The sequence below is a fragment of the Phyllostomus hastatus genome, unplaced genomic scaffold (assembly GCF_019186645.2).
Source record: "Phyllostomus hastatus isolate PE091 unplaced genomic scaffold, TTU_PhHast_1.1 phas_scaffold_60, whole genome shotgun sequence".
Lineage (NCBI taxonomy): Eukaryota > Metazoa > Chordata > Mammalia > Chiroptera > Phyllostomidae > Phyllostomus > Phyllostomus hastatus.
Genome location: NW_025334038.1, coordinates 8715510 through 8787598, shown reverse-complemented (window position 1 = coordinate 8787598; position 72089 = coordinate 8715510). Strand labels below are relative to the sequence as shown.

Here is a 72089-nt window from a genome sequence, read left to right as displayed (position 1 = left end):
CAAAGATTCATAGACCAGTTAAGGATAGTTGGGGGGAAAGGCCCTGGCTTAAAATTGGTTTTAATAAAGCAGGAACCCTGTGGTGATTCTTCAACAAGTGAGTGACACTGAAAGCTGCTTTTGGCTAAATCTAGCAACAAAGCACAAGACTGACTGCAGCTGAGAATGACAGCTTAAAGATCAGCATGGCAGATGGGGCCACCATCCTGGGAAAGGCACAACGTGTACAGACTGCAAATAGCTCACAGGGTGGACATAAGATGAGAGCTGTGCTCCCTATCTGAAGGGTTATCATGAGCAAGAGGAATTGGCCTTGCTCAGTGGGGCAGCACCAAGCTATTAAGGAGCAAATATCAGTGAAATACAAGAGAACACGTTAAACCAGAGCACTTTCCAGCAACAAATTGGACATCCCTTTGGCAGAGGTGAGCTCATGTATTTGGAGATTTTTAAAAAGAGGCTAGTGGTTTCTTATTAAAGATAAGAGGAAGCCAGCAATGAGTAGAAGGTTAAACTACAGTTCCTTTAATCTCCCTTTTAAGCCTCTGTCAAAATGAAAAGGAAAGTTTAACTCTTCCAGGAAGGAACTGGCTACATTTTAGTAACTTTTGGAGATCAGGGTAAAGAAATGTTTTCAATTGTGTCTAAGTTTTCAAACTGAGAGGAGGGAATGCAGTTAGCAAAACTGAGCTCCACTGAGAAAACTTAATGATTACTTCTTTTTAAAAAAATCCTCATCCTGGGATATGTTTATTGATTTGAGAGAGAGCGCGAGAGCGAAAGAGACAGAGAGAGAGAGACATCACATTGCTCGTATGCACTCTGATCAGGGATCAAGTGCAACTTTTTGATGTATGGGATGACCCTACAACTAACTGAGCTACCCAGCCAGGGCTGATTGCTCCTTTTTTGAACAATAAAGCAGAAGGTCTGACTCTACTTTCAGGTGAAGTGGAAATGATGATGTATGCAGTGTCTCCCACCAACCACAGGGCAGGAACATGCAGTAGGGTATCTGCCTCAATTCCATACAAAGCTCCCAATTTTCAAAAAGGAGCTTCAAACTGCCAGCTGGCTCACAGCGGCTCTCCTTTCCTTCTAACACCTGCACTGTTAGAAGAGAGAGGGATTCCTAACAGCAGCAAGCCAAGACTTCAAAGTCTCCTACCAATCTCTTTACCCTCACTGCCCCATGGAGAGGTGGGGAGGGCACCCAGGGCTTCAGCCAAGAGAAGATCAGCAGCTTTCAACTTAGCTAGACAGGTTTCTTTTCAGCTTCTAGTTACACCCGGACTTAGGCTTTTTAAAGAATCCAGTAATTTGCTGAGAGCTTTTCTGGTGATTCAGTTTCATTCTGGAGTTTGTCTTTTTGAAGACATCTTTATATAGAGTTGCAAAAGGACTGAATGGCATTTTATTATATTTATAATATATGCATTTTATTATACTTCTAAGACCAGTTTTTTTCTTTTTGCTCCAGTTATTTTGCTTTCCCAACTTTGATTTTATCATACTGACAGCTTTCTTCTCCCAATTCATCCTTCTTCCTCAACCACTTCTCTGAGGACTGTGGTTCTTTGTGGTTTCCCATGTATGAAATCAATATTTTCAGTTCATACGCAAAGTAGGATAAAAACAGAAGGAATGCAGGTGACCTCCTTCTTCACACTATGAGCTTCCACTTTTTTGGAGGTATGACATTTGTTTTGAGAATGCCAATCCCATTTCGGTATCCCTGGAAATCGCTTGTGAGCACAGGTCTCTGGTCTAGTAAGGGAACCACGGTGCATTTTTAGGTTTCCTGCCTCAAGTTCCCATGTCTGGTACTGGTTCTGCTCCCTTTGCTGTGCTAACCACAGAAGTCAGAAAGGAGGAATACACTTTCAATGGAGAATTTTGCATTGAGGAGGGGAATACTCTTTCAACAAAATAGGCTACAACCATAACTGATATTCAAAGGGTTGAGAAAAAACTGCCAAAGACAACTTTAGAAATGTTTAAAGACAAGAACAAGCTTTCCAAAATTGCTGTTAGAGTCAACTTGAGCGAAACATAGTGCTAGGGCTCTCATCTCTGCTTTCTCCCAGCTACAGAACAGTTACGAGGTGCTGGGAGGGTTGTTCTTTTCAAGGACACCTACTACACATTGCCTTGGAATAAGAATGTGAGGTACTTAGTGCCAAGGTCCATAGCTGTAAAACAATGAAAACTGTATTCATACAGGTTTATGTTCCTGCATTGAGAGAGGTTCTAGAACAGCCTTTCCCTTTAGAATCCTTAATGTGTAAAACTTCCCAAGTGGTGCTGGCTCTTCACTGTGTGAATGAGGTCAGGGCCTTCAGCTCAGTCTCATGGAGACCAGCTTGCTGCTCCGTTCCATGAACACAGACCACAACCCTAACCTCTCTTAGCAATGGGGTGACTGTATTTGGTATGTTAGTAGTCAAGAGAAAATTAGTTAAGAATACTTGTGTTTCAACTAGGAAAAAAATATGTGCAATACCCATGAAAGTGTGGCTTTTTACCCCCAACCCCAGTTTTTCTCTTTCAGGAGGTAATTTTTAAATTTTAACATGTATTTATCCAATTGTTCAGTGATATATTTCCATCTTTTAACCATAGTAAATCAAATGTAGACATGAAAAGTCTCCCTCACTTGCCTTATGCACCGTGTTTATCCACCCTGCAGGAATCTACTATTCTTGATATTTTATGAATCCTTGCAGAACTTCTTAATGTGTATGTGTGTGTGTGTGTGTGTGTGTGTGTGTGTGTAACACACACAATAGATACTCATTCTCTCATTTTTTACACAAAAATATTCTGCTCTAAACCTTGGTTTTTTCCTTGAACATCAATTTATTGGGGAACCTTTTAAATCAGTACTTAGAGAGCTCCATTCTTTTTCATGGTCCCATAATATTCCATTTGTTCCACAACTTATTTAATAGTCTCTATTGGTAGACATTTGGATTATTCAAAATGCTTTGCATAAAGAAAACAAGTACAATAAGTAACCTTTTACATACATCCTTAGCATGTTTCTGAGAAGTGAAATTGGAAGGGATATGCATTTGTAATAGGTATCGCCAAATGGCTTTTCATAGAGGTTGCCTTATTCTTTAATGTTAATATGAAATTTTTTTAAAAGAATATATCCTTACCTCACATCATTTAAAAAACTGGCTCAAAATGAAACAAATACCTAAATGTAAGAGCCAAACTATAAAACTCTTAGAAGAACACATGGAGTAACTCTTAATTTTCTTAGATTTAGCAGTGGATTCTTAGAAGTGTACCAAAAACACAAGCAACAAAATAATATATATATATGTTATATATATAATATATATATATTATATATTATATATTATATATAATATATAATATATAATAAAGGTTTTAAATTTTGATGAAGTCCAATATATATATATTATATATAATATATATAATATATATAATATATATTATATAAAAACCTTTTATGCATCAGAGAAGTGGAAAGACAACTTACAGAATGGGAGAAAATACTTGCCAACCTTATATCTGATAAGGATCTATTATCCAGAATACACAAAGAATTATTATAATTCAACAACAAAACACAACCCAATTTAAAAATGAGTTAAGAACTGGCACAGACATTTCTCTAAAGAAGATATGCAAATGGCCAGCAAGCACAGGAAAGATGCTCAACACCATTAGTCCTCGGGGTCATGCATATTGAATCCACACTGGTACACAACAACATGTGTGCACTTAATGTCCTGAACTGTACCTTAAAATGGTTACAATGATAAATTTTGTTATTCTTATTTTAACACAATAAAAAAGTAAAGCATAGGCCCTAAAAACAAACAAAGAAAAACACAATGAGCTACCACTTCTACCTACTAGGATGGCTATAATGAAAAAAATGAGTAAAACAAGTGTTGGTGGTGATAGAGAAGTTGGAACACTCATACATTGTTGGTCAAAATGTAAAATGGTGCAGCCAATATAGAAAACAGTCAACAGTTCCTTACTGCATTAAACAGTTACCATTTGATCTGACATTTCTACTTCCAATTATATACCCAAAAGAAATGAAAATATATATCCACACAGAAACTTGTACATAAATATATACACATTTATAATAGCCAAAGGGGAGAAACAACTGAATTGTCCATCAGCTGATTAATGGGTAAACAAAAGATGGCATATCTATACCATGCAATATTGTCTGGCCATAGAAAAAAAAAATAAAGTGCAGCTATACCACAACAAGGCCGAACCTTAAAAACCTCATATTAAAAGAAAAAAAACCAGTCACAAACTATTACATACTATATGATTCCATTTATATGAAACATTCCAAAAAGGCAAACATATAGACAAAAAAATAGATTAGTGGTTGCTTAGGGCTAGGAGGAAGGGGAGGTTGGGGGTAACAATGAAGGGGCTGGATAAAAACTGGGAGTGATGAAAAAGTTCTAAAATTCACTCCATTGGTAGTTGCACAATTCTGTGAATGCACGAAAAACCACTGAATTTTACACTCAAAGTGGGTGATGTGTGGCACACAAATTACATCTCAAGCTGCTATAAAACAAATGTAATTACTAAGAAATGAATGCCTAGTAGAAGTGTGGGTGTCAGCAGTTGGGTGCTCATGATCACCCTCACTCCAGAGCCTACTGAATCTTGACAGTCATCACCATCTAGAACATCCAGGGCATTTTCTGAAAATACTGCATTTGAAGCACTGGAAATTTGAGAGCACTGCCTGCTGTTCGGTAATTTTAGACCAGTAAAAATGTACCAACCACCACATTCACCTGATTCCTCGTCACTTAACTCTAGGCTTTCTCCATATGGAAATGAACTATAAAATGAAAGAAACTTGGTGCTTTTAGGACAGACAATTCTACACAGCAGAATACCCAAAGGTGATTTAAAATAGTAGTCTTAGACACTATTTTAATCACATGCCAATGTTATGTGATTAGTGGATCAGTTGTGCAATAGGGGAGGGGATTGCTTTGAAGGCCATTCCTCACTCATTAGTTCTATGGGAAAGCAGGATTTATTTATTATATTGTTAACCAGATTGGTGACTTACCTCATAAAAAGAGCTCTTATCAACAAATAAGTAAAAGACCATGACCCATTGGTAAAAAAAAAAACATGAAAATATAGTTCTCAGAAAGAAAAAGAGTAAGATTTAAATGTGAGGTACCAATTGTCTCACAAGAGAAAAATGCAAGTTAAAACTACCTCAAAATTCCATATTTTCCCTGTCACTGTAGCAAATATTAAAAAGCTCACGTAGATGGTGTTTTTTCAGAAGTGTTAAGACATAAGACCCTAAGTATTTGTGCATTATCGATGCATAAGTAAACTGGCATAGTCTCATTGGAGGACAACGGGACAGCACCTAACAGAATGTGCCATGCCTGTACCTTGCAACCCAGAGTCCCCTACTAGGAGTCATGCTACAGGTGTTCTTTTCTCTTTTTTTCTGTCTTTTCTCCTCTCTCTTTTAATCTCCACTCTATACTTCAACAGAAATCAATAAATGGGCAATAATTCCCTTAAACTCTACAAATTAATTTCTTTTGACTATAGAAACTGGCAGTTTTTTTAAAAACCTATGTGCCTTAATAATTAAAGAGAAAACTTCAAAGTTCTTTCTGTGAAGGTTCATAGCTATAAAAGTAATAAATGAAGCTCCTAAAATACTGCACTGTAAGTGGGTTAATAATCTTATTCAACAAGAGCTAGCCTGGCATTACTGAGTCTACGGAGCTAAGCCCAAATAACCAGCGTTATGTGCTACCATAGCGCCCCCTGCTGTCTCAATACAAAAACTAATTTATGTGCTAGGTTTCAGTAACTGCTCAATACTCATTGCATTTCCAGTGACTTCCTGATTACTACCTTTGCTCTCCTCAGCTTCACAACGATTTCTTTCATCAGATAGCCTTGCCTACTACTTCTCAGTGAAGATCAAGATCCCTTGTATTCTTAACCTCACCTCCGAAGGAGATTTTGTCCTTTCACCATAGCTTCCTGGCAGTTTCTGTCATATCCTTCCTTCTTCAGTGATTCCAGTTCTACCTCTTCTCCTCCTTCAGTGTATCTATCTGCCTCTGTATTAGCCACTTACTCTGTGCTCACCATGTACCTTGACCTCACACCTACAGACAACCCACCATCTCCTTGCTCACTGCCCCATCTCACTTGTACCTGCTCACTCTCCTTTCTTTCGTTAATATGGGGTTTCTTAAAATGGGTCTGTGGACCCTCTACCTACTATTCAACTGGCTGTTTGCTAAAATGCAGATTCCTAGTCACCCTGAATCAGATCTCCTGGAATCCTGGAGCTTACATTTATAACAAGTACACCTAAGAATTCTTACACACACACACACTAAAAACCGCTCTGATTTTTTAAAATTATTGATTGATTTTTAGAAAGAGGGTGAGAGAGGGCATCGATGTGAGAAATAAACACCCATCAGTTGCCTGCCTGAAAGTGCTCTGACTGAAGATCAAACCTGCAAGTAGGTATGTTCCCTGACCATGGATCAAATCTGAAACCTTTTGGTGTGCAGGATGATGCTCCCACCAACTGAGCCACCTGGCCAAGGCCTTGACTTTTTTTAATCAAACCATATGTTCTTATGTAGAAATTTGCCATAGCTCCCAACCATCTAAAGAATCATGTGTAAAAGATTCATGCTGGCTTTCAAAGTTTTTGGTAAATTGTTCAAAGCACCTACAGTCCCTTCCTTTAGGGGCATTACATAGCCCTACCCCACTGATAGCAGTCTTGGCCATATGACTGACTTTGACAGATGAAACATGAGCAGGAGTTATACATGCCACTTTCCAACAGACATAGGACTGACGGTATCACAGAAAGGGGCTGTTTCTTCAGCCTAGGCCACGCTACAGGCAACCCACAATTGAAAGGAAATAAAAATGAAAATGGCTTGTTGTATAATATGATTTGGAGATTCTTTTGCTCCTGCAGTCTAACATTGTCTAAGCTGACTGACACAACTGTCTTCACAATTTGCTTTTCTAACTTTCTTTCCCATTACTTCCTAACACATATTCCAACTCTTGCCAAACTGGATGACTTGCTTCTCCACACTTACAAATTTCTCAGACTCTATGAAGCTGTTTGCTTTCTATTTCTGGCCTACCAACCACACCTCTCAAAATTTGACCTCGACCTTCACAGTCCATCTCTAATGCCACTTTCTGTGTAGCTTTCTTTATCCCTTGCTATGTTAGGAAGCCTTTTCTTTTCAACCCTCTAATGGCAACTACTGTAACTTGTTTGTTTTTTGTTTCTTTGTTTATTACTGGATGCCCTGACTGGAATTGAACCAGCAACCTTTTGATTTGTGAAACAACACCCAATCCACTGAGCCACAGCAGTCAGGGCTGTTTATTTTTTTTTGTTGTTGTTTTAAATATTTTTCTTATCATCTCCCCCCAAAAGATCACAAACCCCCTGAGATTAAAGACAATCTTTATTCATGAATACATTCACTGAAATAAAAATAGTAGGCATCCATACAAGTATTTATTGAATGGAATTACAATTGTCAATCAGAGAACTGCTGTTTAATAGATTTATGGTATTTTTAAAGGTAGATTTGAAAGAATGTTTAACAGACTTGTTTTTTTTAATAAGATTTTTATTTATTTATTTTTAGGGAGAGAAGGGAGGGAGGGAGGGAGAGAGGGAGGGATGGAGAAAGAGAGAAACATCAATGTGCAGTTGCTGGGGGTTATGGCCTGCAACCCAGGAATGTACCCTGGCTGGGAATCAAACCTGGGACACTTTGATTCCCAGCCCACGCTCCATCCACTGAGCTATGCCAGCCAGGGGTCAGACTTGTTGAATAAGCAAAATTAAGATGCAAGTAGAATTATTTGTAGAATCTAAGGTTCTTGCCAAATAAATATAAATGAAAGTCTAATTAACCTGTGTGTGTCTTGAAATCATCAGCAACAAACAAACAGAAACAAAGAGCCCCCCCGCCCCACAACCAGGTCCTGACCTTCATCCTTTTCTCTCCCTTGCTAAGCCCAAGAGGTCTTCCAGCAACACTTCACCAAAGAAGAACATGTATTATAAAATGATTGTTTCTGTCATTATATTCTATATGCCAAGGGCAATAATTTTTACAGTTATGTCTCAAATTAACTGATGTGTTTTCTTACATTCAGAAAAATGTACTTTCCTTATAATTAAAATTCAACAAAATATCATTCCAATTTCAAAAATACGCTTACTCGTAGCAAAGAGAGCCCTTACTCCTGGTAACAAGCATCTGTCTCCTTTCCCACTCCTCTTCTAGCATCCATTAACCTAATGCCCTCTGAAATATTTTAGCAGTAATTGCAAAGCTTCTTCAGATTTACCTGAATCTAGTTTGAAAAGGATAGGAGATATGATTTTTGTTCTGCTTATCGATCTCATGATGTGTGATGTTTTACTACAAGCTGAAGATGAAAATATGTTGTATTTATTAGGGATGCAAAGTTGCTTGCAGAGCATGTGACATCGGCCCTCTGTGCTGGGAAAACACCATCCATTCGGCCTCTTCATTATCTCAGGAGAGGACACATTTCCTTTACTCCCAACTCAAAGTGACACAAAAATACATAAAGATTCCTCTTGTCAGCCATTTGCCATCTTCAATATCACCATATTCTAAATAATATTTTGTGAAACAATAGTGTCTCTGCATATATGGATAGATGTTTAGCAAAAAAGGAAGGGCTTATGGGGGAGGGGCGGAAATCAGTGATCAAATAAGCCTGAAGAAGATGGAAAATTGGGTCCCATCCCCTTCAGGGAGCCATTGTTCGTATAGGATATTAAATATTTCACATGATCCTAAAGTGAAACAGAAGCACATGAGCACGTTTCCTAATTTATCTGACCACAGGATCAACTTTTATTTGTATTATTTTGTTTTGTACTGAAACACCCATTAAATTAATCTCACAGGACACTAGTATTCAGCAGGACTTGAACTGAGAAATAGTCTCAGAGAGGTAAAGTTAAATAATCCTTCTAAGATAAAGTGTTAAGAAAAAATTATCTGAGTTGAAAATTCTGATTCACACAAGTACCTCGAAGACCGAGTGGCTTCCCAACACTATCCAAGAAAGTAGAGCTAATACTATAGTTCTGAATTAAATGTGCCCAAAAGATCTCATAGTTATGCCCATATTTAATTGCTGAATTGTTTCAATGCACTTAATTGAATTTCTAGGATTTTTTTCAGATCCAGCTGATGCTGTTGGTCAAGGTCCATCTGTTTTTCTTTCCATCACATTTACAGAACTTTCATAGCTGATGTTTTCAAAGCACCTGTTCACATTTTCACACTGCTCACTGAGTGTACTCCTTGTATTCTTTCTTTTCCTATGATCACATAATTCATTATTCTGTACATTGGCCTAGATATTTGCATTCTTTTTGGGTATATGCCAGGTTGTTTTCTGTTCCAGGAAGTGATAACTTCTCCCTTATTAGTGTAATTTTAAAATGTACCCACCAAAGTCATATTGTTATCACTTGTTTTAGGACTCACCACGTTGATAAGGTTTCAGATCTTCCTGGAATTCAAGACATTAAGAGATGGTGCAGTAGTTGGTAATTTAACAAAAGCATGGTTATCTGCTATTTTCTGTTCCAGGGTAAAGTTACAGTGACTTACCTGTTAAGGCTTTTCCCTTAATATGAAAGCAGTATCCATTGTATACTTTAAATTTCCTTAGCAGGTGATTTGGGTAGATGGAGCTAGATTTGATTTTAGCTGTTCCTCTTCAATACTGATTTAAAACCAAATATTAGTGGTGTTCAGCAAGATTCAAATCAGGTTCTCAGACAAGAGGAAGGCCTTCATGAGCCAAAGAACAAGATAATTGCTATTTAACCATGTTATGCCAAGATCATCACCAAGATGATGGGATAGAAGGCTCATGACTTTCCCTCTCCCTTTGGAAACACCAAATATACAGCTACACATGAATCAGTTTCATCTGAGTAAAATCCCAGAACTAGTTGAGTGACTCCTACACTCAATGTGCTCTGCATATGAATGATTGAGGAAATTCATCAAAATGAGTAGGAAAGGTTAACACACACTTCTTCCATATACCCCACCTCCAGAGCAGCACCTTGCAAACAAGAGGGAACCCCAGACTTCCAGATTCTCCTGAAAGAGCAAAGGGTTTGGACTGCACATTAGGGCTCCTACTTCCATGGCTGCTACATGAGGGACAGGCCCACAGATCATCTACCTCTCATAGGACTCAGCATTCAGGAGTCTCTCAGGAACATATTAAACAAAGCAGCAAGATAAAAAACTCACTTCTGTTTGTACACACTAACAACAAAGTGCTGAAAAATACTTTAAGAAAATAATTTTATTTACAATAGCTTCAAAAAACAAAATACTCAGGAATAAATTTAACCAAAGAGGTAAATGACCTATAAGCTGAAAACTATAAGATATTAATAAAAGAAATTATAAGAAGACACAAATAAGTTAAAAGATATTCTGTATTCATGGACTAGAAGAATTCATTGTCCACACTACCCCTAATGTTCTACTGATTCAATGCAATCTCTATTAAAATCCCAATGTCATTCTTCTCAGAAATAGAAAAAAAGAATCCTAAAATTGGTATGGTACCACAAAAGACTCCAAATAGCCAAAGCAATCTTTATCACGAAGACCAAAGCTAGAGGCATCACGCTTACTGATTTCAAACAATATTACAAAGCTACAGTAATTAAAACAGCATGTATTGGCACAAAAACAGACACACAGATAATGAAACAGAAAAGATAGCCCCAAAATAAACCCACACACATATGACCAACTAGTTTTTGACAAAGTCACCAAGAATACACAATAGGGAAAAGATATTTCTTCAATAAATGTTATTGGAAAACTGGATTTCCACAGTTAAAGAAATGAAATTGGACCTATATCTTACAACACAAAACATCAACTCAAAATCAAGAACTTGAATGTAAGACCTGAAACTGTAGAGAGTTTCAGCCAAGATGGAGGCATGGGTAGATACTCTGCCTTCTTGCACAACCAAAAGAAGGACAACAACAAATTTAAAAACAAAAAATAAACAGAACTGCTAGAAAATTGAACTGTATGAGAGTCTGACAACCAAGGAGTTAAAGAAGAAACATTCATCCAGGCCAGAAGGAAAGGTGGAGATGGACAGCTGGGATGGAGAGGACTTACAGCGGTGTCTGGTGAACCGAGTGAAGCAGCTGCAGATAGAGCATGTGGTTCCCCATTTGTGTGCAGACAAACCGGGAGGAACAACTGGGGAGGGAGACAGACTGCACAACCTAGAGTTTCAGTGCAGGGAAATAAAACCTCAAAATCTCTGATTGAAAAAACCTGTGGGGGTTATGGTGGCAGAAGAAACTCCCAGCCTCACAGGACAGTTCATTGGAGAGATCCACAGGGTCCTAGAATGTACACAAAACTACCCACCTGGGAATCAGCACCAAGAGGCCCCACTTTACTTGTGGGTAGTGGAGGAAGTGACTGAAAGCTGACCGAGACCTGAGCAAGCAGCACTGTTACCTCACAGACCCCTCTCCAACATACAGCATCACAACACAGTGATGTGAATTGTCCCACCCTGGTGAATACCTACAGCTCCACCCCTTGTTATGTAACAGATGCACCAAGACAAAGAAATATGGCCCAAATGAAAGAACAGATCAAAGCTCCAGAAAAAATACAACTAAGTGATGAAGAGATAGCCAACCTATCAGATGCACAGTTCAAAACACTGGTAATGAGGATGCTCACAGAAATGGTTGAGTACAGTCACAAAACACAGGAAAAAGTGAAGGCCATGAAAAGTGAAATAAGGGAGAATGTACAGGGAACTAACAGTGACCGAAAGGAAACCAGGACTCACATCAATGGTTTGGACCAGAAGGAAAAAATAAACATTCAACCAGAACAGAATGAAGAAACAAGAATTCAAAAAAAATGAGGAGAGGCTGAGGAACCTTTGGGACAAAACTAATGAAGGAGAACTTCCTAAATCTGGCAAAGGAAATAGACTTCCAAGAGATCCAGGAAGCTCAGAGAGTCCCAAAGAAGTTGGGCCCAAGGAAGCACACACCAGGGAACATCATAATAACATTTCCCAAGATGAAGGATGAGGAGAGAATTTTAAAAACAGCAAGAGAAAAGGAGATAGTTACCTGCAAAGGAGTTCCCATTAGACTATCAGGGGATTTCTCAAAAGAAACCTTACAATCAAGAAGGGGCTGGAAAGAAGTATTTGAAGTCATGAAAGACAAGGACCTACATCCAAGATTGCTCTATCCAGCAAAGCTATCATTTAGAATGGAAGGGCAGATCAAGTGCTTCCCAGATAAGGCCAAGTTAAAGGAGTTCATCATCACCAAGTCCTTATTATATGAAATATTAAATGGACTTATCTAAGAAAAAGAAGATAAAAATATGAACAGTAAAATGAAAACAAACTCAAAACTATCAACAACTGAACCTAAAAAAAATGAACTAAGCAAACAACTAGAACAGGAACACATTCACAGAAATAGAGATCATATGTAGTGTTATCAGTTGTGGGGAGAATGGGGGGAAAGGTACAGGAAATAAGAAACATAAATGGTAGGTACAAAACAGACAGGAGGAGGTCAAGAATAGTATGGGAAATGGAGAAGTCAAAGAACTTACATGCATGACCCATGAACGTGAACTAATGTGGGTGAATGATGGTGGGAGGAGGGCTACACAGTGGAGGGGAATAAAAAGCAGCAAAAAAGGGACAACTGTAATAGCATAATCAATAAAATATATTTTTTAAAAAGACCTGCAACTGTAAAACTTCTATAAGAAAACTTAGGGATGAGCTCTTTGGCGTTGGTCTTGAGAATGATTTTTGGCTTGGCAATAAAAACAGAAACAAACAAGTGGGTTTACATCAAACAAAAAATTTCTGCACAGCATAGGAAACCATAGCAAAATGTAAAAGCAACTGAGAAAATATTTGCAAACCATATATTCAATAAGAAGTTAATATCCAAAATACATAAGAAACACATACAACTCAATTGCAAAAACAAATAACCCAATTCAAAAGTAAATATTTTTCCAAAGGAGATGTATAAAGGGCCAACAGGTATATGAAAGATGCTCAATAGCACCAATCATTAGGAAAATGCAAAAAAAAACAAAAAAAAACAAAAACAAAACCCACAATGAAATATCACCTCACACCTGTTGGGATGACTATTGACAGGACAAAAGATAAAACTACTGAGTGCATGTAGAAAAGATCACTCTTGGTGGTAATGGAGCCACCACGGAAATTAGTAAGGAGGTTTCTCAAGAAACTAAAAGGTTAATTACCATATGAATCAGCAATTCCACTTCTGGGTATATACGTAAAGAAATAAAACCACTATTTCAAAGAGGTATCAGTACTTCCATGTTCATTGTAGCATTATTTGCAATAGCCAAGGTATGAAAGCAACCTAAATGTCTACTGGTGGATGAATGGATAAAGTAGATACATATATCTGTGTGTGTATAAATAATATATATAAAATGAAAAATTATTCAGACATAAAAAAGAAGAAAATCCTGCTATTTGTGACATGGATGAACCTAAAGGGCATTATGCTAAGTATAATAAACCAGACAGAGAACAGTCACTGCTGTTGCTAATTTCTGAGTTACCCCAGTCTTCTGCTTGCCCTCTCAGCTCCTTTAATACTGGGCAATCAATTGTTTTTCAATTCTTCCTGTTCATAGTACTCAAGTGGTTTTTCCTTTCTTGGTGGAACCCTGGCTGCTATAATACTCAGTAAAAAAGTGAACTGTTCTAATTTAGAGGAAAACTCATTGGAAGGGCATACTCATGATGTGAAATGTAGATTTCCCCTATGAAACCTTCCCAAAAATAATTATTCAAAAATTTCACGACTTAACATTGTCTTTAGACCTTAACAGGCATAAAATGCAACTCATTGTGCAAGTTTGGTCTGTCATCGCTGAACCCTGTTGTTCCACAGGAAGATCTAATTTATCAAGTACTTGAGATATATCTCTTGGACATGAAAGAATAAATAAGTGGGAATGATTAATTTTTATTTTTATCTTTATTGTAATTTTTATACTACCATTTAGTACACTTATACGCCCCTACTCCCAGCAATCACCACACCATTGTCCATATCCATGAGTCCTTCTACCTTTTTGTTCAATCCTTCCATTCCCTCACACCCCCCTCATCCACTAGTTGTCATCTGTTCTCTATCTATGAGTCTGTCCCCATTTTCCTTGTTAGTTCAGGTTTATTTTTGGTGTCAAGTTGTGTAAGTGCTTTATAAATTTTGGATTTTAACCCCTTATTAGAGGTTTCTGCCAATATGTTCTCCCATTCTGTGTGTTGTCTTTTTATTTTGTTGATAACTTCCTTTCCTGTGCAAAAACCTTTTAGTTTGATGTAGTGCCATTTGTTTATTTTTTTCTTTAGTTTCCCCTGGCCTGGGGAGATACTGTATTTTGCTATTATAATGAGCACTTTTTTGCCCAAACTTTTGAGGGAAAAATAAGGATGTGTATTATACATGGGTAGTAGTACCTGACATACCTCTTACCTGTTCTTGTGATTCGTAATTATTTGTTACATAAAAATTCTTGTACCATAATATGTTCAAAACTAATGCTAAAATTCCTTTATAATATAAAAAGCAAGTATCAAAATAAAAATAAAAAATTGAATTAAAAATTAAAATGAAAGATTTTTTTTCCTGAAAGTTTGGACCAAAAATGTGGGTGCACATTACACATGGCAAAATACCACATATCCAGTAAAGGTTTGCTATGTGCAATGTCTGAAATTTTGTTGCTTATGTTTTCTTCTAGGATTTTTATGGTTTCATGTCTAATATTTTGTCTTTGATCCATTTTTAATTTATTCTTGTGTGTGCAGTATAAGAAGGTGGTCTAGCTTTATTTTCTGCGTGTATCTGTCCAATTTTCCCAATACAATTTATTGATTGAACTAGATTTAGCCCATTGTCTGTGTTGGCTTCCTCTGTCAAATATTAATTGACTAAAAAGGTGTGGGTTTATTTCTGGGCTCTCTACTCTCTTCCATTGATGTATGTGCTTGTTTTTATGCCAGTACCATGCTGTTTTGATTACAACAGCCTTATACTATAGTTTATTAGGTAGCATGATTCCTCAAATTTCATTCTTCTTTCTCAGGATGACTATGGCTATGTGGGGCCTTTTGTGGTTCCATATAAATTTTGGAAATATTTGTTCTAGTTCTGTGAAATATGTCATTGGAATCTTGATAGGAATTGTGTTGAATCTATAGATTTTTGGGGGGTAGCATGGACATTTTAATGATGTTAATTCTTCCTATCCATGAACATGTTATGTGCTTCCACTTATTTGTATCTTCTACAGTTTCTTTCTTCAGTGTCTTATAATTTTATGAGTACAGGTCTTTCACATCTTTGGCTAGGTTTATTCCTAGGCATTTTATTCTTTTTGAAGCAATTGTGAATGGGATTGTTTTCTTAATTTCCCTCTCTGTTAGTTCATTATTGGTATATAAAAATGCAACTGATTTCTGGGTATTAATTTTGTATCCTACTACATTACTGAATTCATTTATCAGTTGTAGTAGTTTTTGGTGGAATCTTTGAGGTTCTCTATGTACACTATCATGTCATCTGCAACTAATGACAGTTTTATTTCTTCCTTTCCGATTTGGATGCCTTTTATTTATTCTTCTTGTCTGATTGCTGTGGCTAGGATTTCCAGTACTATGTTGAATAAGACAGGTGAAAGAGATATCCTTGTCTTCTTCCCAGTCTTAAAGAGAACACTTGTGTTTACCGGTTGAGTGTGATGCTGACAGTGAGTTTGTCATACGTGGCCTTTATTATGTTAAGGTATTTTCCATCTATTCCCACTTTGTTAAGAGTTTTTATCATAAATGGGTACTGGACTTTATCAAGTGACTTTTCTGAATCTATTAATGTGATCAGATGATTTTTATACTTTATTTTGTTTATGTGGTGAATCACAATTTTTGATTTGCAAATGTTGTACCAACCTTGCATTCCCTGTATAAATCTCACTTGATCATGGTGTATCATTTTTTTGATGCATTGCTGTATTCAGTTTGCTAATATTTTGTTGAGGATTTTAGCTTCTATGTTCATTAGGGATATAGGCCTATAATTTTCTTTGTAGTGTCTTTACCTGGTTTTGGAATTAGGATAATGCTGTCATCATAAAATGAGTGTGGGAGCCTTCCCTCCTCTTGAATTTCATGAAATAGTTTAAGGAGAGGTTTTAGTACTTCTTGGAATGTTTTATAAAATTCACCCGCAAAGCCATCTGGTCCAAGGCTTTTGTTTGTTTGGGATTTCTTTTATTACTGCTTTCAATTTCACTACTTCTAATCTGTCTATTCAGATTTTCTGATTCTTCCTGATTTAGTTTTGGAAAACTGTCTATTTCTAGGAATTTATTCATTTTGTCCAGGTTGTCCACTGTGTTGGCATATTGTTGCTCATAATATTTTCTTACAATCCTTTATATTTCTTTGGTTTCAGTTGTAACTTCACCTCTTTCATTTTTTATTTTATTTATTTGGGTCCTTTGTCTTTTTATCTTGATGAGTCTGGTTAAAGGTTTGTCAATCTTGTTTATCTTTTCAAAGAGTGCCTCTTGGAGTCATTGATCTTTTGTATCATTAGTTTAGACTCTATTTCATTTATTTCTGCTCCGATCTTTATTTTCTTTTTCTACTCACTTTGGGCTTTGTTGTTCTTTGTCAAGTTCCTTTAAGTATAAAGTTATATTTTTATTTGAGCTTTTTCTTGTTTTTTTGAGATAGTCCTGTAATGCTGAGTTTCCCTCTTAGGATTGCTTTCCCCATGTCTCACAAATTTTGGATCATTGTGTCTTAATTTTCATTTGCTTCAAGGTGCCTTTTGATTTCTTCCTTGATCTTATTGTTGATCCATTCATTGTTTAATGCATGTTATTCAGCTTCTATGTCTTTGTGTGTTTTTCAGTGTTGTTCCTGTGAATGATTTCTAGTTTCACAGTATTGTGGTCAGAGAAGATGTTTGATATGATTTCAATCTTCTTAAAGTCAATGAGACTTGTTTTGTGTCCTAGCAGGTGGTCAATCCTATGAATGCTTGAAAAGTATGTATACTCTACTGCTTTGGGGTTAAAATTCTCTGAAGAGATCAATTAAATCCATTTGATATAGTGTGTCATTTAAAGCTACTCTCTCCTTGATTTCCTGTCTGGAAGATCTATCCATTGAAGTTACTGGGGTGTTAAAACCCCCGACTATGACTGCATTTCTGTATTTCTGTACATCTCTCCCTTTATATCCATCAAGATTTGCTTTACATATTTAGGTGCTCCCAAATTGGGTAAATAAATGTTTACTAAGGTAATATTCTCTAGCTGGATTTTTCCCTTTATCATTATGTAGTGTTCTTTTTTTTTTTGTCTCTTATTATAGCCTTGGTTTTAAAGCCTATTTTTTTTCAGATATAAGTACTACTACCCCAGCTTTGTTTCCTTTTCCATTTACATGAAATATCTTTTCCCATCCCTTTACTTTTAGTGTGTGCCCTTTTTTTATCTGAGATGAGTTTCTTGGAGGCTGCATGTTTATGGGTCTTGTTTTCTTATCCATTCAGCTACCCTATGTCTTTGTTTGGAGCATTTAAGCCATTTACATTTAAGGTGGTTATTGATAGATATGTATGTAGTGCCATTTTATTATTAGACTGTTTTCCTCATTTTTGGGGTCATTTTTCTTTCTTCTTCTTCTTCTTAAAGCAAGCCCTTTAACATTTGTTACAATATTGATTTGGTTTTCAATCTCCTTTGGATTTTTTTTTGTGGGGGTAGCTCCTTATTTCTCCTTCAATTTTAAATGAGAGCCTTGCTGGGTAAAGTAGTCTTGGTTTTAGGTCTTTGCTTTTCATGACCTTGAATATTACATGCCACTCCCTTCTGGCCTGAAATGTTTCTGTGGAGTAATCAGATGACAGTCTAACTGGTAGTCCCTTGTAGGTAACTACCTGCTTTTCTCTTGCAGCTTTGAGGATTCTAACTTTGTACTCCTTGTCATTCTAATTGTGATGTGTCTCAGTGTAGGACTCTTTGGGTCCAACTTGTTTGGGACACTCTGAGCTCTTGGACTTGTGTGTCTTTTTCCTTCACCAGATTAGTGAAGTTTTCAGTTATTTCTTCTTCAAATAGGTTCTCAATCCCCTGCTCACTCTCTTCTCTTTCTGGTATTCCCATGATGTGAATGTTGTTATGCTTCACGTGCCCAAAATGTTTCTTAAGCTCTCCTCACTTTTTAAAATTCTTTTTTTCACTTTGTTATTCTGCCTGGGTGTTTTTTGCTACCTTATCTTCCAAATCACTGATTCAGTCCTCTGCTTCATGTAACCTACTGTTATTCCTTCCCGTGTAGTATTTATTTCAGATATTGCAGTCTTTGTTTCTGACTGGTCCTTTTTTATGGTTTCTCTGTCTTTTTTCATGCTGTTGAGTGTCCTTATAATCATTAATCTAAACTCCATATCTTCTAAATTGCTTGCCTCCTTTTCATCTAGTTCTTCTTTCAGAGAATTCTCTTGTTCTTTTATTTGGGATCTATTTCTTTGTCTTCCTATTTTGGCTGCTTCTTTGTATTTTCCACCTTAGCTGTTAAAGTAATCAGCATGAAACTGAATAGCTACTAAACTGATCAAGCTTAATCAGCAGCTCAGCTCAAAGCTCCACTGGTAGGGCAGAGTAATTCCTGGGGGCAGGGCTATTGCTTCCCCTGAGGCTGATGCCATTCTGAGGCGAGTGCTCTGAGAAAGATGGCCTCTATAGTACGGGGGATGACTAAGCACAGGTATCCTGGTGGCTGTTCTTTCAGTTCTCTCCCCAGAGCCACCAACCTGTTTTTCCTTAAGTGTCTCTAGTCCAATGTCTTCCCTTTGCTGGAGCCCAGGGTAAGTGGCTGCAAATAGAAATTTGTGTTGGCCCTTTTAGAGGCTCTGTGAGCCTCCAGCAGTATCTCCCTGGCAGACAGAACCTCTGCTGCTTTTCACAGCTGGATGTTATCTGGGTTCCTTTCCAGCTCTGGTTCTATAGGGGGGAACCCAGCTTAGTGTTTAGACCACATATTTCTCAGGGGACCACCCCACAACAGTCACTGTAATACCCCTCCAGAACTTTAACTGCTGCCTGTAGAAGCCTAGCCAGTCCTCCTCCACTTACATCCCAGCCCTCTTACACCTCCTCCACTCTCCCTACCAGTCATGTTGCAGTGAAGTGGTTTGTTCTGTCTGCCCATGGTTACAAGGCTTCTCTCCAGCTAGTGCTCACTTGTTTATTCAGGACGCTTTCTCTACAGTTTTGTTGTAATTCCAGATTGGTCCTGAAAGGAGGTTTGTGCAGCTTCCACTTATTCCTCCACCATCTTGGATCTATGTCCAGAAATGTTTAATAAAATGAAACCTTAAAAATCAAATACTTGCTTAAAGATAGAGCTGAGTTTTTTGTGTACTTTTTACCAAAAGAGAAAATACATAAGTAGTACAAATGATTTTACACAAATAATGCAGTATCATGAATATTTTACATTACATTATTCAAAGTCTACAAAATGACTTTTCCCAAATCACATATTATAAAAATAAACAGTGTTTCACATTGCCTCCAAAACCAGGGTAGTTTGGGCCCCAAATTATAACATAAGTAGTAATTACATATAATTTTATATTAAAATGTTTAACATTCCAGGGTCTGAAAATAGCCTTTTTGTTAAATAAATGGAAGAATAAAATTATTGGGTTTTTAAACAAATTTGAGGTAAAAATCTGCATTAAATTATCCACACCCAGGAAAATATATCTAAAAGACTGCTTGATTTATCACAAACATTTCATCTTTCTAAAGTTCTCTTTCATTGCTTCTGGTCTTCTGGGTCTGGTAACTGAGCTTTTAAATAAAATGATTTCTATACTACCCCCTACTTCTCTGGGAGTATTTGCACTTAGGTACCAATTACTCGATATTGACCTATTAGATAAAATTTCAATGCTGCAACTTGATCAGAATGATGCACTCTTGTTTATGTAAAATAAATTACAGTATGCTGATATTTGATAACTTCAGCTTTAATTTACTAGCCAAAGGGGATTAACACTATACTATAAAACTTTAACTTAAGAAATATTTCACATTCTAAACAAAACTTCACAAATTTGTCAGGATGACAATAAAGAAATGCAAGTTAATATACAAGGGCAAAAGTCAGTTTACAGTTGTGAATATGTGAAACAGATTTTATTATTTATTAATTATTGTATTATTTACCATACAAACACCTGTAAATCTACCTATGTCTCACCCTGTGTATACCTGGTCCCACGCAAATATTGCTGCCTAACCTCTAACACTAATCTGAATTTAAGTAATATTAGTTGAACTTTACCCTACATTGTATCCTGGCACTTTTTTTTTTTTTGCCATTATCAGGTATATCATGTTGTACTCATAAAATGACTTATTTTCAGTGTCCTGCCTCCATTTTTCTCTAGACTCTTTCTGCTCCAGGTTTTACAAATAGGTATTTCTAATGCAGCTGCAGTGTCCCATGTGTGGGAAAGGCCATCCCGCCCATGCCCCCACATTCATTCTGCAGGGCTTCAGCAGTCAGTAGTTTGAGACCATTTTTGTTGGATTTAAATGTTTTATTCAAGCCAGTTAGTTACGTACACTTTTTATGAAATGTATTCTTCTCTATATTTACAGAATAGCAGATTTAGATGGTGGGGGAAAAGCCAGAAAACCCTAGTGATAATTATTTTCTTTAACAAGATGGAATTAAAAGATGAGAAACTATAATAGTATTTTAGCATCCCCAAATTTTACGATTACAAATTCATAATAGGGAATATGCCAGTGACTGTTTTAAAATAAAACCTGAGTATTTATATGCTGTAAAAATTATATGGTCACAATTTTATTTCAAATTTGTTTTGCAGCTTATTTAATGCTATCTGAAAATCAAGCAGGTAATGAAAACTATGTTATTTTCAACATGTATTCCATGAGGCAATGTATTGGAGACTCTAATAAGGCCAGTCACTTAGAAAAACTTGTCCATTTCTCTGATATACTCAGGCTCCACAGAACTGTCATGAATTCTAACTGTGCTCAAATATAACTTCCTCAATGCTGCTTTATATATCCAACTGAAAAAATTTTAAGAGTTGCTAAGCCCTAAAGCAAAAATGAAAATATAGTCTATGCAGTATCACTTATTACTATTCTCTCTATAAAACACCTAGAACACATAAGGTGTTTGGCATTTTCTCTTGAACTAGTGAACTTTCAGAATCACATAATCTGAGAGCTGAGAGGGACTTGGAAGACAATGAGTTTAGCACCTCACTTTCCCCGTCAGAATAGCAAAGGGAGGACTGACCAGGGGAATTAGCATTTATCAAGTACACAGGTGTGGGGAGCCGGGCACTTCCAACTTAACTACATCATTTCTCACAATCCCAGGTAGGTAGCATTAACCACCATTTTACAGCTAAGGAAATGTAGGCCTACCTGGATTAAATAATTCCCCCCAAATAAATATACAATTGGGAAACAGAGGGAATCAACCCTAAAGTTAGCACTCCTTCCTCTGAGTCATGATTCACAAAGCATGGTCCTGGCACCAGCAGCAGAGACATTACCAGGAGACTTGTTAGAAATGTAAATTCCAGGCCTCCCCCAGACCCACTGAATTAGAAGCTCTGGGTGGGGCCCAACAAGTCCCCTGGAATGCTGATGGACACTCAAGTCTGAGAGCCACTGCCAATCTTTAGCATGTTGTCTCTCTGAAACTTTACCTGGAGTGTGTGTATTAAAATATAAATAACTTCATATTTAAGCTACTACAAAAGTCAAAAGAACTTAGTGTATTATTGGGTTGGCCAAAAAGTTTGTTATTTTTTTTTCAGTAAAATAAAACATTTTTCATTTTCACCAATAACTTCATTGATTTGTATATTTTGAGTATGTCACGTGGCTATCTCCTGTTATTGGCTTCTAGTAGTAGGGGCGAGGGGTGCTGCTACACATCATCTAATGCATCAGACAGCCCCACAGCAAAGAATTATTTGGCCAAAATGTCAATAGTACCATGAAACTTCACAAATCACTTTTGACACATTCGATCAGAAACAGTATCTTCTCCATACACCACACAAACCTTTTTTTGCATTTCAGTTGTTTTTACCTTTTTTGAAATAATATAGCATAATGTGTCAAAATGTTGCTTATATTCTTCCATATTCAATATTAAAATGGCTACACAAAAATTCACCAATCTTGATAAGTTTTTTAAATGCATGCTGATATGACAGCTGTCACATTACAATCTAACAAAATTGTTTCAAATGAAGTTAAAGACAACTAAGCACTACTAGAGCCACTGTATGGAAAAGATGTAACACACTTCAAAACCAACCCAATATTTATACCAGAATAATTAAGACAAGGATATCCTTCAACAAAATTTAACTTTGGATGTTACATGGTTTAACGATTGACAATGAATTTTTTCACAAGAAAATAAACTGTGAAAGCTATTCTGAGTAAGAAAATACTGTTGATAAGATTGTAAAGAACTATTTTAACATTGTCTCAACAATAAGGCTCTTGAAACAGAAATCTGCCAACCTTTCAAGGACCAGTTGAAATTAATAAATACCTTTGCCTAACTAACTTTATTACTACTTGCTATAATTACAACTAAGTATAGGGAAACCAAGCAGAGAAATGTTAAATGCTTAGCATACAAGGATCTAATAAAAAAAAAAAAAGGAAAAAGGACTCATGGACATGGACAATAAACAGTGCCATGATTTCAGGAGGAGGGGGTATAAGTGGGATAAATGGTAATGGAAAAAAACAATAAATTAAAAAAACAAAGTTAATAAAAGCAGCTCTTAAAAAAGAAATCACATTAAAATTAAATTAAAAACTAAACATTTCATAAAGTACCTTGTTAAAAGTTAATTTGGCAGTTTTACTTTAAAGTTGCAATTTGGAAGTCTTTCTTTACCAACATTAAAATATCATGAAGGAAATGTCTTCCTCTGATTTGTCTCCACCCCAAATCCCCAACTCAAAAATAAAATCATATTCATGTTACCCAAAACTTAAATTTTTCATTGGATATTTTGCCATCTCAATTAGCATTTTGGCAAATATGCCTAACCAGAGAATATTAATTACATTTCATATGTAATTTTCCTTAAATGTATGCCAATGATTTTACTTGGCATTCTAATAGTTTAGGTATATTGCATACAGAAAATTTTATAAGAAACCATTATTTTTAGCCTGGCTGGTGTAGCTCAGTGGATTGAGTGCGGGCTGCGAACCAAGTGTCGCAGGTTCAATTTCCAGCCAGGGTACATGCCTGGGTTGCAGGCCATGACCCCCAGCAACCGCACATTGACGTTTCTCTCTCTCTCTATCTCCCTCCCTTCCCTCTCTAAAAATAAATGAATAAAATCTTAAAAAAAAGAAACCATTATTTTTAAATGCAACAGGGTTATAATGTTTAGCTTTGAGATACATAAACTATAACTTTTTAGATAATCAAAATATTAGATTGAAAATAAGGTAATCTAATGAGTTAAAGTTAAAATAAAGATTTCAATTATCATGCAATCCTTATCCCCGATGGCAAAACAAAAAAGCTTCATGTTAATACAACAGTAAACTCCCAATAGTAATTATTTGCTTCTAATTTATAACAAATTCATCCTCTGCCCCCAGTTTATGACAGATTCTTAAGATTTAAAGGAAAATTTCCTGTATACATATAGTACACAAACTAGGAAACACTGTATTATTAATTTTTGTATAGATGCATGAGGGTGACAGTACAAAAAAAAGGGAAATGTAGGTCTAACTATTTTAACTCTATGTAAAAATATACATCAACTTATTTAAATGGAATTTTTGGTACTTAACAAACACTGAAATAGAATTATAACTTCAAATTCTGTAAATTAAGAAGCTCATATATGTCATATCACCATTAAAAAATCAGCACATAATATACTAGCTAAATAAGTTAAATCTGCAGATGTCACTGGTAATATTCATCTCTTATTTCTATGAATGTCCTAAAATATTATTTAGTGATAAAGAATATCTCAAAAGGGGAGAAATCAAGGATTATAACAAGTAAAAATGCTTAAAATAACATTTTATGTATTTGCTATTATGAAAAAAAGTATTTCTAATGCCTACTTTATCTTCTCTAAAGATATTTTGTTTCTTCAATCAGCACACAGAGCATTAGTGCTACCAACCTTCCCATAGTACATTATGGAAGGCCTTGGCTTCCAATGAAGTCACCCTGCAACCCCAAATTGTCTCTGCATGATTGACTATGAGTGTAAAGGAAACATGAACATTTTTCCTGCAACAAGGCTTCATACCTTTGAGAGTATCCATATTTAACCTGTGAGCTCACACCTACAGCAACAATGAACCTTATTCATCAGCTGCCGGGAGGAAATTGGTTTAATTTAGAATTATTTAAGTCAGGCCGATAGCCAATATTTCAGTTTTTTTTTAATCAAAATTTATTTAAAGGAATATGTCTAGGTGCATACCTCTTAATGGACTAAGCTCCAAAGAGCATTCATTGAAGAATTTTAAGGTTACTTCATCTTTCAGTTTGGCTTTAGTAGAGATTCTGATGTTGATGTAACAAAGTCTTTCTGACAAAACAGCAGACTTCCTCAAATCAAGGTCATAATTTGAAACATTATACAATAATGAGATTTAAATTATGTATGGAAAGAAAACTAGAAGACTACAATGACATATTAGAAATCCCTATGTATATCTTTAGATTCAGAAAAATATAAACATGAACCAACACTGTTCAAAGACAGGTAATCTCTCCCCAACATTTCCAAAGGCCTGCAATGTGGTTGCTGTGATCCTAGGGCCTTGATGCCTAGACTTCTGGGTAATCACAGGGTGCAAGTAATCTATCACAACCTTATTTCTTGAGAAGATGAACCCTTAACTACAAAGATGTAGAAAGAAGTCCTCAGTTGCTCACTCTATGGCGACAGCAACCAAATACAAAAATCATTCAGATAAATAAAACCTAAGAGGAAAAAATAGGTGGGTGCACAAAGCAGCAGTAATTTTTACTTCAGTTAACCAATCTAATGGTGCTTCTTCTACAGGGGCTGATGATCTTCAATTAAAAAAACAGCTGAACAGCTGCCTAGAAGTCCTCCTCAAGATCAACCCAGCATGTTAACTGAGGCTTACTACTTCCAGAGTGCCCAATGACAACACATGATCTGGATGACATATGAACACAGGACACATGAACAACCAAAAAATTGGCTGTTCGGCAACCTCTTCACCTACTTAAATAATTTAAAATTCGAATGTCACTTCTACTGTTTTGACTATTTTACCTTGTAAATGGCTGACGGTACTGGCAAACTAACAGCAAAAACAGAAAGTACAGGCAGCTAGATAATAAACTTCAACCAAAATTAGTCTTTGAGTAACTGAAATTTTACTTCATTGAGTTCTTTTTAGGAGAAAATTCCTTAGATGTCAACACTCTTTACATGTCTTTACCCTGTGTCAAGCTAACAAAATCAATATTACTTTCAGTTTAACAAGAATTATTGGTGGCACCAAATATGAGAACAGTAGTCTGTTTTTAAAGTATAATATCATAAACAATCTTTTAAACTAACATAATATAGGAGTTCTTAAGCCAAGCAGAAAGACGGCTAAACTTCATTTTAGACTCATGGTAACACCAAAGCATTTTTAAGACTGTCAATAAGATAAACTGAAGCTAATTATAGAAAAGGGAATTTTTTAAAAATTGACTTTTTGAGAAATTAATCTTTTTCTTAAAGAAATTGGCTCTGATTAATCAAAAGCCTGGATCAATCCTGGGACATATGAGGTCTGTCAGGAAAGAGTCCAGCCATTGTTTTCTTTCTTTCTCTTTTTTATTGTTGTTCAAGTACAGTTGTCTCCATCCCCCTCCCCAACCACTCCCCTAACCCTAGCCATCCCCACCTCCCACCCTCGATCCTACCTGCCTTTGATTTTGTTCATATGTCCTTTTCCTGAAAACTCTTTCCCCTTTCTCCCCCATTATTCCCTCCCACCTCTCCTCTGGTTCCTGTCAGTTTGTTCTTAATTTCAACATCTCTGATAATATTTTGCTTGCTTGTTTGTTTTCTTGTTTAGGTTCCAGTTAAAGGTGAGATCAAGTGGTATTTGTCTTGCACCACCTGGCTTATTTCACTTACCATAATGTTCTCCAGTTCCATCCATGCTGTCATGAAAGGTACGAGTTCCTTCTTTCTTTCTGCTGCATAGTATTCCATTGTGTAAATGTATCATAGTTTTTTGATCCATTCGTTTACTGATAGGCACTTAGGTTCCAGCACTTGGCTATTGTAAGTTGTGCCGCTATGAACATTGGGGTGCATAGGTTCTTTTGAATTGGTGTTTCAAGGTTCTTAGGGTATAATCCCAGCAGTGGAATTGCCAGGTCAAAAGGCAGTTCCATTTTTAGTTTTCTGAGGAAATTCCATACTGTTTTTTACAGTGGCTGCACCAGTCTGCATTCCCACCAACAATGCACTGGGATTTCCTTTTCTCCACATCCCAGCCATTGTCAATATAATGAGAATGGTTTGTGCAACATTTGTGTAACCCAACAGTCAAGGAAAGTGAACTGGAATGTGTATGTGTGAACAATGATGGCTTCACTGTACTAGTCAGTGGAGGCGGCAGACACCACTAAATGAGCATGTGTACTATGTGGCTGTCACATTCAAAATGACTGAGTGAGTACAGCAATGAATCTGCATCAAATTTTGTGTTAAGCTTGAACATCCCTCTATGGAAACTATTTGGATGACTCAGAAGGCCACAGCTATGGACAACTGGTGATAGGCAGCTTACCTGCTTATGCATCAGGGCTCGTGCAGAGTTTTTTGGCTAAACATCAAATTACTCAGGTGACTCAGTCCCCCTACATCCCAGATTTAGTGCCCTGTAATTTGTGGCTTTTCCCAAAACTAAAACGACCTTTCAAAGGAAGAGATTTCAGGCCATCGATGAGAGTCAGGAACATATGACGGGACAGCTGATAGCAATATGGAGAACTGTGTGAGGTCCTAAGGTGTCTACTTTGAAGGGGACTAAAGTGTTATTGTCCTATGTACAATGTTTCTGGTATCTTGTATCTTCAGTAAATGTCTCTATTTTTCATAGTATGTGGCTGGATACTTTCTGGACAGGCCCTGTATATGCATCGTGATGTCTACAGCAAATAGAATCTAGGAGCAGGAGCATAATAAGGACATACATATAAGACCTAAGTTTAAGAGTTAAAATTAGGAGTGTTTTATATTTAATTTAAGCTGCATAGAGAAAAATTCAAATGTAATTTTTAAAGCAGAGATTCTTCTTTCTTTGGTATTTTACCCATTAAAATTATTTTTTTTAAAAGCTAGAATTATTTAAAAGAGAGACATTCAGTTCTATAGTAATCTGGCACATCCCTACATGAAAAAAACTCAGAAATCAACCAAAAGATCTATAATATGCAAATATATATAAACATTTTATTTTAATAATTACTCTTTATCACTTCAATTTAATTCATTCCATTATGAAAATGTCTTAACTGAAGAGAGAATATTTCTTCAAAACTCTAAAGTAAGCAGAGCTTTATCAATTAAATTTATAGCAATACAGCCTTTAGAAATACATGATTCTTCATTTTGCAATATTTCCCCTTTAAAAATTTGTCATGGTTTGTCACAGATTTAAAATACAAGGCACCTAATGCTATGAAAGGATAATACAGTATATGTAGTGTAAGTGAACCACATTCTTTCTTAAATATTGTTTCTGAAGTCCAACCAAACTTACATGAACATACTTTTACATAAATAAAGATTTTTTTGTGTTAATTTGCAATATTCTACTGAACTCAAAAATATAATCTGTACCCATCACAGGCAGCTTAATTTAGAATTTTACCTGTAAGAAGCACTGATCTACATACTAAATGATTTCTTGAAAACATTTTCATAATATAGTCCAGCATTTAACAAATAATGTGTAAGGATAGTCTCCAAAACATTTAGGATTTTATCCCTTGATTACCTCAAATTATTTCATTAGCTGAATTCCTTGAGAGGTGTAAGGCAGATTGGTCCTTTAGATGGACTATGGACTGAAACTTCCTATATAGTGATATACACACAGCTACATAGCAAATTACTTCATTATGAAAATGAAGAAAACCGATACGAGGAAAATATATTTTAGAGTTCCAAAGAACTGAAACTGTTAATTTTCAGACTAGGCACTGAAAGATTTTTCTCCAAAAACTTGCCAGAGATTGTCTCTTCGCTATACAATGTTCCATTGTCAAGCTGAAAATAAAGCAAACACAAAGTCCTCATTACATAACAACTGTCATAGCTTTAATTTTCTATAGTATATATTTTAAAAATGAAAATTATCTTGACATTGAAATATATATCAAACACAGTATATGTCTACATAAATTATATATAATTGGATATTTGCACTTGAAGCAAGTACTGAGAACTCATGAAAGTGAGTTCTACAGCAATGTCAAAGGCTTATACCTAATACTCCTTAAAGATCACGCAGTCAGTTTAATCATGGTGTATTTCACCATTACCCCTGGTGACAGAGACTCCTGCACAACCTGTCCTACTTTACTCTATTGTAGTCCACTTTCGTTAGTGTTTTCTCTCTCACCTTTAACCAGTTCTTATGTCCAAAAATATGGAAACCTTCTCTGTGTGTGGGGTGACCATGAATGTGAGTATGGGAACAATGAACAATATAGTAGGGAGGGAAAATGCTTAAGTTATAACAATAAAAAGTTTTAAAAAATAACTATGTGTATATTTTTTAAATTTAAAGATGGCAAATAAACACATATTTAGTTCCACTCTGTCCCTGAAACCTCAGTAAAAAGGCAATAAAGGGATTTTTTAAAAGAAATAAATCACATAGACAAAAAGAACAGAGAGAAGAAAATAGCAGCTAACTCTTAACTAGCAATGAAGAAATATGACCAGATATCTCTCTAAAGTGAAGACTCAACTGAAAACAAGCAGACTGTTATAAATTTTATAGAAAAAGCAGTTAGACACTCAGATGCCTTTCTTATTTTTCACAGATGGTGCCTCTGCTCTATCCCAGGGGAAAATCTGAGGTTTATCCCCTAGAAATGGTGGTTACCTAAGGTCTCTGGATTGGGGAAATAATCACAATGCTATATGGCTCAGGTAAAAGTAACGTGTTTAGTCATAACAATGTAAATACTGGTTACAGATCTGTCCAAAATTATGCAATAACTATATTGGACTGAGGAGGAGGAAGGAATGATAAAAGTTTGGGAAACAGGCAAATAGGGTAGGAGCTGAGGATGGAGACACTTGAAAGTAATCTATGTTCATTTACCATAGTGGGAAAACCAACTGAGTATGCTGAGAAACTGAGAAATCATGAAATACAAATATAAGCATGGTACTTAGAGTGGCAGGGAGAGAAATACCAAAAGACTTGAGTAAGAGTTTAAAGTGATTCCTGAGAGTGGGAAAAGAATGAAAGCAGGGTAGATGGCACAGAGCAGGAGGAGGTGCCTTGTACAAAAAAACTTGTAGAACTCTGAACTGCAGGAATGTATAACCATCACAACAAAAGGAGAAATGACCAATCACAGCAGAACACAAAACGAAGACAATTAGCTTTAGTTTAGATGTGAATTTACCACAAAGAATTTACTGAAGGTCAGTGCAATTGCAAGGAATTGATTGGAGTTCTTCAACGTTCTAGGTGGGGAGGGGAACCCCTGTTGTAATCAGGAAACAATTCCATCTAAATTGCCTGAAGTTATCTCAGAAGAAAGAGGCCTGAATCTCCAGAATCTCACTAATGTACTGTGATCTCTCATTCTAAATAAATAATCACTTTTGTACCTGCCAAAAATACATGTCAAATATATTTCAAGCATTCATTCAGTGAAGCATAAAATATCATATACTTTCTATCCTGTAAGAAATATAAAAGGTAATATTTCTTGAAACACTGTTAAGTGAAAAAGCATTGAGAATCAAGTTATACATTGTGTCAGTTATGGTAACACACACATGCACAGAAAAAGACTGAAATACACCAAAGTGTTACATTTTTTTCCTGAATTTTATACTCAGGGAAAAAAATGTTTCTAAAGTATATCATTAAATAAAATGAATAAAAGTAATAGTTAAAATTTGGGATCGCTTAGTTTGGGTCAGGAACTAATACTACACATGCTTCAAGTTTATGAAGTATTTACTACTTCTAACAACCTTATGAGGGAGGTTCTATTGTAACCCCATTTCACAAATAAGAAAACTGAGACACAGAGGTTAAGAACCTTATATAAAGTCACACAGCTAGTACCTGGAGAAACTGGAATCGAAACCAAGCACTTTGACTCTGTTAGCCTCTAGGCTCTATTGACTCTCAAACAATTAATTATGGACATTCAATTCTGCATTTAAGTACTACAAAAATTAGAACCTTAGTCAATACTAATGCCAGCCAATATACAAACCTGGACTACTGACAACAGCTAACTCACGCCATCCTCCTGAGAAACACCGTGCATAGGAATAAGACTCTCACACTGTTCACTGTCTTCTGGAACCCTTTAAAACAAAGCCATAGTTAAGAAGAGCTTTAGAGCTGAAGGGAACCCTTAAAAATGATCCACACAAATGTCTGAAGCTATGTGGTCAGAACTAACACTAGGGAAAAATTTCCCAGTAACTTGTCCCACATTCTTTTTATAATAGAATGTGAAAAGCTCTTCCTCTTGAAAAAAAAATGAAAAATATTGAGGCAATGTTATCATATTTTATTAAGAAGTTATTCAAACCAATAAAAGTTTTCTACATTTAAATGTTATAGCAAAACAGTAAGAACCTTGGTTTTATCTGTGAATCAAAATACTTTAAAAAAATAGTTGTGAAGAAGAAACTATTTTATCACCCAAAGGATCTGAACAAACATTTTAATTTTACCTGGCACAGTACATTTATAAACCATAATCTTTCAGCTATTCCTCACAAAATCTCTAAAAGCTAGCATGATATGATACCCAGCTTATTTAACAATTGCCTTTTAAAAATATATATTGTAATTAAACCTACCTCTGAATTCGATGTTTTCTGCATATAAAGGCAAAAATTCTTCTGATTCCCACCATCACAGGATCCCAATTATTATAATGGCATAGAAGAGTTACAATAAAAAATGAAAAAAATACAGGGACAGCGCCTGCAAAAAATAACCAGGAAAACTGCACCTAAAAGTAAGAGATAGGAAAAAAACCCCACAGTCATCATGAAGACAATTTTCTCCTTTAATGTATTTTCCATTCATGAAAAGTTGCAGGAATAAAACAAAATACCAAGAAAATAATACTAAGCACTGACAATACATTACTAAGTAAATTAGTACTAAATATAAGGATTCAGGACTTTAACATATTAACCACTTACATAAATTACCAACAAAAACATTTCTCACTTGGAAAACAGCCTAAAGGAAAGCCAGGAAGGCCTGCTTTGCATTCATTAGTCATAGTATTCTGGGAACAGAACCTTATGAAACTTTAAGCTTTTTCTTACACATCAAGTTTCCCATTTCTTCTTTATTGATTACTGCTTATTCTCAAGTTGATCCCTCTCTTCAGTTTCTGAAGTCATCGTCAAAAACTCACATTAAAAACATGTTATGCTCTAGTTGTGGTATGTTGTGTTGTTATAGTTCTTTTCATATGACGGTATTAAAAACAGATGAAATTCAACTGAATTTTTTCTAAACCTTCTATCAACAATTTGTAACAAACTCTAATCCTCACACTTAAAACAAGCTTGATTATCTAGTAACAAATGAAAAAACTCAAAAGGAAATTGTGACTAAGTAAAGTAAAAACTATAAAATAGAAATACTTTTACTAAGAAATATCCCTGGCTGGCGTAGCTCAGTGGATTGAGCGCGGGCTGCGAACCAAAGTGTCGCAGGTTCGATTCCCAGTCAGGGTACATGCCTGGGTTGCAGGCCATGACCCCCAGCAACCCCACACTGATGTTTCTCTCTCTCTCTCTTTCTCCCTCCCTTCCCTCTCTAAAAAATAAAATAAAATAAAATCTTTAAAAAAAAAAAAAAGAAATGTGAGCCACAGAAGAGAAATGGTAAGCCAAGCCTCAGTTGGTGCAGAGCCCTAAAGCATCACTAAATCTGACCTGCCAATCCATCACTTTATCAGAGTTGTCAAGAATATTAAAATAAGAGATACATAAAGTTAACCCCCCCTCAAAATCATTCTTCTCTTTCAGTAGTTTAGCTTTACCACATTCACCTATCTAAGATAAAGAAAACAAAACAAAAAAAAACTCTGTCAAAGAAGCCTGCACTGATGAACTACTACTGGTACTCGACTACAACACAATGGTGGTTTGCTTTCAAAATAATGACAAAAACAGTAACTCCAGCCTTTAAAATACGGAGGAAAAACTACTTGTCCTCTTTAAGGGTTAAGAAAAACAAGGTTTAGAATCATAGACAAGACACCCTCTGGTGGGAAACATACACTATTTCATTTCATAGCACCACTAGAGCAAAGGGGTTTTGTGAGAATAATGTTTCTACAAGGGACTCACAATGCATAACACATGAGTAATCACTGGCAAATTTTAACATGTACAACCTGCTTGTACTGTACACAAACGCAGGTTGACTCAGCCTAAGAACACCCAGGAAAGCTCAGTCAGTAAGAGAAAATAAAAAGCCTTCATGTTGAGATCAAACTATTGGTATAACAAATTCTTGGAACATTTGCCAGCCTACTTAATAATCTAGAAAAACCATAATGTGCTTAAATAACCCAAGACCAGAAAAGTATGAAAAACTTAAGACTAATAGGAGTTGAAACTGAAGATCTAGTTGACAGAATGATTTCATGAATATTCAACTAAAAACCCCATTTTATAACTGAATTAAAGCAAACTTTATACAGGTAGATAAAACCTTAGATGACTTTCAAAGGCAAACTTCACATTTAACAAAGCAGGTATGTGTTACCACATAATAAAAAAATTTTGAAGCTAGGAAGCTAGGAAATTATGAATCAAGAAGCTAGGAAGACAATTTTTTAAAATGAAGAAAGTTATTAACAGAGAAAATTGCCTACATAAACAAAAAATGTCTAATTCCTAAATATATCTGAATATAAATCTGAATATACAACCCATGGACATGAACTAAGAGAGGGAATGCAGGTGGGAGTGGGGTGCAGGGCATAGGGAATAAAGGGGAGAAATGGGATAACTATAATAGCATGATCAATAAAATATATTAAAAAATATATCTGAATACAACCAGGGATGGTTCCTAATATATAAAATATCAATTATAAATAGGTCAAAGCAATCAATTTGCTTTAAGCACAATAAGTATTATTAATAAATGCTAAAATTTCAGAAACTACATATAAACATGTTTGGCTAAAAGAATAAAAAACCCTATGAAAGCAGATTTCTCCTGCCATGCGTCTGGTACAGCTCTGGCACATAGCCTGCTACTTTCCAGAAGGTATCTTCCTCCCCTCAATTCCCAAAAGAGACTCCACCTATTCATTTAAATGGTTGCCTAATAATATATGTGAAGACAATCAAGAAAAGACTATTTGGTTATATTATTCTAATTAATGACATATATATATTTTTCTTTTTCTTGTGTTTTGCCTTCATCTTAAAATATTTGACTAAACAGATTATAAAATTATTTAATAATGTCTCCTGTGACAATTCTTTTTTTATAACACCCTAAAATTAACCATCAGTCTTTATTTTTCAAATCTATAAAAGCTGATGTTTCAAAATACCAGGAAAGTTCATTTCTGCAGTGGTCTACCCAAACCCTCTAAGAAGCAGCACTTCCCCAGTTTCACTAGAACAATTCTTGTTGATACTCAAAGATTATGACCCTGAGATGTAGAAGGACTTGGATATTATTTAAATCTATAAAAAAAACTAATATGTGTAACTTTAATATTATATATACTTTATAATTTCACATTCTTTGAAAATGCATGGTATATAAGATATTTAATTCTCAATTAAGGAGATCTCTATTTTTAATCATGACAAATAAGAATTTACTGAACCACAAAATAAGTTAAATATCAGCACAGAATTTTTTTTAAATAAATAAGATAGATATCATTGAGAGTATTTTGCCTTTATCCTATAAAGGACACAAATATCTAAAGAAAAACAGCTTTCAAAATCTGATTATAACTTCTACACATTATAAGCTTTTGGCTTTGAAGTATTTCCTATTCTAATTATATCAAACCAACCTCTCCCCCAGGCCACACACATTATTTTGTTACTTCAAAGCTTACGGATATTGAACTGGGTGATACATGGCTACACTACACCTTTTAGCATTAACAAATGACACATCTCTTTTCCCCCTACTAACCCTAGGAATACTAAAGAATCTCCTCCCTTCAGGCTGCTGGGAAGGGTGCAGGTCCTCTTTTCCGAGATGTTCCCAATGGTACCCATATTTATCACAGGATCCCCATATCCAGGCTAGGACTTCACAGAAGAGGGAAGAAGCCCCTGCCCTGCTGAGTGCAGGTAGAAATGAGCATTCACTGACAAACAATACCGCTAATACTCCTCTCATGTCTATAGTGGTATGAGCATAGTGTTAAGGAGTTTATCTTAGAAATCAAAACACTAATACTTATATGACAAAATATGCTTCCTACTCTAAACCACTGACTTACCAAGAATCTACGGAACACAATCAGCTGCCAAAGTGAACAACTACATATGAAGATACTGCTCTTAAGATAAAAAATTGAAAAGCTAAAAATGCAAGAGATTACCCATTTATTTTGCTACTTTTTCTATCTCCATGTAGTAAAGTACCTTGGGAGAGAAGGCATCAAGTATTATTCATGGTTGTATCCCTTATAATTTAGTCATATCCCTTAACTTTCATTATCTCTTTTTTAATAATATACCTAAAATATCTAATAAGTAGTTTGCCTTACCTTTTGCATACACATGTCAGCTATTATGGACAGAGGTATTGTAAGGCTTAGTGCAAGGGTGCCTATCAATGATGAGGTAAGAAAGCAGCCCCTAAATAGAAAAAAGAAAACACACATTTTCATATTAAAAAAGTGAAAGAACCAAAGAAAAACAATAATCAAAGACGACCTATCCTAAAATATAGATGTGAGATCAAAAGAAAAACTAAGAGCTCAGGATGGACTGAGACATAATAATTAATAAAATTACTAAGATAATTCTTAAAGTTTATCTTCAAATATTAAAAACCCAAATATAAGTATAAAATTTTGAAATATTTATGCTATTTTTTCAAGACCTGCTTACAGATACTTTCAACTTTGAATGTATAATTTATTTTTCCTTAACATTGTTTACAAAACTGTCAAGAGTTGTGAAAATGATACTTACCTAACAAAGGAGGGAGTTTTATTAAAACTGTAGGACAATACCTCACAACACAGAGTTTAAGAAAGTGATAAGCCAACATGTTAGTCGGTCATCAAACCAAAAATATCTCATAAGAACTAAAAGCTTTTATATGTGTGTTGCCCTTTTGGTTTTGCTTAGTATTGAAAAGGAAAAAAAAACAGTTGTTTTTAAAGGACACTTCCTTGTTTTCCATTTTTCTAGCAATTGTCCTAACCAAAACCTATTTTATTTTTACCATAAACTATCAATATTGGTATCAAATTTTAAGATATCAATCTGTACATAAATTTGTTTAGCTGAAAAAAATGAAGGAAAGCATGTATTATATCAAATACATGAACCATTTATAAAGACTAATAATTTAGGTGAATAAGAAAATGAATTATAGGCCAAGGTAAAACATAATGTGTATAATTAAGACTAGAGACCCATGGAAATTATAGGCAAGCAAATTCTAGCCTAGGATATGTTAAAATTAATAATGCTCTCCCACAATAAAAGAGGCTCTCTCTTGAAAGTGGCATGTGAAGTATTCAACAGAGGCTGGACAATTAGTTCTTTTTTAAATCATTTTTTATTATTCAATTACAGTTGACATTCAATATTATATTAGTTTCAAGTGTACTAAGTGATCATCCAATAAATCTGACACCCATCTGACACCATACATAGTTATTAGAATATTATTGACTATATTCCCAGAGTTCTGGCCAAAAGGAAGGTATAGGTAGACACCCTTTGCTTCCTTGCACAACCAAAAGGAGGATTAACAACCAATCTAAAATGAATAAACAACCAAAAGTGTCAGAAAATTAAACTGCATGGAGCTCCAACAACCAAGGAATTAAAGAAAAACTCAATCAGAACAACCAGACTGGTAAGGCTGGGGACCACCAGCCCCGACTCAGAGAAACCTCCATGATGCAGCAGCCTGGGAAATGGAGCTGAGTGAAGGGGAAAACTGAGACTCAGAGCTGACTGTGGGCTATGACTAGGGAGGCCATGGTGGGAGATACTCCCAGTCTCACAGGGGAGTTTGTTAAAAAGTGCACCAGTGAGGAGCAGGAGAGCTGCAGTGTTCTCTCTCTGGCCCCTCCCCCACAGGCAGCAAAGAGAGTTGCCCTGCCCAGTGAATACCTAAGGCCACGCCCCATTACAACCCATCCATTGCACCCAGACTAAGAAATATGGACCAAATGAAAGAACACAGCAAAGCCTCAGAAAGAGAACTAAACGAGGGGGAGATTGTCAACCTATCTGATGGAGAATTTTAAGCCCTGGTAGTCAAAATGCTCACAGATCTGATTGAGCTTGGTCAAAAAATGAAAAAACAAATGAAGGATACCCAAAGTGGAATAAAGCAAAATATTCAGAGAACCAATAGTGACGGGAAGGAAACCAAGACTCCAAGCAACAAGTTGAAACAAAAGAAATAAACACCCATTCAGAAGACAAGGAAGGAACACGAATTCAAAAAAGTGAAGAGAGGCTTAGGAACCTCTGGGACAACTTAAAATGTTCCAATATCCAAATTATAGGGGTGCCAGAAGAAGAAGAAGAATAGCAAGAAATTGACAACTTATTTCAACAAATAATGAAGGAAAACTTCCCCAATCTGGCAAAGGAAATAGACTTCCAGGAAGTCCAGGAAGTCCAGGAAGCCCAGAGAGTCCCAAAGAACTTGAACCCAAAGAGGAACGCACCAAGATACATCATCATTAAGTTACCCAAGATTAAAGATAAGGAGAAAATCCTAAAAGAAGCCAGAGAAAAGGAGACAGTTACCTAAAAGGAGTTCCCATTAGACTATCAGCTGATTTCTCAAAAGAAACCTTGCAGGCAAGAAGGGGCTGAAAAGAAGTATTTGAAGTCATGAAAAGCAAGGACCTACATCCAAGATTATTCTATCCAGCAATGCTATCATTTAGAATGGAAGGACAGATCAAGTGCTTCCCAGATAAGGTCAAGTTAAAGGAGTTAATCATCACCAAGCCCTTATTATATGAAATATTAAAGGGACTTATCTAAGAAAAAGAAGATAAAAATACAAACAGTAAAATGACAACAAACTCACAACTATCAACAAATTAACCCAAAAGAAAAGAAAAACAATGAAAACAAAAAGTAAGCAAACAATCAGAACAGGAACAGAATCAGAGAAATGGACATCACCTGGAGAGATTTCAGTGGGGAGGAGGAAGGGAGGAATAGGGGGGAAAATGTACAGGGAAGAAGGAGCATAATTAGTAGGCATAAAATAGATGGGGAGAGATAAAAATGGTATAGGAAACAGAGGACTCAAAGAACTTATATGCACAACCCATGGTTATGAACTAAGACAGGGGGAATGCTGGAGGGTTGTGGGGGCAGGGTGGAGGGGAGATAAAAGGGGGAAAAGTGGGAAAACTGTAATTGCATAATCAATAAAAATACTTAAAAAAAGAATATTATTGACTATATTCCCTGTTCTGTATGTTATATCCCCATGGCTATTCTGTAACAACCAATTTGTACTTCTTAATCCCTTCACCTTTTTCACCCATCCCACAAATCACCCTCCCAGCTGGCAACTTCAAAATGTTCTCTGTATTTATGAGTCTGTTTCTGTTCTGTTTGTTCATTTATTTTGTTTCTTAGATTCAACTGTTAATAGATATGTATCTATTGCCATTTTATTGTTCATATTTTTATCTTGTTTTTTCTTCTTCTTCCTAAAGGAGAAACTTTAACATTTCATGTAATACCGGTTTGGTGGTAATGAACTCCTTTAGTATTTTCTTGTCTGGGAAGCTCTTTATCTGTCCTTCAACTCTAAATGATAGCTTTGCTGGGTAGAGTAATCATGTTGTAGCTCCTTGCTTTTCATCTCTGAATATTTCTTGCCACTTCCTTCTAGCCTGCAAAGTTCCTGTAGATGAATCAGCTGTCCGTCTTATGGAAGCTCCTGTGTGGGAAACTAACTGCTTTTCTCTTGCTGTTTTTAAGATTCTCTCTTTGTCTTTAACCATTTACATTTTAATTCTGATGTGTCTTGGTATCGGCCTATTTGGGTTCATCTTGTTTGGGATTCTATGTGTTTCCTGAATTTGTGTGTTTATTTCCTTTACCAGGTTAGATATGTTTTCTGTCATTATTTTTTTCATATAGGTTTTGAATTCCTTATTCTCTCTCCTCCTTTAGGCACCCTCATGATGTGAGTGTTGGTTTGCTTGAAGTTGTCCCAGAGACTTTTTACACTATCTTCATTTTTTGCGAGGGATTTTTTTTTTCCTTTTTGCTATTCTGATTGGGTGTTTTGTGCTTCCTTACATTTCAAATAATTGATTTGTGTCTCAGCTTCATCTACCCTACTGTTGATTCCCTATAAACTATTCTTCATTTCAGCTACTATATCCTTCATTTCTGACTTTTTCTTTTTATGATTTCTATGTCCTTTTTCATGCTCTTGAAGTTCTCACAAAGTTCCCTGAGCATCCTTATAACTATCATTTCAAACTTTGTATCTGGCAGTTTGCTTGGCTCCATTTCACTTAGTTCTTTTTCTGGAGATTTCTACTGTTCTTTCATTTGGGACCTATTTCTTTATCTCTGCATTTTGTCTGCTTCTCTAAGTTTGTTCCTATGTATTCAGTAGAGCGGTCGTGTCTTCCAGACACGGCAGAGTGGGCCTGTATAATTGGTGACCTATAGGACCCAGTAACACAGCCTCCCCAGTCACCCAATCTGGAAGTTTATGTTTTTTTCATTACTTATTAATTTTACTGCTATTGAGTTACTATTATAAATACTCTTAAATGCTTGTGTGTAGAAGTGTATCTGAAAAGTAAACCGTGAGATCCTGAAAAATCTATCCCAGATAAGGAGAAACACAGCTTGGATCATAATACATGACTTTCAGGGTCCAATGTAATTAATCAGTAATAAACACTCATAATATACAATAGGGAATATAAATAGTTCTCTGTGGAGAATGATTTTTAAATTCTCTATCAAATCTAAAGTCTACTTGTTTGACTCTGTCTTAGAGGCACTTATCCTACAGGACACTAACATATATAAGGATACTCAATATTGTATTACTCACAAAGCAAAAGACTAAAAACTTAAAATGTCTCTGAATAATACACTGGTAAAACATTATGTTCTATCCATTAGATAACATGATAGATTAGAATATAGTGAAGGAAGTTGAGAGGGAAGTTCATAAAATACAGTATTTTAAAATACAGGCTTTTAAAAAAATGAATTGAATTTAAGTGCTGTTATGTAAAGATTTACAAGCAAATAATTTGTGAATAAGTAAAGTACAGAACAATATCCATAGTATGCTCCCATGTGTGTCAAAAATAAAACAAATTGAGGGAAAAAGTAAGAGACTGAGACATACTTCTGTATGTACAGAAAATATTGTAGAAGGTTTAGAAGTTAATAGTGGTTGCCTCTGGGTAAAAGGAATAGAGGTTTATAGCAGAAGGGAGATTTCCTTTTGATTGTGAACCTTTTGTATACTTTTGTATGTATTACTCTTTTAATTTTAAAAAAGTAAAATAAAAAGAGTAAAATATTATGAAACATGCTATTTGTATTTCTTTAAATATAAAATCTTCTAAGGGAGAGATTACATGTCACAACTCATATCTGATCATCCCCAAAGCCTACATTATATTCTGCTGAATGCAATAAAACTCTTTTGCATATGTTTGTTAAAAATTAAGCTCTCAATAATGAAGGAGCATTTTAATATTTGTGGGTGGCACAATCCATCTAAGTTAAATCACAATACAACCAGTAAGTAGTTTTATCTGTTCCAAACCAAAAGTGAAGAGAGGCAAAGAAACAACAGAACAAAAGAAGTGACAGGGCAAGAGGACAAGAGGGATATGATATATACTAACACATAAAATAAAATATGTAACTCCTTTTGGTTAAAAAAAGTGAGCTCCTAAAATGCATGTAAAGAAAGATGGAAAGGTGAACGAGTAAGTGAATACTGAGATCAAAGAGCTTCAGATTAGCAAAGGAACTTAAGTACACAAATTGCCACAATACAAAGTAAACTTTTAAGTACTACATGAAAGAAGAGTGAGTGTTGAGGATCAACAAAGTAGAGATATTTCCTTACCTGGGGAGGAGAAAGAAGTGTAGGCAAAGCATAAAAGAAAGACTTCGTACAAATGCTATCTCTGTTGCAGTCTTTTGCAACAAAAAACTAGTCAGTAGTCTTAATTGTCATGTAATAAAATTCATTTAAGAGTTTAAGTAAAATTTGTGTTTCTTTTTAAGTTCCTATTAAATGGAAGCAGGACTAAGTATCAAGCTCTATATTTGAAAGGTTTCTTAAACTCCATACATGATATTATCTTCTAAGTTTTTTAAGATTATTATCACATATCAACATATTTGATATTACAACACATTTAATCAGACTTTAGGGTTTGCATATGTGGCTTACCCACATTAAAAGTCCTGAGAATAAACAAAACAGTCTATGAATGGCCAAATAGACAGTCTCTAAAATAAGCAAAGGCTCTTAAATGAGCAAAGTCCCCCCAGATTCTCACTCAGAACTCACGTCATTAATGCTTAGGATACAATGTAGTAAGTTTGGATGTCCATTAGATGACACTTTCATTTGCATAACACTGTAATTCCAAAAACACTTAAAAAATTTACTTTAGATCATTCACATTCCTTCATTCTTAAGTATTTATTAAGCTCCTTTTATGTGCACAACACTACCCTATACAGTGGATAATTAGAAGTTGAAAGTAAAAAACAAAGCTCCTGCTTTAATGGAGTTATTGTATTAAATTGTAAAGTGTGTGGGGTGAGAAGCTGCACAGGAAGGGCCATCAGAAGACAAAAGAAACATAAATGCTTAAACTATCCAAAAGTTCATAAACTGGTAACTAATAAATCATAGGGTAATAAATGGTACATACCACAACCACAGGAACTCTGAGAGAACTGTTCCAATAAGGCCATTAATGATGATGCACATTAATACTACTTTATTGGGAAATTCAAAGTCCTCAAATCCAGTATAATGAAGTAAAAAGAAACCTGGCCATAAGAGCAGCAGATTAAATAGACCTACAAAACCTAAGCATGTATAAAAGAGATAAAAGTTAGTTTCTGTGAATTATTTAAATTTTCCAAACTTATAACTCTATACTTAGAACACAGGTTTTGTACAAAGAACTCTAGTAGGTTTCCTTAACTGGAAATAAAAGAAGCAAAGAAACTTCTGTTTCTTTGTTTTAAAATCAGTCCTTGGAAAGATAACTCAACAGCAGAGAAAACTGTATCAAGCAAGTGGTGATCACTGAGTCTTCAAGGTTCAAATATCCACAATGCATCTATTCAAAAAGAAGGGTTGTTAACTTTACCTAGTAATAATATACAGGGTGGGGCAAAGTAGGTTTACAGTTGTTGCGTATGCAACACAGAGTTTACTCTTGTATTTTTATTTATTAATTATTGTATTATTTTCCATATGAACAACTATAAAGCTACTTTTGCCCAACACTGTATTGTCCTAGAAAGAAATAACTAGTATATTATGTGTATGTGTTTGTATATTCAACCTAAATTAATTATAAGGAATTTACTGTTTGTTCTGATTCAACTCATTGTTATGTTTAAAGCACCTGTGCTATATTAGGAATAATGGAGGAAGGGTCCAAAAAAGGGCAAAATTCTTGGTTCCTGACTTCCCAGAGCTCATAATTAATTGGTGAGATACACATATATAAATACCTATTCAATGTGTGTACCAAGCACAGACTACTTATAAGGAAGGCTGTAATGTTTAGTGGTTAGAAGTGTGTGCTCTGCAGTCCGACTGCCCTGGGTTCTGATCCCAAGCTCTACCATTCACTAGTACTGTAAACCTTAGGCAAGAGCAGAACCTCTTTTAAGCTCCGGTTTTCCAGTCTATAAGTGTAGAACAATATTTAATTAGGTTATTGGAAAGACTACATAAAACATAAAATATAGCACAGTACCTGGCAAAGAGTAAACAGTAATAAAGGATAGTTATTATTATAACAATATAAGTTTATACATGACTATATACATATAAAGACTATAAAGACTATAAAGAAAAATTATAATAATTTTATAGTAATTTTACTACACTTTCTATACAGTTAAACATTATCACAGATCCACTATGAGATCCATGAGGTAACTATAAAGCTTTTTTAAAAGAAAGTTAAATTACAGTAGATATATATTTTATATTGGCTGCTAAATAATAAACTAGTATTTAGGATACCTAGTTAAATCTAAACACGACTGGGGTATCTACTTTCACCTGCCTTCTCTAAAGAACTGTCCTTGGACAGCGAACAAGTCTGCCTTCCCCAGGAAGTTCCCTCCCCTGCCTACCCCCCACCCTCTGCAGCCAATGACTGCACTCACAAGGCCAGCCCTGTGGCAGAAAGCCCAGTGATTCAAGGTCAGGACATCACAGAGGAGTGCCTAGACATTAGGCTCTACCTCCCACCTGCTCTGTGTTGCTTCTCTCACTCCCCTGCCAGTTGTTCCTGCAAAGCAACCCCTCAATAAATCATCTACACTAAATCCCTGTCCCATACCCCAAATCTAGGAAACCCAGTGTAAGACATCTAGTAATACAAATAAAATAGAACAAAATGACACACACAGAGATGGGACTCATGATCTAAAAGGCTTGAATAATATTAAAAAATTATAATTAAAATGCCAAAATTTGGCATCATTAAGAACCAAATCTATTTTCTGGTGCCTGAACTATCAAATCTATGAAATCCCACATACATTAACAATGTTTGGACCTACAAATCATTTCATCTATTCTCCAGACCCTTCAGAATCTGGCCTGCATATCTTCCTGTTCTTTCCTAAAGTGAGTGAATGCTCTAGCATAATCACACTGACCTAGTCACTGTGGCCTGCTATGCTCTCACTTCCCCATACCTAAGAACCCTCCACATTCCAATCATCATTTCTTTTTTCCCTAGTCCTGTCTATTATAAAACTCAGATCAAACCCATATTGCTTTCCATATCATATCATATATGAAGAAAACCAAGTTACATATCTATGTATATTCTATTAAATTAAGCAATTTTTCTTAAAAGTTACCTATCTTAAAAAACAAAAATAAATAATGCTAGCATTTTATTCCATCACAGATGGAATTTTCTATGACTATACAATAAGATATTTTTTAAATGATCTTCATTTTTAAGGTGTATTTACTGAATTTTATAATTAAAAGGAACTTGAATGACCACTCAGTTTGGTGGCTTTTCAAACATTGTATTTTTGTTAGTCTTTAGGTAAAGATATTATAACTGTTTTTAGCATAAAAATCTTTTCTACAAATTAAAATTCCAGTTGAAACAGCAAAGGAGTCCACGAACCAGACCCACACATACAACTCCACAACTTCCCAACATTCCCAGGATCCTGTGTAAATCAGTAATTTGGAAGTTAAGTATCTAATCCAACCTCCTCATTTTTCAGATGCGCATGAGCTAAATGAAGTTAGAACAGCTATATTACAGGTCTCCTGATTTCCCGTAAGCTGTACTTTGAACCCTCACCACTAGGCTTCTTTACCTATTGGTATTCCATTATCTTTTGAAAGGTATCTTCAGATATCCTACAGATAACACAAATTTTTTACTGAGCTGATTTTTGGCAAAAGAAAATTTATAAATCACATTAGGTATTTTATTTACCAAAATTAATAACTGATTCCAAAAACAATAGTTGGGTAATTTGAAAAATCTATGTCATAAAAGAATCCAATTGTCAAAGATAAAGTACAAATGACAAAACCTTAAATGGCCCACAATTTTTAATGAAAATAAGTACATAGACTGGAACAGTATTATACATATATCCTTTGGGGGCAGTTTCCCCAATCCTGTTTCCAACAACTCAAAACAGCAAAAAGTATATACAACAGGTATACTCTCACTGCTTATAATACCATGATTCTGTCATATCATTGGGGAAAATATCTGATTCACAGGCTGAAGACATTAATGCAAAAAAAGGAGTTAGAAGGAACTTCTTTCTTTATCTCCCATTGAGGAAATGGGCAGTCCTCAGAGGTGCACAACTATGAAGGACAAGGTAAGAGAAAATCATTGAGATTGGACTTCATGATCTTTAAAAGCTGAAGGTTTTAAAGAATTACATGGGGTGGGAGGCGGGAAGCCTTCCCTATTCCCTCCAAAAACCAAAACCATAACCCTACGTTAATCATTCAGAGTAAACAGCCTCACAAGTTAAACATTCTTACCAAAGAACATTGGAATATCCAACTTATCTTCTCTGTCTACTTTTCTCTTAATCATGACAATATAGACAGCATAGAGCATGGCTCCAACAAGAGACCAAATGGAACCTGTAAAGATCAACATAATGATTTAAAGCATTTGTTCACTAACTCATTTGAAACACACTTATTTAAAATCTAACAATGTGTCAGATCCTATTTCAAGAAATGAGTGTACATGAAAAGGTAAGTATAGCCCACACATCTTTGTCCTCCAGGAGTATAGGAAAGACTTTAAAGAGTAAACAAATAAATGCAAAAACATTCACCTCAATGATCTAACCACTTATACATGTTATAATACTAAAATTCATGTACATAGCACTTTGTTTTTTAATTTTGAAATGCATACCTCCTATTGTTCCTACATAAACAATTTTGTTACTTGACACAGTCCAACTCTAACACTGCTTCTTTTCCTCTCTAAGCTGTTGCTTAGATTGTTCCCCCCTGCATGTGTCATTTTTAATATACATTCCACTACTACCTATCTTCAAGGCCCTGTAAAAGTCCCATCTCTGCCATAAAGCATCCTCTTTCTACTCTGCTGAATTCCTATCCTGTCTTCTATTTTAGACAATTAATACTTTCTATAGTTAAATGTGGTATTATTTTATTCTCTAGTGGCTTCATTTTGTAAGTCTCATATACTCATTACAATCAAGAATTCCTTGAAAACTGCAAACACATAATTTATAATTTTTAATGTTCCCAAATATCTAAAATAACACAGGGCTCAGTGTGTGCATAATAAATACCGATTCTTTTTAATGTGTTAAGTCATTCTCAAAAACATTGAAGTAAACCTTTAAAAACAGCTAAATAATGTGCTGTCTGGCAAGTGACTATAACAATAATCAATTATCTAAAAGTCCAATGTTTTATTAAATATGTTTATTATCAAACTTTTTAAAAATAGCAACAGGAAAGCATGTCAACACAATCTCACACACACAACAAATATGTATATTGTTTTACATATACAAAGCTGCTCAAGGTGAGAAAGAGTTGAGGCAATTCAAGACACAGCTCACTGGACAGTAACCAGGAATAGTTAAGAAGTATTATTCTATTCAATAAACTTCAAATATCTAAAGTACCCAGAGAAAAAACATTAACTTTGTTTTTGTTAAATCTAAACAATGAATCAAAAACAAGTAAAAAACCTGGCGGACACTGCCTTAAAACTAACATTATTATTAATGTCACTAGTAACATCAACATCGTGTGTCTTCTGATAAAATGTTCTGATCAGAACACAATACTGCTACCTTGGTATTCTTACCAAAAAAATGCACAACATAAATTTAACCGTAAGGAAATATCAGACAAAACCAAATTGTGGGTCATTCTACAAAACAACTGGACAGTATTCTTCAAAAAGTGTTAAGGTTATGACAGAAAAAGATTGAGGGATAGTTCCACGTTAAAGGAAACTTAGGAGGCACAACAAGTTAATGCAATAAGTGATCCTGTATCAGAAAAAAAAAACATTAGTGGAAAAGTAGTGAAGCTTGAAAGGGACTAAAGACTACATAATATAATTCCAGTCAATGTTAACTACTTATTTTTATAACTGTAATGTAGTTATGTACATAGTTAACAGAGAATCTGGATAAGGCTATATAAGAGTTCTGTAAACTATTTTTGAATTTTTTAACATTATTCTCAAAGGAAAGTTTTTAATTAATTTATTTTTAGAGACATTGGAAGGGAGGGAAAAAGCGAGGGAGAGAACCATCAATGTGTGAAAGATGCAGTGATCAGCTGCCCTTCCCACACTGCCAACTGGAGGCCAGGCCTGCAACCCGGGCATATACCCTGACCTGGAATTGAACCAGTGACCTTTTGGTTCACAGTCCAGTGCTCGATCCATTGAGCTACAACAGCCAAGGCAGAAAGTATTTTTTTTAAGGCCTGTTAGTGCCCACCCTCTGTGGGTGTGTGATGATGATATGAACAAACTTTCTTATATAATCTAATAGAAAGAATGCAGCATCAGATACTTACCTATTGTATTTCTTTCAGCAGATTTTTCAGATCCTGACAGGTTTACCAGCACGACACCTCCAATACTACAAGAATAACAGTCATTACTGATGAACAAGATAATAAATTCCTTAAAACAGGGGTATCAAACTCATTTTCTCTGGGGACCACATCAGCCTCGCAGTTGCCTTCAAAGGGCTGAATGTAATTTTAGGACTGTATAAATGTAACTACTCCTTAACTAGGGGCAAGGAGCTCTACATTTGGCCCTTTGAAGGCAACCACAAGGCTGATGTGGCCCCTGGGGAAAATGAGTTTGAAACCCCTGCCATAAAAGGACTAATCATAAAGATTATTTATAAGTGATCAAGGCTAATTTTTGGGTAAAATTGTCAAAGAATTCATGATTTAATTAATATCTAACAATGGTGTCAGTATAGTATAAGTGCTGTAATATTAACCTATTTAATCCACACAAAATGCACAATATTACTTTAATGGAAGTTATTATCGTTACTGCCATTCCAATTTTACACGTGAGAAAACTAAGCACAAAGAGAAGTACTTGACCAAAATCACACAGCTGAGATCTAAGAAATCCTCTCAGGAAAATTTAAGGGAAGTGCCCATGGACACAGAGCAGACCTGTGATTCAACCTAACTCTAATAGCTGATACTAATCTCTCCATTTAAATCATTCTGCTACCTCCTCTGATTTGATTTTCTCTCACAAAAGCAATCGCTTTATCAAACCAACACATCTTTCTTGAGTACTATTGGTAGCAAAGGCCTGTGCTAGATCTACGGTGACACAAACCTTTTGGCCTTCAAGGGATTACAATCTCGTAGGGAAGACAAGACAAACATACACAAAGTTAAATAAAAATAAAATAAAAAACTGAAATATAGTTATTGACAATATTGATGCTATATAGTAATATAAAATGGAAGATTGAGGCTGATACATTCAGAGAAGACTACCCGTTAAGATTTCTAGAAGTGGGAAGAGTAAAAACCAGAACCCAAAACAAAAAAGAGAACTCGTTTTAAGAAAAGGAAATGGAAACTTGGGAGGCCATGAGCATTAAGTTGCCACGTTAACTTAAATGTGAATGTCCCTACAATACTTATAAGTCTGCAGTCATATGCATAGGAACCAAAGCTGCCTAGGGCTCCTTCCCTCAGGCCACCCTCCCCAAGAGAGTTTAGAAAATTAGTCAAGGATGTGCATAATGTCTGTTGAGTGCATAATGTCTGTTTAAAACTTTCTGCACCTATACAGTGTACTGTAAGTTATCCACTATCATTATCAGAAAATTTTTAAACATCATATTTTTAACAGAATAAACCAGCTATTACACTATATTTTTACCTTAAAATTACAGCCAATAGTTTAGAAAGAGTAAATCTATCTCCACTGTTACTTGGAAACACTGCAGCAAGGATTAAGGTAAAAAGTCCTATGGAGAGAAAAAGATGAAAAAGAATACATTAGCTTAAACACTGCCAAATTATTTACTACCAATTTGATTATTTAAATAAATTATACATCTAACTTTTAAACTGATTTTGTCATTTTTAAATAACTAAGAATAAGACTGCAGTTACCTAGGCACCTAGGCTGAGATGTTCAAACCATACATAAAAACAGCCTCAGTCTAAACTAAACCATGTTTATTTCAACAATACAGATCAAGTATAGTCCTGTTTTTTAAAACTAAGAGAGTTAAACTGAGCATTCAGAGTAACATTCTGACATCACAATCAAGCTTGTATGCTAAAGTTATTTTTGCAACTTCAAAAGCACTTTTTTTATCTTCTAGAACGGGAAGGTGATTCAAATTTAAAAATAAAAATACCTTTCACGGGACAAATTATAGTTCTGAGATAAACAATTACATTTAGCCAAAGGGTGTAGAAAAAGATCTTCAGAAAGATTATGTGAAAGAAAGGATAACTATAATTAATACAAAGCACCAGCATATTGGTATAAAAATATTATAAAGTATTTATTAAAAATATAAATAGCACAAGGCTATGGCATAAAACTATAAAGACTAAGAAGTGGTTAAAATACACTAATCCAATGGGAACAAATGAAATAATTTATAACAAGATAAAGGTATGTGTATATGCACACACACACACATATTAGAAATAGATCTCAATTCATAATGCAGATTTTAAAGATACATTCCTTACCAGAAGTTGAGGACAGAATATTAACAATAGCAACTTGTGTGTCTGAAAGTGCTTCTTGATATGACAAATTTGCCAAAAACCACTAAACAAACGGAAAACAAAGTGAAACCTAGTGAATGACATGTTTATATTTGCCATTACAATTTATAGTCTTCCTCCTTTTTTCCCCCCTAACCACTGTTATCATGAGAGGTTTTAAAAATCTGCTCTGTATTGAAAAATCACATGCCCAAAAGGAGGACAAGCAATTACAATCAGACCTAAGATCTTTTCCCATAAAAAATTAATAATGGTTGGTTAAAAATTAGCCTTCAGGTCTTTTCTAAAATGATTAAATTTAATATCAAATAGACTTCAAAATTTTCTTTATTCAAGCACTGCTAGTACTCTATTAAGCTCATATAAATCAAATTTAAGTAGGGGGAGATTCTCAAACATTACAATATACACACTTAAACACAGCATGATGAGAAATGAACAAAATGATATCCTATTGGGATAGATGAAACTAGCTAGCTAGCTAGCTAGCTAGGTTGCTGGATAAAAGGCCAAATTTACTTTGGAAATTTAAAAATGTGAATTTACTGGAGAACTGATCATTTATCTGATTCTGTTTGGAGACACAATACAAAGAGTTCTCACAACTTCAGATATAATAAAGGAAGTTTTCCAGCTACGATAATTTTTTTTCTTCTTTTTTCCCTTTTGCTCATCTAGGCTAAGATGCTCTTATATTCCCAACCCTGTGCCTACTTTGATTTAGAGAATAAGAAATAAGACCTCTTTTAATGAAGCCTAGTATGTGTATGTGTGTTTGTCTATGTGTGTCTTGCATGTGTGTGTGTCCAAAGTTCATTCATTGTCACTGTTATCAGATATTCTAATGCATATTTCCACAATTCATCCATTTTTCTGTTCATGGACACTTTTTGACTATTTCAAACAATGCTGCTATGGACATTCTAACATATGCTTCCTGGGGCATATATACACCCAGATGGCTGAGTCAATTGAGATAAATTAACTACTTGTCTATTTTTGGGATCTCTATTACTTAAACATACTATTGGATAATCATAGTCCACTGAAGAATGACTTGTCTCTGTTAAGAGAGGTATATCTCTTAATCTCTCTCAGAGCTTGTTAAGTGAGTAGTATAATTATTAACATTTACATTGCATTTCAATGAAGTAAAAATCATGAAACATGATTTTTGAGCACTGTTAAAAGGTAGCAGATAGATGAGAGTCTAGTAGTGTCCACTCAGTGCCTCAAGGCTAAAGTCAGAATAAAACTATGGCAAAGTTATTCTGATTCCACCTGTAGTCTTCTGACTGCCTAGATCAGCAATTTTCAACCAGTGTGCCTCAAGAATTTTTAAAATATGCAATACCTATTTAGTCAAAGGTACTGACCTCTTTTCCCTTACAATGTTAAATTAAAAAAAAAAAAGACAACAGCCAACACAACACAGCAGTCCATTGAGAATGAATCAAAATTATATATATGTTTTGTCAGATCATCAAAAAATATATTTTTTGGTGTGATGCAGAAATTTAGTAATTAGTTTATGTGTGCCATGAGATGAAAAACATTGAAAATTGCTGCATTAGCCAATAGCCACATGGGCTACTGAGCAACTGAAGTATGTCTAATCTAAATAGAAATGTTTATAAGATGAAATTGAGAGGAATGGTGACAGGAGAGATCCTTTTGGTCTCTCCCCTTGAAGTTTCAACAATTTGAATAGCTATAACTCAACAAAGGATTCCCTGCTCAACACACAAACACACCTGAGAAATTCATGCATTGAAATATCTAAAGGTGAGCAAGTGGGGGCAAACTGGGGGCAGTGAGAAGGGAGAAAAATCTGAGATGAGCCAGGAATGCAGCTCTAAAAATGGGAACTCATGGCGGGGCTCAGCCTAGAGAGGGGAGGAATCCAATTGTGGCTGTCACTCCCTTCAGCCAGCAGGAGCAAAGAGACTCAGTAGCATTCTGCAGGAGAAGGCAGTATGAGCTGTGGCTGAGCCCAGAGACCTGGCAGTCCTTGTGGCTGCAGTTGTCAGACAGTCCAAATACAAGACAGGGAAACAAAGCCACAGACCCTGGCTACCCAGTAACCTCCCAGAGCTCATCTCCCTTTGCCCTTGGTGTCAGGCTGCAGAGCACATTATTTGCAAACCCAAGAACTGGTATTACAGAATCACTTTTTTTCCCCTAGGCAAAGGATGCACTCTGTGACTGGTCCTGGGGTAAGGGTACAGGGGAAGTCCATGGAGGTCCAAGGTTACCATTACCAGAAAAACAAAACAAAAAAGAAGCTGGCTGGGTTCCCCCAGCCCACACCACTTCCACACATCACTGCTACACTGATGGCAGCATCTGGCTGCAGAGGACAGCACTGGGATTTCACAGATTTGGAGCCCTATCACCCACTACATCCCCCTGTGGGGTTGGACTCCTGGAACTGGAGTTACCAGAGCCAAAGAAATAAAACCATTTAATAGGTAGCACCACCCCATGAAGGTCTGAATAACTAGAGAAGTGCAAGAAAGCTAAAAACTTTTGATTTGGTGCCACCTAATGGAAAATAATAGGAAGACCTCTTTGTATTAATTTGCTAGAGAAGTGCCACTCAAACACAGATGCCTAGACAGAGAAGGAACACATCAAATACCATGAATAACCAAGGTAGCAAGGAAGTTCAGAAAGAAAATGAAAAAGAAAAACAAAATTAAAGACACAGAAATATATGATATAAATGACAGAGAACTAAGATTGCAGTTCTGAGAAAACTCAATAAGATACAAAGAAAATACAAACAGGCAATTAAATGAGCTCAGAAAATAAATCAACAAATAAAATGAGTACTTTACCAAAAAGATTAAAACTTTAAAAGAACCAATCAAAAATTCTGGAGATGAAGAACTCAATAAAAGAGGTCTAGTGAGCATTAACTAGTGAGCATGGGAAATACAAAGGACCAGATGGAGGAAAGGATTAGGAATATTAAAGATAGAAATCTAGAAATGATGCAGAGGGAAGAAGAGAGAGACTTGAGCATAAAAAAAAGAACTCTGTGAGGATTATCTGACTAACTCCATCAGAAACAGCAATATAAGAATAATAGGCATACCAGAAGAAGAAGAAGAGAGAGAAGGGAAAGGAGAGCCTACTCAAATGAATACTTGATGAGAACATCCCAAACCTATGCAAAGCACTAGATCCTTAAATGCAAGAAACAAACAGAATACCTAATTACCTCAACCCAAAATGTCTCCTCCAAGGAACATTGTATTAAAACTGTCAAAAATTAATGACAAAGACAGAATTCCCAAGGCAGCCAGGGGAAAGAAGAAAGTAACCTATAAAGGAACACTCATTAGTTTATCATTGAACTTCCCAGCAGAAATATTCTACAAGCTAGAGGAGAATGGAATCAAATATTCAAACTACTGAAACAGAGATATTACCAGCTAAGAATAATATATCCAACAAAGTTATCCTTTAGATATGAAGGAGAAATAAAGACTTTGCTAAACATACAGAAACTGAGGGAATTTATCACCAGAAGACCTCCACTGCAGGAAATACTCAAGGGGGTTATTCTACCTGAAACAAGGAGCAAAAAGTCACAACAGTATGAGTAAGATCACCAACAAACTTACAGCATAAACAAGGATAATCTGTGACAACAAAAACATAAAAGGCGAGGGGATAAAGGTCTGAATTTGAAAAGGAGGATGGAGATCAGATACATTCAAAAGAAAAAAAAACTATATACATGAAACTTTCTTTTTCATAAACCTAAGGGTACTGCATACAACAAACCCAAAACAGAGATACATAACTTTTAAAACAGGAAGAAACAGAGGAAAGAAGCATGGACTACCACCAAACAAAAACAACAAAGGAAAAGAACCAATGGAGTCACAGAGCTACTAGAAAACAAAAGATAAAGTGGCTACAGGAAATCCTCATACATCAATTATTACCCTCAATGTAAATGAACTGAATTCACCAGTAAAGAATCACAAAGTAGCATACTGGATCAAAAATAAAACCCAACCATATGCTGCCTTCAGGGGACACATCAAAGCTGCAAAGAATGTTAGACTCAAAGTGAAAAGGTGGAAAATGATTCTCCAAGCAAATAACATCCACAGAAAAGCAGGTGTAGCCACACTTATATCTGACAAAATAGATATCAAGATAACAAGGGTAATAAAAGACAAAGATAGACATTTTATAATGATAAAGGAGACAACATATCAAGAAGACATAACCTTCTTAATGTATATGCACCCAATCAGGGAGCACTGAAATATAAAGCAACTACTCACAGAACTAAAGGGAGAAACAGACAAAAACACAATCATAGTTGGGGACTTTAATACTGCACTGACAGTTCTAGATAGATCATTCAAAAAGAAAACCAATAAAGAAATACTGGCCTTAAGTGACACATCAGACCTAAAATGTAATTTTAGGACCATATAAATGTAACTACCTTTAACAGTTAAGCAAGAGCTCGGCACTGCCGAAGGGTAGAAACAAGGTGTCAGGCCGGATAATACAAAGTGGAGGGCCGGACTCAGCCCTCAGGCCTTGTGTTTGACACCTGTGCATTAGACCAAATTGACATAATTGACATCTCTAGAGCCTTTCATTCCAGAACATCAGATTATACATTCTTCTCCAGTGCACATGGAACATTCTCAAGGGTCATATGTTCAATCAAAAAATTGGCCTCAACAAGTTCAAGATGATTGAAATCATACCAAGCATATTTTCTCTGACCACATGCTTTGAAATTAGAAATCAACTGCAAAAAGCAAGTAAAGAAACCCAAAAATATGTAGAGATGAAACAATATGCTACTAAAAAATGACTGGGTCAGAGAAGAAATAAAAGGTGAGATCAAAAGATATGTAGAGACAAATGAGAATGACAATATGACATATCAAAACTTCTGGCATGCAGTGAAAGCAGTAATAAGAGTGACATTTATATCATTACAGGCCTATCTCAAAAAACAAAAGAAATCCCAAGTAAACAACCTAACATGACATCTTAAAGAACTAGAAAAAGAAAAACAAAAGCAACCCAAAGTCAAAAGAAAAAAAAATAGAGCAGAATTCAATGAAACAGAGAACAAAAAGACTACATAAAAAATTAATACAAGAGCTGGTTCTTCAAAAAGATCAATAAAATTGACAAACCCCTGGCTAGACTCACTAAGGAAAAAAGAAAAAAGACTCATATAAACAAAATCAGAAATGAAAGAGGAGTACCACAGAGATCACAAAAGTACAAAGGATCACATTAGAATACTATGAAAGGGTATATACCACCAAATTCAATAACCCACAAGAAATGGTTAAGTTCCTAGAAATATATAACTTTCCTAGACTGAATCCTGAAGAACTGGAAACTCTAAATAGACCAATCAACAATGAGGAAGTTGAAACAACCATGAATATTCGCCCCCCTCAAAAAAGACCAGGCCCAGATGGCTTCACTAGTGAATTCTACCTAACATTCAATAAAGACTTGATATCTATCCTTCTTAAACTTTCAAAAAATTAAAGAGGCAATACTTCCTACCATATTTTATGAGGCCAAAATAATCCTGATACCAAAGCCTGTCAAGGATAACAAAAAAGGAAAACTAAAGACCAATATCTCTAATGAACACAGGTGTAAAAATCCTAAACAAGATACTAGCAAATCGGATACAACAATACATTTAAAAAATAATACAACATGATTGAGGGGGGTTCATTCCAGGGGCACAAGGATGGTTCAACATATGCAAATGGTTCAATGTAATATACCACATTAACCAAACAAAGGATAAAAATAATATGATCTTATCAATAGATGCAGAAAAAGCATTTGATAAGATACAACATCCATTTATATTTAAAACACTCAGTAAGATAGGAAAGTACCTCAACATAATAAAGGCTACATATGACAAACCCTCAGCCTATATCATATTCAATGGTGAAAACCTGAAAGCTCCAAAATCAGGAACAAGACAAGGATACCCATTCTCATCACTCTCACTCAGCATACTTTTGGAAATCCTAACCAAGTGATACATCAGTCAGGCTAGAGAAAGAGAAAAAAGGTATCCAAATTGAGAATGAAGAAGAAAAAGTATCACTCTTGCATTTAACATGATTTTATATATAGAAAACCCTGAGGACTCCACCAAAAAACTATTAGAAACAATAAACAAATACAATGAAGTTGTGGGATATAAAAATCAATGTACAAAAGTCCACTGCTTACCTATATACTTAAAATGACACTTCAGAAAAAGAAATGAAAAAAGAATCCTTTGCAGTTGCAACAAAAAGAATAAAAAACCTAGGAATATACTTAACAGAGGATGTGTAGGACTTATATACTGAAAACTACAAAGCATTATTAAAAGATGAAAAAGACATGCTGAAATGGAAAGACATTCCATGTTCACGGATTAGAAGAGTCAACATAGTTAGAATGAAAATATTACCCAAAGCAATATACAGATTTAATATAATCCCCACCAAAATTCCAATGTCATTTTTTAAATAAATAGAAAAAAGTATCAGCAGATTTGCATGGAATCATAGAAGACCACAAACAGCCAAAGCAATCCTGAGAAAAAAGAACAAAGCTGGAGCCATCATACTGCCTGTCCTCAAATTATACTACAGAGCTACAATAATGAATACAGGATAGTATTAGCAGACAAACAGATACACAGACCAATGGAACAGAACTGAGAGCCCACATGTATATGGCCAAATAATTTTTAACAAATGAGCCAAAATACACAATGAAGAAAAGAAAGCCTCTTCAATAAATGGTGCTGAGAAAATTGGAATGCCACATGCAAAAAAAGTAAACTAGGTTATAGTTTATCCCAATTAATGGATCAAAGACCTAAAGAAATGATCTGAAACTATATATTGCATAGAAGAAAACATGGGTACTAAACTTATGGACCTTGGTCAAAGAAAACATTTTACAGATTTGACCCCAAAGGCAAGGGAAGTAAAGGCAAAAATAAATGAATGGGACTATATTAAACTAAGAAGCTTTTGCACAGCAAAAGAAACCACCAATAAAACAAAAGAGCAACCAACCAAATGTGAGATAATAATGTGGTTTGCAAACCACAGCCCCTACAAGGGGTTAATATCCAAAATATACAAAGAACTTATACAACTCAATACCAAACAAACAGTCCAATTAAAATATAGTCAAAGGACCTGAATAGACACTTCTCCCAAGAAGAGATAAAATGGCCAACAGATCTATGAAAAAGATGTTCAACTTCAGTAGCTATTAAGAAAATGCAAATCAAAACTACAATGAGATACCACCTCATACCTGTTAGAATGGCTATTATAAAAAAGACAGGTAATAACAAGTGTTGGAGAGGTTGTGGAGAGAAAGGAACCCTCCCTACTAACTGCTAGGAATGTAAACTGGTACAATCATTATGAAAAACAGTATGGCAGCTCCTCAAAAAATAAGAATAGAGTTACCATATGACTCAGCAATCCCTCTTCTGGATTATCTACCTTAAAATCTCAAAAACATTTATTCACAAAGAGATGTGCACCCCTATGTTCACTGCAGCATTATTCACAGTGGCTAAGGCATGGAGGCAACCAAAGGGCCCTTCACAGAGGATTGGCCCAGAGATAAAGAAGATATGGTACATATATATACTATGGAGTACCACTCAGTTATGAGAAAAGATGAAATACTGCCACTTACAACAACATGGATGGACCTTGAGGATATTATGCTAAGCAAAATAAGTTAGTCAGAAAAAGCTAAGAGGCATACAATTTCACTGATATGTGGGATATAAAACTGAACTCATAGACACAGACAACCACCAAGTATGATGGTTACCAGAGAGAAGAGGACTTGAGGGAGTAAAGGGAGAAGAGGGCCAAATATGTGGTGAGAAAAGAAAATCTGACTGTGGGTGGTGAGTATACATTGCAATATCCAGATCCTATATCATAGAAATGTACACTTGAAACTTATGTAATCTTATTAACCAATGTTGCCACAATAATAAAAAGTAGAAACTGAAATTAAAATTATTGAAATTAAAATTAAATATAAATTGACACTGAAATAGAGGACAGGCTGACAGTGACCAGAGGGGAGAGGGGAGGGAATTTCAGGGGACAATGGGAAGGGTTTACAGGAACAAATATAAAGGACACATAGACAAAAACTGGGGGTAGGGGGGTGGAAATGGGAGGGAGTTGAGGAGGGATGGGTGGGTGGGCTGGAATGGGAGTATAGGACAGAAAAATGTACTCGAACAATGATTAAAATAAAATTAAAAATAAATAAATAAAATTAAATATAAATTGAAATGCTTATAATTTTAGTACAAAAAAGAATAAATTCTCTCCTCGATTTTTATATTAACATGTTGAATATTTTTATATGGTGGTTTATATAAAAATATAGTATTAAAATTAACTTTCCTTGTTTCTTTTTTTAACTTGTCCACTAGAAAAATTAAAAATACATGTCACCTGCATTTGAGGCTGACATTATATTTCTATTGAACCATACTGCTCTAGGCCTCATCTAAGTTTATAGCTTCATTAAGTAAGGTTTCCAAAAAAGCTATAGACTTGGACTATATTACTCTAACTTTCTACAGAAATGCCTTTACTAAAAACTACCATACCTCTCTGCTCTTATAACTTATTTAAGGTTGATTTTTTTAAAAAAGACTTTTAAAGGTGGAAACAACCTTGCATATATCAACAAATGGATAAACAAAATGTGGTATGTACATGCAACAGAATATTAGTCATCCTCAAAAAGGAAGGGAATTCTGACACATGATACAAGGACATTATGCTTAGTGAAATAAGCTAGTCACAAAAGAAAAAAAATACTGTATGGTTCCACATACACACACACACACGAGGTATGTAGGGAAGTCAAATTCATAGACACAGAAAGTAGAATGGTAGCTGTCAGGGGATGGGGGAGGTTGGAAAGGGGTGTTACCATTTAATGGGTATGGAGTTTGCTTCGTAAGACCAAAAAAATGTGCTGTAGGTGGATGGTGGTGATGGCTGCATAACAATGTTAATGTACTTAATGCCACCAAACTGTACACTTAAAAATGGTTAAGATGGTAAATTTTATAGTATGCATATTTTACCACAATGTTTTAAAAAAACTATTATTTGCACTTACCTATCTGTGAATGTGCTACACAGAATAGTGCCTCAGTATATTCTCTCAGAATTTTGAATTAGGAAAAAGTTTATTTTATCCCATGACTGGTACTCCCTTTTAATAGACAATAAGTTGTGTGACTCAGGAAGTTTTCCTTTTTGCTTTCCTTCCAATTTGCCTAGAAATAAACTGTGTGCTCACCTGAAACAGCTTTCTTCCTTTAAGTCAAAATTCCTAATACAGTCATCCCATTCTCTAGCCAGCTTCCTCCACAGGCCAACCCCCGCCCCCCCAACGGACACATTACCCATTTAATCTGGCTCTTATCTCCCCCCACTTTTTTTAACTTTTACTATATAAATCTTTTTATTATGTTTCAGCTCAAGTTTCCTTTGAAAATTAGGTTATATACAAATCCTAGTCTTGCTTTACACTCATTTATATAAGCAAAAAGAAATCATAACAGTGAAATCAAAATATATGAGCCTTTAAATTAATTTTAATACATATATAATTATCATATTTCAATTCCAAAAGGTTTTTTGACTTGTATTGGTGAATATAATTAATCACTGTATCACTAAAAGAAAGGTCATTCGGGCAGAGGATGAAGAAAAATAGGCAATGCAATAAGCATGAGAGGCAGATTGTGAAGTAAAAACCTTATAATCAGGCTAATAACATTGACACTGGCACTGCATTATTGAATGTTTAAAAGTGCTCGGTGTAATTTAAATCCTAAAGGCTCATACTAAATAAAATTGGATTAGGCTACTTAAATATATATATATATATATATACATATATACATATACATATTTTTAAAATTTCTAAACTTCAGAGATTTTACAAACTCTGACAAGTCTCTAATTCCAGCTTAACCCAAAATAGTATTTTATTTACTATATGATCATTCTTTATGAAATCTAAAGCACATTTTCAGTTTTTATGTTAAAGTAAGAGAAGTTATAGAATTACTAAAAATTCCATAAACATTTTTACTATGAGTACTTGCTAAAATATTTAACCATAGTTACATGAATTTAATATGAAACTGTAAAATGCTATTTGAAAAAATCAATATATACAGTAACTCTTATCTGGATATTTACTAGCCCTTGTATATAGTGTAAATAACTCTATTCATTACTCTGACCATGAGGCAAGGTCCAATTCTGAATAGATATGAGTGGCTGTAATGTTAAAATGTTTATTAAATTCTTTGAGGTACGACAAGAATTTATTAAGTTCAATACTCTAATTCCCTAATGATGCCAGGTAACAGAGTTTAAAGTCATGATTAAGCAACTTAAAGGTCTTATACTTCAATTGTATAGTTGGTATGTAAACTGTCTTAAAATTCAAGTTCCAAACATATAATAAAAAGAAGACCTACCACAAAGCAGAAAAAAAAGCTAATTTTTGCTACTTGAGTTGCAGTAAGTTTCCCCACAGTTTTGAGTAAGGATTCTTGTTCTTTCACAGTAGGATATGACATGCGAGACAACTTAGCCTCCAATGCATGGCTTGATGGAAGCTGTCGAATCTCCATGATATTACTGAACCTTACCCGAGACTTTTTGGGAGCTTAAGAGAAAAAGTATAGTACAAATTAATAAATGCTTCCCCTTCCATCCAACAGAAGTCACAAGTTTTAATTTACTGATAAATGCATATTATTTAATCCATCTATGATCAGACTTGAAGAGTCAAAGAAAACCAGAGTTAGAGCATTATCTGGGCAGCTTGCTCATGCAAAACAGTAATGTTTTAATCTATAAAAATCTTTTAAAGGCTTAAGGTAAGACCAATATTAAACCAGCATTTCTGCAACTGTTTCTATATACAACTGCCTAGTTCAGGATTATTATTTTAGCATTTATAGTAAAACTTTGGATTCTTCCTCATAGACACTCGATTTATGAGAATTACTTTTCAGTCAAGCATGCATAAGATTCCTCTATCGGTCCATTCCTTGCAAGAGAACAGTATAGATAAATACTGTGCCTAATGTTGAGGCTGGTGCTCTTTACTCAATTCACAGAAGCAGCAAAATTCCTCTAGTTTACTATAAAGTTTTTTCATGTGATGGTCAAAGAGAATACTCTTTAAAAAATATCTATCTATATTATCTATATCTATAATCTATATATAAATGAAAGTACAGAGATTTCTGATATTTGGAAATTATTGCCATCTTTCAGTCAAACTTCTGGAAGACTACTGACCAAGCCAACACCACGAGGAATAAAAGAACTGCCAGGTGATCTCAAAATCACTAAGTTTTGGGATGGCTTGAATGAAGCTAAAATTTCTACCCATTTCTAAGATATGAAATTCTAAGTTCTGCATACTTTTTTCAGTATCAATGCTTGTGTTCTCAGGTTTTTCACTGGGCAGATCATGAAATTTCACAGGAACATACAAGGGTTCACTCTGGAATATAGAAACAGAAAAAAATATAAACAAAAATGTTATAGCTGATATATTGGCTAAAATTTAAGTGGATGATATGTAGGCACAGATACTACCCAAAACATGGCCATACATCCCCATGTTTATACAGTATAATTTCCACAATATACATTTTCAAGACTTAAAAGTGAAACTCAAGTGATCCACACAGAGACAATGACAGAAAAAACTCAGTTTAAAGCTTATAAATATAACAATACAGCATTGGTACATTATGACAGGTCACATTTAAATGTCATAAAAGCCAACCTCTCTCTCAACTAACAGATGACCTCCCATTCCTTTTCATTCATTATTTTAACAAATATACACTGAGTCCCACTATACCAGGTGCTATTCTAGGTCCTGGGGATATAAAAGTACATAAAGACGAAGTCTCTGTCTTCAGCTATCATGTAGTCTGAAGGAAAAGGGAGACAAGGAACACGTAATCACCTATATAATATGTACATAAATATATTTGCCAAAATGATTCCTCTTTACTTAAGATTCAACTAAAACCAAAAATTCCTGAAGACTTTTATAGGACTAATAGATAAGAAAACAATAGCTAGCACTTACCAATTCTTATTATGTACCAAGTACCAAGCCCAGAGCAGTTAAACACACATTTCTCATTAGCCCTTTTAACAACTTTATAAAATGGTGTTTTAAAGTAACTTTTCTAGAAGCTGAGATATAATAACCCATTGTTAGACAACAGAATTAAAGCCAGGTTTATTCTAAAGGTCTATACTTTCAAGTGGTTCTGAATTCCTCAACTGTTTTTGCAAATATTCTTCAGATGATCTACACTTAAGATACAATTCTCCAACTAGGCTGTTTCTTAAATTAACATAACATTGTGTTATATATCTTTGATATCCCCAAGAAATCCTAGTATAGAACTCCACCAATGAGAAATATTCAGTAAATGAAGACATGACAGAACCTGGAAATAGAGTCTCTTTGTCACATTGAACTTTTCATTATACCATTTGGCCTAGAAAAATATGACATATCATCCTACAGATAGTAGCAAGAAATTACTAGAAGAGTAGTTAGAAGAGTAGGCTGCCATCTCAGCTGTGCCTTCTACAATGAAAGAGACAACTGATAATAATCTTGTTGATGCTTAAGATTCCAGAGAAAATACGTGACATTTTCTCCAAGCTTCCCAAACTCTTCAAAGCACCTGGTAACCTACCTGGCATAAAAATGCAGTTCTAGAAGCCAAACAAACAAAAAACTGTACTGTCAATAAGGTCACCCAGCTAGTGCTTCATAAATTGGTATTAAATTTTAGAGTAACTTTTAAATTCTTCAAAGAATACTACATTTTGAAAAATGCATTAAAAAGAGATGGTTTAGTGATGGTCTAAAAAGAATAGATTTGGATATACTATCTCTCCAATAAGATTATAAATACCCAAAATAAGTTAATATATTAATTACTTTATTTGCTTATTGATTATCTGTCTCCTCCTTCCCAAACATATGCTCTCACACTCTAGAGCATAAGCTGATTTCTAAAATCAAAAGCAAGTGCTTAAGCACTCTTAAAAATTGATAGAATAAATGAAAAAATCTGCTTTTATATTCTCGGTGTCAAGCAAATATATTTGTTTCTAAGTGATAATCATATAATAATAAACATTAAGTGACAGAATTGGCAAGAAACAAAAGACAATGGACTATCCTTTACTATTTTCACTCATCTGTTTCCCTTCCCCTTGCTCCCCCAAGGTGGCTACTTTTCTGGCCCAGAGTAACCCTAAGGAAAGGGAGTACCAAACTAAAATAATCACAGAGGGCACCCAATACTGATATATATATATATATATACAGAATATATATATATTCTAACATAGCTGTGGTGTTATCAAAGCTATTTCAGTCCTTCCCACTGTGACTCAATTCCACGTGCTCCATTCCTGACGAGAAAAGAAGCACTTACCAAAGAACTATTCATAGTTGTATCTGTTGTGCAAGCAGCAAAATAACCTTCAGCATCTGCAAACTATTGATAACAGGACAAAAAGTCAATTAAACTCATGTTATATAGTAGGACTAGTGTTAGTCAAAGCTCAAAAGAATAGAATCAAAAGTCCAGAGTAGACCTATAAGAATATAACTATTATTAATAATAATAGCAGCTAATTTCAAGTATTCAACCAAGCAAGGCAGGTATTATCATCTTGATTTTAAAGAAATTGAGGCTGAGAGATTTCATCTAAGTAACAGAATTAGGATTAAAACCCAAGTTAGTCTAACTCCAAAACGTATGCCCCTTTCACAATACTATTATAACATTCCAGATTAGTAGGGAAAGGAGAGAGAGAATGGAAAAAAGAATACAAGAGACAATTTTATATTCTTCAGTCTCGAAAATTCAGTTTCTATTTCTATCAGCATGTTACATCACTAAAAGAATACAATTTGATTGATTAGCCAAACACCTGAAACATGCCCTGAAATACGCTATTTTCAGTTTAATATATAAAACTGGAATGATTTTGCTTCTACAATCAACTTTACACCAATTAGATGATACTTGTCCAGTCTGTAAAAGATCAAAGATCCAGGTATTCTTCTTATTCCTTGCTTTCATCATCTTCTCCACATCAATTTTAATTTTGGCCAGTTCAAAAATTTGTAACAACTCAGAGAATGTCATGGGGTAAAAAAAGGAGATTATGTACCTATGATTTCTCACAAGATATTCTGATACCAAGGTGATTAAAAGACTACATTTAAAATTTTGAAGAAAAGTAGGTTTTTCTTATAACATGCTATATTCACTCACTTAACCAAAGCACTTAAAATTGTGCTGCCCTTCAAGAAACTAACACATCTTTAAACTTTGAAAAAATATACCCTCTCTTCCACAAGCACTTAAAATTTAAAACTCACAAAAGCAGCATGCTTTCCTCGAAATCCTCTTGTACACTGTTGTCTCCATGGCTTCCAAATAATAAAGCCCAAAAGGTACAAAACAAACATAGATGTTTTTGCAAAGGTGCTGAAGAATGGTTTGTTGTACTGAGTAAAAACATACTGTAGAGAAAAAAGTTACATAAACTATGAGATGACTTTGAATCTTTTACTTATCTCCAATAAAACAAGGTCATTAAATGATTTTTAACTCTAGAAGTTCATTTGGAAAGGAAAGCTCTAAAGGGACTATAAAATACTTTAGATTCATTTCTGAATATTGTATTTGCTTTGCATAAAGTGGATAATATACCCAAACAAAGCAGGAACAACTTGAAAAAAGAGTTCTCTTCAACATTTACTGAAAACTTACTATGCAACAGTATTTACACTAGGGGCTAAAGAAAAAAAAAAGCTTTCCTGAAAGGAGATACGTACATGGAGAGTACAGAGCATAATGTTCTAAGTACCATGATACGGGTATGGAGGGTGCCATGAAGTACCAAAGGGAGACAGACTATTTTGAAGATTATGGAGATTATGAAATTTTAAGAGAAGCTATTCTTCAGCTATTTGAACAGTGAGCCTAAACAGAGTAAAAGGCAGTGAAACAGTATGTTGTATGAAGAAAACTGCATGAAATTTAATGTTATTAGGAAATTGCACAAAACTGGAAATTGGTATGAACTCAGGATTTTTTCTTTCCTAAAAAAAAAAAAAATTCTTCCCTGGCTGGTATAGTTCAGTGGATTGAAACCCGGGCTGTGAACCAAACAGTTGCTGGTTCAATTCTCAGTCAGGGCACATGCCTGGGTTGCAAGCCAGGTCCCTAGTAGTGAATACGTGAGAGGCAACCACACATTGATGTTTCTCTCCCTCTCCTTTTCCTTCCCTTCCTCTGTCTAAAAATAAAGAAATAAAATCTTTAAAAAATTTTCCTAGTTATATATACTGAAAGACCCCCAAAAATGACAACCTTGGAGTAATGAGCACCTCTAGAATCCATATAGTAATCTGAACCATTTTGCATATAAGAAACCATGGGTTATTGAAGAAATGACTACATCCAACTATGAGGTAGAATGTACCAGATAAGCCTGGGGTGTCTTGTGCCAGAAAGCAAATGGGATGTTAAAGACAGGACAGTTTAAGCATCAAAAGAAATAACTACAATTGTTTGAAACCTCAACTATATAAAAATCAGTGAATTTATAATGATACCCCAAAAACACCTCAATGGTTACTACTGGAAGTTTAGTAGGCAACATTACTCAAATAAATAGAAGAATTTATTATATACATATAATATAATATATTATATGTATATAATAAATATACATATATAATATATATACATATAATATATTATACAATATATAACACATATAATACATATTATATAATATATAATATACATATAATCAAGATGTATATAACCTTTCCCATTTTAACCATGTTTCAGGATAACCAAAGAGTAGTTGTGGAAAAGTTTTCCTTAAAGAATTCCTTTCCAGCTAAAGAATGACCATCAGAAAAATCACCACTTTACCACTCCTAATGAAATACTCTATCTGGGCAATAATCACAGAGATATTCAACTATTACCTACAGGTTGGTAAGGAACTTTATAGTTCTCAAATTGGCATCACCCAAGTAAGACTTGCAGCTGTTATGTGCCTCATGTTGTGATATGAAGGGAAGTGCCCAGTTGACCATCAAGGCTTCTTTTTCCTAAATACTGAAACTGAATCAAATTAAGACTTTATTTCTAGGTACCATTAGACAGTCAAACCTTGGTTCCCAAACACCTCCCATTTCCAGCACTTTGGTTCTTGACCAAGTTGCTCATGGAAAAAATGTCTTGTGTGTTGGATAAAACTTCAGTTCTTAACCTGACAACACTTACAGACTGTTACAAGAGAACCTCGGTTCTTGAACTTAATTTGTTCAATTTGCAAGTGACAAGGTAGAAAAACAAGAAAAGGAGGATACTCCTATTTCACTAATCAAGGAAATGCTTGGGAAATGGAGAGAAATGCAAAGTTTTATTGAGAAATATCACCCTGACAAGGAAATAACAGACCGTAACATACACTTTTTAAATGACAATGCAATGTTTTACTTCAGGCAAGTGTTAAACCTCTAAGTGGAACCTAATCAACAAAACAAACAAGCAAGCAAAATACAACCAGAGACACTGAGATGAAGAACAAACTGACAAGTGATCAGAGAGGAGAGGTGAGAGGGATAATGGGGGGTGGGGGGGGGGGGGAATCAAGGAACATGTATGAAGGATACATGGACAAAGCCAAAAGGGGTAGGTCTGAGGGTGGGAGATGAGGATGGGTGAGGGGAGGGGGCGTGGTGGGGTGAAAATGGAGACAATTATACTTGAACAACAATAAAAAAAACACAAGCAAAAACAATCACTAGATAGGTTTTTAGCGAGGTAGAAAAGCCCAGTGAGCCCAAAGCAAGTTCTAGTAGAGCAAAAAAAAAAAAAACAAAAACAAAAAAAGAGAAAGAACCCCAGAAAAACAGCTATCTGACATTTTTATGGAAAGGGCCTCCTCTTCTAAACCATAAAAGCCTTTCATCCCTCTCTTTACTCTATATTCAGTCATCAATAGCTTTCAACATTAAAGGTAAGTTCTAATGTGTACATAAATTTTCACTTCTTACTGAGCATTTCATTTCCTATTTGTTAAATGTTCACTTATATTTCCTGTCCTTTTTGTTTTTAAGGTGTTTATTTATAGATTAAATAGTATATTTGATATGTATTGTATATAAGAAAGGTTAAAACAGAATCATTTGGATGTCTGGCACAGATTAATTCATACATTATTTGTAATGGAAAAAATGATTCAGGTTTTGAAAAAATTGCTTCTCAATCATCTTTTTGGAATGAATTAAGTTCAAAAACTAAGGTTCTACTGTACAAGAAATAAAAGAGAAAAGTGATTAAGTTGAATGAGACTCCAAGGAAGCAATCAGTCAAATCCAGAATGTGTGTGCTAGGGACTAAATGTTTGGGTTCCCCCAAAATTCATATGTTCAAATCCCAACTAACCCTCAATGTAGTGGTATTAGGAGGTGGGGCCTGTAGGTAAAGGCCTCATGAAAAAGACTAGTGCCACATAAAAGAGAATCCCAAGTTTCCCACCCCTTCCACCTTATGAGGAGAAAGCTGCCATCTAAGAGCTAGCAAGAGGCTCTACACCAGACATAGGATCAGCCTATGCCTTGATCTGGGACTTTTCAGCCTCCAGAATTGTGAGAAATAAATGTTATTTGAGCCACCCAGTTTATGGCAGTCTTGCTGAAGCACCTCAAATAGACTAAGACAGTATGGTCTATCCCACAGGAAAAATGATATCATTTCTCTAACAAATCAATGGCATAAAAGTGAGGGGGGTGCCAGGGCAGGGGAATAATAAAAGTGACTTAAAAGTTATAACAAGTGGCCCTGGCTGGTGTGGCTCAGTGGACTGACTGCTGACCTGAGGACCAAAGGGTCACTGGTTCAGTTCCCAGTCAAGGCACATGCCTGGGCTACAGGCCAGGTCCCCAGGTGAGGGTAGGCAAGAGGCAACCACACATTGACATTTCTCTCCCTCTCTTTCTCCCTCCATTCCCCTCTCTCTAAAAATAAAGAAAGTCTTTTAAAAAAGTTATAACAAATGGAGTGTATGATCTTTTTTAGATCTTAAACTAAAGATATCCTTAACACAATCAAAGAAATTTAAGTATGGACTAGATAACCATATTTAAGAAATTATAATTACTTTTGTTAGGTATGGTAATGTATGATTATATTTTAAAAAATTAAAAGTCCTTTTCAGTTTGAGATGAATATGTAGAAATTTTTACATGAAATTACAACTAGCTAGAATTTGCTTTCAATACTCCAGGAAAAAAATGGGAAAGGGTTAATAAGATTGGCAAAATTGGTAATTGTTGTAAGTGGTGGGCATATAAAAATTCATTATACTACTCTCTCTACTTTGTATATAGTATATATTTTCCATAATGGAAAGGTTGATTTTTTTTTGAAATACACAATTAATCTCAAAAGTTTGATAAGTATATTTGGCTGGAGAATTAGACACATTACATATGCTATTGGATAATGAAATTATAAAATATCCTCTGAATAATAAATTTTACTTTTTTAAAAAATAGGGACAAGTTTTTTTTTCTTTACTGTCAGCATTTTTCTGTCAGCATTAAAGAGATTTATTTTTGTTTACACCACAGAATATAAATCTAAAAAAAAAGGGTTATAGAAGTATGAAAGTTTACAAAAGAGTTAAAAATAAATGGCCTGTTGTATTCCAGAGCCTAATTCCAAAAGGACTAAATATTTATTTCTGCATTGGTACAATGTCAATGCCAACTGTTTACTTAGCTATGCTATGAGATGACCAGCAGTTTTCTTTTGACAATTAAGGCCATTTTATAAATGCTAGTTTACTTTTACATATTAACCCTAAGTTTAAATGCAGTAATTTATGAAATGAAAAGTGCTTTTCTTTTTATAGGAATCATTAAACAAAAAGAAAAAGGTAACTATAGAAGTAGAAAGAAAAACTGAGTTGTTAATTCAAAATACCACAATAGGTCATCAACAAAGACAACAGAAAATGTAATTAAAGGCATTCACTGTACTTTTACAATAATGTTTGAGTCAGTACACAGAAAAATGTGTATGCAATCATGCATGTGCACAATAGTGACCTGTACATGAACACTCTGGTCACTTTTACTTTGTCCAAAAGAATTCTTACTTTCTACTAAATGGGCAAATGGTTTTGAGCCTAGATGGTTGATCTTCTAGAAAATAGTATTTATAGAGAATGAAACTGAATTTAGGAAAAAAAGAAAAAACAGGAACATCTCCCAATATAAAGAAAATATGTATATACTTACTTTCTAAATAACTACCCCTAAAAGATACAAGAAAACTGTTTGAAACAACAAGCAATATCCTTTCAGTTTCAACAAATTGACACTAATCCAGTACAAAGAAAACATAAATAATTCAACAATATTCAAAATACTGCTTTAAGTACCATGAGACAGTAGTGACTAGAGATACTATAGATTAATAGGAATATTATTATTATAATGCAACATCATTCCAAGACAAGGGCTACATACCGAAGTAAGTTCTGAAGATGCGACCCATATCACATCAACAAGTAGGAGAATAACAATCCCAAGAGCCATTCGCCTGCGCTGAGTGAAACCACTGCTCTGAGAGTTCATTCGGTTCATGATAAATACACACACCATTTGCAGTCTGTTTTTTAGAAAACAGAGATTTAAAAAGTCACCATAAAAATGAGAAAATTAGTACAACAGAGATATCTGACATTTGTTAGCTAATTAGCAAACAAATTAGGTTTGAAAGTCACATAATATAATTAAAAGGTGCAGAATTTACCTTGTTTTAAAGGCCTTTCTGAGATCTTCAAGGGTAATGCCTGAAAACTTGGCAGATCTGTGTCTAAACGGAGGTGAAGAACTCAACGAACCTAATTGGAGGTGAAGAGTTTAAAATAAGATTCATCACATCTTTTTTATTCATTTTTAACATAAACGTAAATGAAAGAATACTAAAGTGTGTTAAGCATAACTGACAGTACGCTCTAGACTTCAAATTACATTCAGAGAAGTACACGGTACAGAGGGGGAAAAAAGCAACATTCCACAAACTGCATACATAAAACTAACTAACTACTGGAAAATACAGAACTCCATTCGCCTCTCTCTCCAGGGGAATCCATCCCCCCCACAGTGTCTAGACACGCGGCTATTTCTAAGTGTCTTTTCTGTCCCTCATCTCAAGTGGGGTTCGACTGAGAGGAAGTAATTTGTTCTGAGTCTTGGGGGTACGTTTTCAATCACTTACGTGGCAAAGGGAAAAGATCCTACACCCTCCTCCACCCACTCCTATATCTAACTATATCTAGATATTTTAGACCGAAATCGCAATTCACGAGAGCAGTGAGGAAACAGCTGTTAAAGGGAATCCTCCTCCTTTTTTGGAGGAAAAAAACTGCGAAGCCAGTGACGCCTCCCCGGGGAGTGAGTTAAAGTCCTGAAGCCGCGGTGCAGGAGTACTTCTTCCACTGCCAGAGTCTGGACCAGACTTGCACGCCCCCGTCAGCTTCCCCCACACTCCGCCCCTACAGACCGTTACCATTTTGGTCTAGGTACTGTGGCTGCCACCAAGGGCTGGGTGTGGGGCTGTTGGCGGCCACTCCATCCCACCCAGTTTTGGCTCCGGTTGATTTCGGGGCCCTCCTCTGCCTACGTACCTGGCCTTCCTGCCCCACGATGGCTTCGTGGTGGCACCATGAGCAGACCTGGCTGGCCCTGCCGCCTCACAGCGCCACGGCCGCAGCCTCCGACTCAGAGAGCTGTTGTAGAGCCTGACATTGTCCTGCTCTGGAGGCCCAGCTCCTGAAGCCGCAGTGCCCTTCTGGGCGAGGCTGCCGACAGCACCCAGCTCCACTCAGCCCGGGAAGGCGGCAGCCAGTGAGGGGAGGGAACTGAGCAGGCTGCGATGGTCGCGGAGGCCCGGAGCTGGACCCGGGAACCGGACCCTGGAGCCGGACCCTGGAGATGGCCCCACCCCCAGCAGGTCTGCCAGCCCTACGGCCGGCCCCCGGCCCAATGGCCACAGTGCAAGGGTTACGTCACCACAACACCAAGGCCGACCTCTGGGGGTGTGGCTCCTGGATGATCCGGCTTCCGTGCCAGCTCTGGGAACAGATGGGGGAGACACAGCGATGACGAAGGTGGTGGGGAGGGGCGGAGTTAAGAAGGAATAGACCAGGACTCGGTAGAAGACGGAAGCGAGAGGGCATGGGTGGCTGGGCGGAGCTTAGGACACAGGAAGTGGCTGATCTGGCCGATGACCGCTCACTAGAACAAGAGCTAGCAACTATATTTCTTACTAAGTTCTGCCGCGAAACTCCATATCCCTTTCTTTCAGGACCTAAATGCAAAGTGGCTTGGGAGATTTTTGCTTTCTGGAACCTTTTGTATTGTGAGCTAGATCCCAGCTCATGGAGTAAGAAGCTGCATGCCTATAAAGCAAGCTCTTTCACCTCCCTGGCCCACAGTTTCCTCATCTGCGAAGTGAGTGTAATGATAATACCTGATTCATCTATTTTTTTGTATGTATGCCAAGATTACATGTGTACAAATGTGAATAATTCATGGCACATAGTAAGAACTCCACAAATGATAGGAATTATTAAACTATAGATTTTTCTTAACCAACTTTTGACTATCTCATAAGAAAAAAGCTTGGCCGATGTCCTGATTTGTATTTAGAAAACAAATACGAGATAATAAGGTCCAGTAACTTAACCATTTGTAACATCTTTATAAGATGATGGGAAGAAATTAAGTTTCCTTAGAGTGCATTTCTTACCTTTTAAATCTTGTTTTTCTGAAATTAAATACTCTTTCAAATGACAAAACCATACCGATGGTCCCATACCAGTTTTTTTGTGTCGACCCAAGAAATTATCAACATAAAGCATCACTAATAAAGCATTCAGAAGTCAATCATGCAGAGAGAAAAATCTAAACCATCTACTTGAAATTACTACTTAGAGAAAATTGGTTGTATGATATTAATCAAATTATTTCAGCATCTGCTTTGTTCTTTTTTCCATTAACTTTCTTTAAGGAGTCAGGCTCATAATACTCATGCTTAAAATTATTTTGCTACATGTATGATATGTAAACTGAAAAAAATAATAGCGTTATGAATAACCCAGTAGCTAACAGGAACACTGAGTTCAAATTTTTTAATCTGACCACTATTTGTTATGTAACCTTAAGCTTATTATTCTCTCTACTGTGCCTCAATTCCCCATAAATAAACATGCTAATACTGTTATTCTTAAATAATGCAAATAATATTACTTTGAAAATGTATATAAATATCAATTACCAATATTACCACCTATTTCCAGAGCATCTACTATAGGACAATGCAGCAACATTCTTGTGATGGATAAGGTAATTCTAGACTGTCTTCAGATAGTCTCTAATTCTAAATTCATTTTCTATTAACATTTTTTCCCAGCACTCTCTTGAGGGAAATTTCAC

The 72089-nt window shown here is 35.3% G+C and overlaps 1 protein-coding gene across 1 annotated transcript; it reads right to left on the bottom strand.

Moving 5' to 3' along the window:
* Positions 1-27784: 27784 nt before the first annotated feature.
* On the bottom strand, positions 27785-70720 carry SLC35F5 (solute carrier family 35 member F5). Its single transcript, XM_045826277.1, has 16 exons — positions 70280-70720; positions 69403-69493; positions 69117-69258; positions 63933-64076; positions 62977-63039; positions 60920-61001; positions 59962-60152; positions 49335-49416; positions 48505-48592; positions 47154-47218; positions 45108-45212; positions 41749-41908; positions 35356-35446; positions 31433-31587; positions 30835-30928; positions 27785-28630 (listed from the first exon to the last, which is right to left on the bottom strand). The coding sequence occupies exons 1-15, from the start codon at positions 70317-70319 to the stop codon at positions 30853-30855; spliced, it is 1575 nt and encodes a 524-aa protein (XP_045682233.1). The 5' UTR covers positions 70320-70720; the 3' UTR covers positions 27785-28630; positions 30835-30852.
* Between the last annotated feature and the right edge of the window lie 1369 nt (positions 70721-72089).

What these genes read in the sequence shown, in the direction of transcription:
- SLC35F5 (XM_045826277.1), bottom strand. Translation starts at nt 70,319, where the DNA reads ATGGTGCCACCACGAAGCCATCGTGGGGCAGGAAGGCCAG. An exon ending in CTATTGGCTGTAATTTTAAG is followed by an intron (nt 47,219 to 48,504) that starts GTAAAAATATAG and finishes TTATTCTTGTAG; the next exon opens with TATTGGAGGTGTCGTGCTGG. An exon ending in GGATATTCCAATGTTCTTTG is followed by an intron (nt 41,909 to 45,107) that starts GTAAGAATGTTT and finishes ATACATGCTTAG; the next exon opens with GTTTTGTAGGTCTATTTAAT.